This window comes from Podarcis melisellensis (genome assembly GCF_964234715.1).
Source record: "Podarcis melisellensis genome assembly, chromosome: 7".
NCBI classification, from domain to species: domain Eukaryota; kingdom Metazoa; phylum Chordata; class Lepidosauria; order Squamata; family Lacertidae; genus Podarcis; species Podarcis melisellensis.
In genome coordinates this window covers 6,082,142-6,153,737 of record NC_138539.1, presented here as the reverse complement: position 1 = coordinate 6,153,737, position 71,596 = coordinate 6,082,142, and the positions used below count along the sequence as shown (strand labels likewise).

Sequence of the window (71,596 nt, the reverse complement as noted above, 5' to 3'; positions counted from 1 at the left end):
GTCTGCTCATATTCCACAACAAAGGGCATCATTTAGGAAAGGCGGCGGAGAATGTTGGTGCCTGGGACTGGGACCCCCGACTTAAACTCCCCCATGCTGTCTGCAAAGATTCCTTCCAATTTTTAAAATCGAGGGTGGTTTTTTTTTTTTAAAAAAAGGGGATTTTGTTGCTGTTGAAGGGAGTTGACTGTTTTCTTTTTTTGGTTTTCCAATTTTTGGGGGTGGCCTGTTTCATCATGTTGTTTTTGTACAGCTATGTTGCTTTTGGGTGGGTGGGTGCATTTCCAAGCGAGCACCCCCCGTTTTCCCTGTGAAATCAGTCTTTTGTGGTCCCCGTGGCAGTTTCTTAGATTTCCAGATGTTTCCCTGTACCCAAAATACTCAGGGATCCCTGGCTTAGGAGAATGTATATTTCAGGTCAGCTCACTTGTCATTTGTCTTGAGTAATTATTGCAATTATCAACAAGATGTCAGTGCCAAAGGCACAACTCCGTTTAAAAGGGGGTGGGGGAAAAATAACAACAACAAGAAGTGATTGTTTGACCTGTGTTGATAACATTTGCCATAGTTGTTAAGGGATAAAATTAAACCAAAACAAGTGCTCTTAAAGTAGATTGCTTTGACACAACAGTTTAACCTTGACTGTACACACACACACACACAAGTATGCCTTTGAAAATGCCATGAATCTCCCATTCCTCTTGCTAAAATCTCTTTGCCCTTGTCCAAAGTAAGAAACGGGCATCTGCCTGCCTCCCAGACAACAAAACCCCCCCTCTCTGCATCGCTGATGTGGCCCAAATAATACATTTGGCATCAGCTGGGCTGCAGGAGTTGTTGAAAGGAGGCATACAAGTTGCTCTTAAAACATCTTAGGGACACAGTTTCAGATTTGTGTAGGGTTTATTCCTGAGGGCAGGGGTCCGCAAACCTTTTTAGCAGGGGGTAGTCCACTGTCCCTCAGAACTTGTGGGGGGCTGGACTATATTTTGGAGAAAAAACCAAAACACCAACGCATTCCTATGTCCCGCAAATAACCTGGAGATGCAGTTAAAATAAAAGCACACATTCTACTCATGTAAAAACACCAGGCAGGTCCCACAAATAACCCAGAGATGCATTTTAAATAAAAGGACACATTCTACTCATGTAAAAACACGCTGATTCCCGGACACTCTGCGGGCCAGATTTAGAAGGCGATTCAGCCGGTTCTGGCCCCTGGGCCTTAGTTTGCCTACCCATGCCATAGATATCCTGCAAGGCAGTGGAGGTTTAGAATAAGAGTTTTCTTTCTGTTAGATGGGCTATCATCCCAGGTTGACCCGGATGCTGAGGTCCAGCGCCGAGGGCCTTCTGGCGGTTCCCTCACTGCGAGAAGCAAAGCTACAGGGAACCAGGCAGAGGGCCTTCTTGGTAGTGGCTCCTGCCCTGTGGAACGCCCTCCCACCAGATGCCAAAGAGAACAACAACTACCAGACTTTTAGAAGACATCTGAAGGCAGCCCTGTTTAGGGAAGCTTTTAATGTTTGATGCATTACTGTATTTTAATATTTTGTTGGAAGCCGCCCAGAGTGGCTGGGGAAGCCCAGCAGATGGGTTGGGTATAAATAATAAATAATAATTATTATTAATAATAATAATCTAGGAAGGTAGAGGAGAAAATAAGGCACCTTCTCTAGAAAGTGGGGCAAAACATTACGGTGGTACCTTGGGTTACAGACGCTTCAGGTTACAGACTCCGCCAACCCAGAAATAGTGCTTCAGGTTAAGAACTTTGCTTCAGGATGAGAACAGAAATCGTGCTCCGGCGGCACAGCGGCAGCAGGAGGCCCCATTATCTAAAGCGGTGCTTCAGGTTAAGAACAGTTTCAGGTTAAGAATGAACCTGCGGAACGAATTAAGTACCGTATTTTTCGCTCTATAAGACGCAGCAGACCAGAAGACGCACCTAGTTTTTGGAGTAGGAAAATAAGAAAAAAAAAAATTCTGAATCCCAGAAGCCAGAACAGCAAGAGGGATTGCTGCTCAGCAATCCCTCTTGCTGTTCTGGCTTCTGGGATAGCTGTGCAGCCTGCATTTGCTCCATAAGACGCACACACATTTCCCCTTACTTTTTAGGAGAGAAAAAGTGAGTCTTATAGAGCAAAAAATACGGTACTTAACCCGAGGTACCACTGTACATTCATGGCCCAAACGACACCCACTGCAACTTTGCAGGGATGGTGAAATTCAAATAACTATTTCAGCTCAGCTATTAAACCACCACTCTCGTTGCCCTTATTATTACCCCTTCAGCTCTCCCTGCGAATCAAAGGCTATTATTAAGGCACCATCCGTCTTTTCTTGGGAGTGAAAGTCCCCTGTAGGCCTCAAGAGCTTTCCGGGGGCAGCCAGAACAATCCAACCAGCCAGTAAATTTCTTACAGATGCTGGTGCAACAGATCCCGATATAATCTGATGTTTCATAAATGTCTTAAGAGATTAAAGCATCGTTTGCTGTCCAGCTCTCTGGGAAGAGTCACGTCCCGGCAGAATAAACTCTTGGCAACGATCTTGCGTAAGAGGCAGGAGGCGATAGCGAAAGGTCTCCTCTGTGCATCCTTACAAGGGCAATTACATAATCGCAGGCCTTCATCTCTCAGAGGCGATCCTTTTCATTAAACAAAATGGCCCAGAGAAATGGAGCTCACATACATCCAATCTGGAAACAGGCCAGAAAGGGAAGATAACAATCAAATAAAGAAAAGTTTAACCCTGAAGCGTAAAACGGCGCTTAAATTCTAATTTTGGTGTTTTTTTTAACGTCCTACCCACTGAGAGCTCTTTCCTCTTCCATTTGTCTTCCAAGGAACTTATATTTAGGGAAGCTTTTAATGTTTGATGTTTTATCGTGTTTTTAATATTCTGTTGCAAGCCGCCCAGAGAGGCTGGGGGAACCCAGTCAGATGGGCAGGGTATAAATAATAAATTATTATTATTATTATTATTGTTGTTGTTGTTGTTGTTGTTGTTGTTGTTTTTTAACAATGACCGCTCCCCGCTTGAAATAGGGGGTGCCCTTTGCGTGGACGCGTGCAGCCCTGGATCTGGAGCGGCTCCATCAGCATAGGCTTGGCTTTGCCTTCCCTCAGGTGGGATACCTGGAGGTCTCCGCCTACCTCAGTCAGTTGTCCAATCCCACCTGGGGGAAGCGTTGCCAAGGAGACCAGGCCAGGTAGGGGAGGAATTACCTGCCCACACAATAGAGGGAGGATCTTACCTGGGAATCCTCACTTGGCTCCAGAGCTTCTCCCTCCCTACCCACCCTCAGTTAATGTCTTATTTTGCAGGTTAACTTTTCTTCACAGGTTTTGCAGGTTAACTTTTCTTCACAGGTATGCGGGCGCTGCTACGTTAAGGTCGCTGTTAAAGGGCCGGAAAGGAATTTTCCTGCATTGGCAGGTTTCGGCTTTCCCGTAGCAAAACGTCACAACTTTGGCGGTATCAGGCCTTGGGCAGAATCCTTTAGTCCATCTTCCTCTTTGCGGCGGCGATACCAGGGTTCCCCGTTAAAGGGGTTTTCTGAAGGGAGGCTTTGACCGTACGCCGAAAGGTCGTCATTGCTCTCCCCTGTGGTGGCGGCGTAACGGGGGCGGCTATTTCTGCTTGAACATATGTTCTCCAGAGCCGGCCCATCCCCCCCCCCACTGGATAACCCTGATGCTCCCTAGGTCCCTGGCTGGGGACTGGGGAGGGAGAATGCCCAATGCCTGAGCCAAGGTCTACCCACATCTGAAATTTAATAAAGTTGTGGCCAATTTAATCCCATAGCACGTTGTCTTGAGTCGTTATTCCACATGACGGGGGGACCACGCGGGATCTGGGGACTCCGCCTGTCCACGCAAAAGTTATTTTAAGCATCTTCTTCAGTTATTATTAAACACATTCTTCACTTATTGGAGCTTGTTCTATACATTTCTGCCATTTTTGCAGGAGTAATATACCATCGATACATCAGTTTCATATAATTCTCCAAGTTATACAATCAGTAAATTTTAAATTCACTTTCCACTGATGCCTTCTTCTTTTGCCGTAACCAAAACAGGTAGATAGGTTTCCTCTTCTGTTTATGTAACAGGGTTGAGCCCTGCTGACTTTCATTGTCTTATTAAAATTCATCGGTCAAAGCTGTCCTTCTTTTTACAGATGCACTTTTTCCTCCTCCGTGTTTCATGCCATCTTTGCAAACTATGAGGAAGCAGAATTGTTTTTCACCATAGCTATGTGCAAACCTGCACATCAGGAAGAGATCACAGGAGACTCTGGGGTGAGTTGCATAACGGGAGGCACACATTTGGTAAACAGGGTCACAAGATGGCGGCTGGTGGCTTATCAAACCTAGTTCATTGCCAAATAATAATAATAATAATAATAATAATAATAATAATAATAATAATTTATTTATACCCTGCCCATCTGGCTGAGTTTGCCCAGCCACTCTGGGCGCCTTCCAATCAAATGTTTAAAACAGTACAGCATTATATATTAAAAACTTCCCTGAACAGGGCTGCCTTCAGATGTCTTTTAAAGATAGGATAGCTGCTTATTTCCTTCACATCTGAAGGGAGGGCATTCCACAAGGCGGGCGCCACCACCGAGAAGGCCCTTTCTCTGGTTCCCTGTAACCTCACTTCTCGCAATGAGGGAACCGCCAGAAGGCCCTCGGCACTGGATCTCAGTGTCCGGGCTGAATGATGGGGGTGGAGACGCTCCTTCAGGTATACCGAAGTCTCATAGAAAACATGCAAAACGCCCAGGAAAAATCTCCTCTGAGCAATCACCAAACTAGATGCAATGCTCACTGAGTACTCACCATGGAAGGCGACACATTCAGAACAATATGTGAATTGAAACACACACACTCTTTGAAATGTGCCCTTCTCTGAACTTTGTGATGGAGTACTCCAGCCAGGTAATGGGTACAAAAATGTATATACAGTGGTACCTCAGTCTATGAACTTAATCCATTCTGGAAGTCTGTTCTTAAACTGAGGCGCGCTTTCCCTCCCGCCGCTGGTGCCCTTCCACCGTTCGGCTTCTGAGGTAAAGTTTGGTAACCGGAACAATACTTCCAATCTCGTGGAGTTTGTAACCCGAAAATTTCGTTAACAGGGCTGTTCTTAAACCGAGGTACCACTGTAATACTAGAGTGAAATGTGCATTAAAGCACATACAGTGGTACCTCCAGTTAAGTACTTAATTCGTTCCGGAGGTCCGTTCTTAACCTGAAACTGTTCTTAACCTGAAGCACCACTTTAGCTAATGGGGCCTCCTGTGGCCGCTGCATGATTTCTGTTCTCATCCTGAAGCAAAGTTCTTAACCTGAAGTACTATTTCTGGGTTGGCGGAGTCTGTAACCTGAAGCGTATGTAACCTGAAGCGTATGTAACCCGAGGTACCACTGTACTGTATATAAGTGAAAAAATTTTTTTTAAGAAAACTTTTTTCTTTCTACAATTTGATTCATTATCAAAAAATACCCAAACATAACAAAGAAGAAAAACAAAGAAGAAAAAATGTAGACTATAAAACACTGTAGCTTACAAGGCCGAAATTTCAAAGATACACAGACCATCCAAGTGTCCCTATTTTCCAGGGACAGTCCTAGATTTACAGACACCATCCTGGTTTCTGATTTGATTCCGGAATATTCTGCTTTTCTTTAGGATGTCCCTATTTTCATCAGAGAAATGTTGAAGGGTAGGGAAAAGGTAAATGAACCCCTGACCATTAGGTCCAGTCGTGGCTGACTCTGGGGTTGCGGCGCTCACCTCACTTTATTGGCCGAGGGAGCTGGCGTTTGGCTTCCGGGTCATGTGGCCAGCATGTCTAAGCCGCTTCTGGCGAACCAGAGCTGCGCACAGAAACGCCGTTTACCTTCCTGCTGGAGCGGTATCTATTTATCTACTTGCACTTTGATGTGCTTTCGAACTGCTAGGTTGGCAGGAGCAGGGACCAAGAGACAGGATCTCACCCCATTGCGGGGATTCGAACCGCCGACCTTCTGATCAGCAAGTCCTAGGCTCTGTGGTTTAACCCACAGCGCCACCCGTGTCCCTTTGGAGGGTATGGTAGGTTGCCCTATTTTTACCAGAGGCATGTGTGACTCCAAGCCAAGGAGATAAGTAACTATACAACCTTTTAGAGGACATCTGAAGGCAGCCCTCTACAGGGAAGTTTTTTATGTTTAATGTTTTATTATATTTTTATATATGTTGGAAGCTGCCCAGAGTGGCTGGGGCAACCCAGCCAGATGTGTTGGGAATAAATAATAAAATTGTTGTTGTTGTTGTTGTTGTTGTTGTTGTTGTTGTTGTTGTTGTTGTTGTTGTTGTTGTTGTTATGGTGTAAAGGCAAAGGGACCCCTGACCATTAGGTCCAGTCGTGACCGGCTCTGGGGTTGTGGTGCTCATCTCGCTTTATTGGCCGAGGGAGCTGGTGTACAGCTTCCGGGTCATGTGGCCAGCAGGACTAAGCCGCTTCTGGCGAACCAGAGCAGCGCACAGAAATGCTGATTACCTTCCCGCCAGAGCGGTACGTATTTATCTACTTTCACTTTGACGTGCCTTCAAACTGCTAGGTTGGCAGGAGCAGGGACTGAACAACGGGAGCTGACCCTATTGCGGGAATTCGAACCACCAACCTTCTGATCGGCATGCCCTAGGCTCTGTGGATTAACCCACAGTGCCACCCGCGTCCCCTGTTGTTATGGAATAGGGCGCCCCTATTTTCACTGGATAAATGTTGAAGGGTATGTATACAGCACAGCTCCAAAGCTCCAAAAGTATTAACTCATGTAAAGATTCCCTTTACAAATTAGTATTCTCCACCTGTGAGTTCCATTGTGGTCGAGAATAAAGATCCCGTATAATTTTAAATGAGCCAGACCTTTGCATATACCGGTGGCCTCAATATTTGTATAAGAAAGAAAATCATACCATATGGGAGGTAGGTCATTTGAGTCCTGCCTTTTACATACTTTTAGTTTATGACATATCTTTTCAAGACAGGCCATTTGCCAAACCTTTGAATGCTAGCAATCCAAATTATTAAGATTAGAGGTCTTCCAGGATTTGGCAATGCATATGGTTTTTCAATTGAAAAAAATAAATGGAAAGAAGCTGATATATATATTCTTCTTTCTGACACAACAAAAACAGCTTTGTTTGGGGACATTTTACCACCCGATTAGAATCTGGTGTGGAGTAGAAAAATATCTCGTACCACTGCTGCATGCCAGTTTCATGCTGCGTAGCAGGTCGCTAGTTGTGGAAAATCACCCCATAAAACTGCCCATGAATTTTATTTTCTGTTTATTGTTCATGGGCTGGAGGGCAGAGAGTACATGACTTCCACACCTCTATGGCACCGAACCAGGACTAAACAGGCACACACAAATTAGACCCTGTTTTGCTGTCATTACTAAATAGTTAAAATTCTGGTCGGTTCAGGTAGACACCACCCGAGGCAGTGAGAAATAGCACAAAGGTAGGAACAGTCAAAACAGCTGCTTATGCCAGACAGTTTGTCCTCACCTGAGTGTTCTGGGTCACCATCTTCTGGAAACGATGCCTTATGAGGAACGGCTAAGGGAGCTGGGCATGTTTAGCCTGGAGAAGAGGAGGTTAAGGGGTGATATGATAGCCATGTTCAAATATATAAAAGGATGTCACATAGAGGAGGGAGAAAGGTTGTTTTCTGCTGCTCCAGAGAAGCAGACACGGAGCAATGGATCAAGCTACAAGAAAGAAGATTCCACCTAAACATTAGGAAGAACTTCCTGACAGTAAGAGCTGTTCGACAGTGGAATTTGCTGCCAAGGAGTCTGGTGGAGTCTCCTTCTTTGGAGGTCTTTAAGCAGAGGCTTGACAACCATATGTCAGGAGTGCTCTGATGGTGTTTCCTGCTTGGCAGGGGGTTGGACTCGATGGCCCTTGTGGTCTCTTCCAACTCTATGAGTCTATGATTCTATGATCTTTTTTGAGCATCCTCTGTGCTTTGCAAGGTGTGCTTAGAGAAAGATCCCAGCAAACCCACCACAAGCTAGTGTTGGAAGTTCTTCCCTTGACTGTGAAGGCATAGGATTGTAGAATCGCAGAGCTGGAAGGGACCCTGAGTGTCATCTAGTCCAACCCCCAGCAATGCAGCAATGCCAGCTAAAGCATCCATGACAGATGGCCACCCAACCTCTGCTTAAAAACCTCCAAGGGAGGTGGTCTCATGGGAGTCCGTTCCACTGCTGAACAGCTCTTACTGTCAGAATTCCCCCCCCCCCAAATGTCCAGTCGGAATCTCCTTTGAAACTTGAAGCCATCAGTTCGAGTCCTACCCTCCAGAGCAGGAGAAAACAAGCATGCTGCCTCTTCCATGGGCCTGCCCTTGAGACTGACCCAGAAACTCCAGCGGGTGCAGAATGCCGTGGCAAGAGTCCTTATGGGGTCCTCACCACGGGATCACATTCACCCAGTGCTACACCAGCTGCACTGGCTCCCAGTGGAGTACAGGATCAGGTTTAAGGTGCTGGTTTTAACCTTTAAAGCCCTATACGGCTTAGGACCCTCGTACCTACGGGACAGCCTCTTTTGGTATGCCCCACGGAGGACCTTACGGTCTTCAAACAAAAACATCTTAGAGATCCCAGGCCACAGGGAGGTTAGGCTGACCTCAACCAGAGCCAGGGCTTTTTCGGATGTGGCCCCGATCTGGTGGAACACTTTTTGTCACAAGAGACTAGGGCCCTGCGGAACTTGACATCTTTCCATAGGGCCTGCAAGACAGAGCTGTTCCACCAGGCCTTAGGCCAAGGCACAGTCTGACCCCCTTCTTTGGTAATCCTCATAGAACTCTAGCCCAATGGTTGCCATTAATTTGATTCTGAATTGATTTTAGAATGAATTGATATTAGAATGTATTTCAATTAATTGATTGTGATTTTATGTGATTTTACTGTTGTTAGCCGCTCTGAGCCCGGCTTTGGCTGGGGAGGGTGGGATATAAATAAAATTTTATTATTATTATTATTTTATTATTACCTGCTGTCTTCCTTGTTTTTCGTTCGCTGATGATCCCCTGCTGTTGTGGGGGCTGCCTCCATTTAGGCAGGCAGGACCGGAAGCCTCCAACTCTGTAGCTCTATGATTCTATGAGTTGGTTCCCATCTCCTGAGTGACCAATGCTCTTCTTTGTTCAATTTATGCTTTTATGTCCTGCGTGATACTTTGCTGCCCACGTGCCTTTCCTTGGAGCATTCGGAGAGAGGAACACCCCTTACGAAATGCCAGCATGCTTCAATTAGAGGGAAAACTCAGCCCTCTTTGGTGTGCCTGAGCCAGGGGGCACGGCACCTGCATGTAGGGTTGCCACCTGTCCTGTATAATACGGGAGCATCCCGTATTTTAGTGTAAAATGCTATGTCCTGCACTGATAGAATTTGTCCTGTATTTCAGGTTTTCTCTCTCCCCCCCCCCCGCCAAGTTAGGGATCCTCCTTCTCTCTCCTTTGATCAACTTAGAGATCCTCTCCAAATGCATGTGCTTGAAAGGTAATAATAATAATAATAATAATAATAATAATAATAATAATAATAATAATAATAATAATAATTTATACATACATACATACATACATACATACATACATACACCACCCGTCTGGCTGGGTTTCCCCAGTCACTCTGGGTGGCTCCCAACAGAATATTAAAAGCACGATAAAACATCAAACATTAAAAACTTCCCTAAACAGGGCTGCCTTCAGATGTCTTCTGAAAATCAGATAGTTGTTTATTTCCTTGACATTTGATGGGAGGGCATTCCACAGGGCAGGTGCCACCACCAAGAAGGCCCTCTGCCTGGTTCCCTGTAACCTCACTTCTCGCAGGGAGGGAACCGCTAGAAGGCCCTCGGCGCTGGACCTCAGGCTGGGGGTGGAGACGCTCCTTCAGAATGTTTGATAGGTCATGTATTTAAGCTCTGGGTAGCGAAGCACAGACAGATTTGCAAATCCATGTGTATGTGTGTGTGCGCATGCGGCAGATTCCAGAAGGGCCACCCTGTTAGGCTGCAATAAATTGCAATGGGATTTTTTTGAACTAGATGGAAAGGGGAAAAAAATCACCTCCAACCGCCCCGCTCTGTCCTGTCCTGTATTTTGCCAGGACAAACGTGGCAATCCTACCCGTGCGAGCTCACCTGGAACCCTGCCACTCTTCCAGATGCTAATGGACAAAAAGTGGGTCAGGTAAGCCAGAAACACAAACCTTTTGCACCTGCCTGACCTGTCCGGTCGTTTGCCTTTGGGAGGATTAAGGAAGAGCCTGTTCAGAAGAGCTCCAGGGCAGGGACCGCCCAGATGCCACGAAACCTCCGCCCTGACCTTGGAGAAAATCTTTTGTGTAGCCAAATGCCCAGAGATCACATAGCCACTGAATCACCGCTGGGCAATTAAGAAGACGTTACAAGATCTCCATGTCATCCACTTGACGGATTCATGCCCACCTGGATTTATAGCACGGGTTGTGTTTATACAAGATATGCTGAAGTCAGCTAAAATCTCAGGGAGCACTAATAATGATGATGATAATGATGATGATGATGATTTATTTATACCCCGCCCATCTGGCTGGGCTTCCCCAGCCACTCTGGGCGGCTTCCAAAAAGTATTAAAATACAGTAGTCTGTTAAACATTAAAGCTTCCCTAAACAGGGCTGCCTTCAGGTGTCTTCTAAAAGTCTGGTAGTTGTTGTTCTCTTTGACATCTGGTGGGAGGGCGTTCCACAGGGTGGGTGCCACTACCGAGAAGGCCCTCTGCCTGGTTCCCTGTAACTTGGCTTCTCGCAGGGAGGGAACTGCCAGAAGGCCCTCGGAGATGGACCTCAGTGTCTGGGTAGAATGATGGGGGTGGAGACGCTCCTTCAGGTACAGTGGTGCCCCGCAAGACGAACGCCTCGCAAGACGAAAAACCCGCTAGACGAAAGGGTTTTCCGTTTTGGAGGCGCTTCGCAAAACGAATTTCCCTATGGGGTTGCTTCGCAAGACGAAAAGAATCTTGCATCCCCCCGTGGGTTTTTTCCGCTTTTTTCACCCTTTTCTTAAGCCGCTAAGCCGCTTATCAGCTGTTCCGCTGATAAGCCGCTTAACAGCTGATCGCTGGAAGCCGCTTGACAGCTGTAGCGCTAATCCGCTAAGCTGTCAATGGGCTTGCTTCGCAAGATGAAAAAACCACTAGACGAAGAGAATCGCGGAACGGATTATTTTCGTCTTGCGAGGCACCACTGTATACTGGACGGAGGCCATTTAGGGCTTTCAAGGTCAGCACCAACACTCTGAATTGTGCTTGGAAACATACTGGGAGCCAATGTAGGTCTTTCAAGACTGGTATTATGTGGTCTCAGTGGCCACTCCCAGTCCCCAGTCTAGCTGCCGAATTCTGGATTAGTTGCAGTTTCCGGGTCACCTTCAAAGGTAGCCCCACATAGAGCGCATTGCAGTAGTCCAAGCGGGAGATAACCAGAGCATGCACCACTCTGGCGAGACAGTCTGCGGGCAGGGAGGGTCTCAGCCTGTGTACCAGATGGAGCTGATAAACAGCTGCCCTGGATATTGAATTAACCTGCACCTCCATGGATTCCTGCATTTATGACCCACCTTTCCTGCGAGGAGTTCAAGGTGGTGTCCATGGCTTGCCTCTTCCCCGTATTCCCCGCACAACAATCCTGCAGAGCCTATCAGGGCAACGGATAAGCGCACAGGGGCCAAGGTCAACCAGGGAGCTTCATGGCCGAGTCGAGATTTGACCCCTGGTCTCCCAGGTCTAGTCAGACCATTTAACTACTACACCAAAAGTGTTCTGGGCTGGGAAACTGTCATAGCGAAAGAATGTAACCCACTCCCAATTTAATCTGGATTAAATTTAATTTCAGATTAAATTTAATCTGAAAAACCCTGTTGCCAATGACCTGTTTAGTAAACACACAAGACGAAACCGGCTGTAAAAGGTAAAGGGACCCCTGACCATTAGGTCCAGTCGTGACCAACTCTGGGGTTGCGGCGCTCATCTCGCTTTATTGGCCACGGGAGCCGGCATACAGCTTCTGGGTCATGTGGCCAGCATGACTAAGTCGCTTCTGGCAAACCAGAGCAGTGCACAGAAAGGCCGTTTACCTTCCCGCCGGAGCGGTACCTATTTATCTACTTGCACTTCGACGTGCTTTCGAACCGCTAGGTTGGCAGGAGCTGGGACCGAGCAACGGGAGGTCACCCCGTCACGGGGATTCGAACCGCCGACCTTCTGATCGGCAAGTCGTAGGCTCTGTGGTTTAACCCACAGCGCCACCACCCTAACCAGCTGTACTTTTAAATAAATAAGGTATACTTCGTTGTATCAAATTGTAGATTTCAACGGAAGTCTCATAAAGTTCAATGAAAAAGGCAGAAGACCCAGTGGATCAGTTCATTCTCTAGTCAGTTCATGCATAAGGTCCACACAATGTGTCTATTCCACTTGTCTGTTTACAGAGTCCAATAATCCACATGAAGTGTTGTTACAGTTCCCCAGAATCCTTTCACAGTCTAAGACAAGGATTTCCGGAATATGAGCCTTGTTTCGCCATCCTAGGCCTCATCAGTAGTACAGGCTCATATGTAATATTACAGGATAGTGGATCTTATAGCATAGTAGTGGTTGCATAAGGGTCAGACTGAGTTCAAACCGAAGGCCAGGTGGAACAGCTCCGTCTTGCAGGCCCTGCGGAAAGATGTCAAGTCCCACAGGGCCCTAGTCTCTTGTGACAGAGCATTCCAACACGGGGCCAGTGCTGAAAAGGCCCTGGAGCCTAGTTGAAACCAATCTAACCTCTTTGAGGCTCGGGACCTCCAAAGTGTTGTTATTTGTGGACCTTAAGGTCCTCCGCGGGGCATACCAGGAGAGGCGGTCCCATAGGTATGTGGGTCCTAGGTCCACAGGAGTGCTGGGGACTCAATAAGGTTGAAAACCTCTGAAAGGCACACAAGGGAATACCAGCAGACGTAAACTTAGAGGGGTCGGGTCCTGCAAACAGCTTAATGCCCCAAACTCATAATAGGTAAAAGTAAAGGGACCCCTGACCATTAGGTCCAGTCGTGACCAACTCTGGGGTTGCGGCACTCATCTCGCTTTATTGGCCGAGGGAGCTGGTGTACAGCTTCCGGGTCATGTGGCCAGCATGACTAAGCCACTTCTGGCGAACCAGAGCAGCGCACGGAAACACCGTTTACCTTCCCGCCGGAGCGGTACCTATATATCTACTTGCAATTTGACGTTATTTTGAACTGCTAGGTTGGCAGGAGCTGGGACTGAGCAACAGGAACTCACCCCATCGCGGGGATTCAAACCACCGACCTTCTGATCAGCAAGTCCTATGCTCTGTGGTTTAACCCACAGCGCCACCCACATCCCCAAAACTCATAATTCTATGCTAACTAGATTTCTAGACCCCCCAGCAGCTGAAGTTCTCCGGGAAGTTTGCAGTAAAGGCCAAGACAGCCGCTCTCTCTCCTGACTGCCAGCTAGGAGCTTCACCCAGGCCTCTCAGCTCTCTCAACCAAGACCTGCAGAGGACTGTAATGCCATTAAATGCAACCCAGCTGGTGAAGCGTAGCCCTTTCACTGGCAGCTGGTAAGCAGTAAGAACCTTATTGCTCGGATCAGCAGAGAGAGAGGTTCCTGGAGGTTCGCCCAAAGATTATAACCGGAGGTGCTGCGGTTACGCAAGATGGTGAGGAACATGTTGCAAGGAGAAAGCACGATCGAGCGAAATCCACTAGAGACAGGAGGCGCAGGGAAAGGGTTGTTGGTTGAGTTGGGATGGCAGAGCAGTCCTTTATGTCGGCGCCATCTAGTGGTCAAGGGGGGGGGAACATCACAGAGGCACAACTTATCCGAGCCAGAGCTTAATTCTCTGAAATTGTTCCTGAAATTGGCAAAAGCGTTGATCTACTACATAGCCTCCAAGCGTCCTGTTTTTCCAGGGACAGCCCAGAATGACAGAAGCCATCTTGGTTTCTGATTTGATCCCAGAATGTCCCACTTTTCCATTTTCCTCCCCTCCACACCCCAGAGAACAATTAAAAGTGGTTTATGTGTCTGTAGAGATATAAAAACAGAGTACTGTTTATCCTGACAATAATATTCCTGCACCAAATGAAGGAACTGTTGAAACTGGCATACGAAGCCCTTCCTATAATTTTGAAGGAAAAGCTCACCAATTGGCTTCAAATTCTTTTGTTGCAATATTTCAGCAGGCAGCCATTTCTTAGGTAATGCACAGAGTGTTTATTCCTTTATTGTAAATGGAGCCTATCACTGTCTACACACAAGTAAGTCCCAGTGTATTCAATGGAGCTTACTTCCAGGTAACTGGTACAGACTGAGTAGCCTTTCACTGCAATCCAAAGCATTTTTACTCAGAAGTATGTCACACAGAGATAAATAGGTATGTTCATGATGCTTTTGAATTCTGGTGCTGGAGGAGACTCTTGAGAGTCCCACGGACTGCAAGAAGATCCAATCCATTCTGATCCATTCTGAAGGAAATCAGCCCTGAGTGCTCACTGGAAGGACAGATCCTGAAGCTGAGGCTCCAAGACTTTGGCCACCTCATGAGAAGAGAAGACTCCCTGGGAAAGGCCCTGATGTTGCGAAAGATGGAGGGCCCAAGGAGAAGGGGATGACAGAGGACGAGATGGTGGGACAGTGTTCTTGAAGCTACCAGCATGAGTTTGACCAAACTGTGGGAGGCAGTGGAAGACAGGAGGGCCTGGCGTGCTCTGGTCCAGGGGGTCACAAAGAGTCGGACAAGACTAAACAACAACAAAATCTTCCTCATCATTCTCACTATTACTGTTGTTGAGCAATTTTTTGTCTGTATTAGCAGCAATATTTTTATGAATTGCCACAGTTAACAAAGTGATTATCAGCTGTCTCTGCTTTTCTGCGTTGCATTTCCTTCTGAGATGTTTACACTCATGCAGGCACACAGGTGGCAATCCTAAGAATATGTGTGTGCGAGTGGGGCGGTGTGTGTGTGTGGGGGGGGGAGAGACATTAGATTCAGTTTGCATTTAAAGGAGAACCTACCTAGTTCACATTCCCCCAAACAATATGGGAAACGAAACCTAGCTATCCTTCAAAATTTGCATTTCTCTGAATTTTGCGATGCAGATCCCAGCCAGGATGCAGATCCCAGCAAAAATGCATAGATTTGTTGAAGATTGGACGTTTTCATCCCCAAAATGTTTTTGATTTGAGTTCCTACTGAAATGAGACTGCATTTTAATGTTGTACTAAATCTTGTTTTTAAGTCGTATTTTAATCAATTGTTTTTACCTGGTGTTAGCCACCCTGAGCCCAGTCTTGGCTGGGGAGGGCGGGGTATAAATAATAATAATAATAATAATAATAATAATAATAATAATAATAATAATAATTCTTGCTATTATCTTAGTGTGCCCAAAATTGCATATATTAGGGAAAATAACATCCCATAAATGCATTATGCTAGGGCAATTGCTTTGCAGAAAGGTGCAAATCAGGCATATAAAAACGTGTATATTGGGAGAACTTTGCAAAACCACCGTGTTTTGTTTTTGTCTTGTGGACGATTGCTAACTGATGCTGAGAACTGAGGAATAATAAGGAACAGAGAGAAACCAAGATTGACAGATTTGAGTATTCCTCTGTATGTGTGTGTGTTTATTCTACACATATGTCATACATACACATCCTCTGTCACTCAGAGGAGACAATACTGTTAGCCACCTTCCCATGTTAGCCAAGTCAGTTCATGATAAGGAGAAGAGTTTGCAATTCTTCCCAGCAGAGGGCAGCAGTATACATTCTTCAACATTCCTTATGCTCATACCTGCTAGAGCACAATCTGCCTGGACATTTAAGGCTGTGAAAACCTGAAACGGGAACAGCGGTGTTCGGCTCCCTACCCACTTCTAGCATCTAATCAGACTACGATCTTCTTCTTTGGCGATCCCTCATAGTTGAGTAAGATTGTCTTCCTTAAACACAGTTTTAACAGTGAGTCCGTAAATGATTGTGGAAGCCAATTCTGGATCCACACATCCTTCCACAGTGGAGACATAGGTTTCCTGGCAGGAGTTGATCCTGGTGAGGGTTTGCCAAGCATGCCTTCCTCTTAGCATGTTTCTCCCTTTCGTCCTGAGTTCGGGTGTCTTCAAAGCCCATGACACCTTTGGTAAAGGCTGTTCTCCAATTGGAGTGCTCGCAGGCCAGTGTTTTCCAGTTTTCTGTGTTTATACTGCATTTTTTAGATTTGCCTTGAGGTTAACTGACTGAGGTAGAATCCTGACAAGACAGAATTACTGTTTTGGGGGGACAGGGGGCGGGCAGGTGTGGAGGACTCCCTGGTCCTCAGGTAACTGGGCCTCTGAAGGAGTAGGTGCACATCCTGGGAGTCATTTTGGACTCACAGCTGTCCATGGAGGTGCAGGTTAATTCTGTGTCTAGGGCAGCTGTTTATCAGCTCCACCTGGTACGCAGGCTGAGACCCTACCTGCCCACAGACCGTCTTGCCAGAGTGGTGCATGCTCTAGTTATCTCTCTCTTGGACTACTGCAATGCACTCTAAGTGCGGCTACCTTTGAAGGTGACTCGGAAACTACAACTAATCCAGAATGTGGCAGCTAGACTGGTGACTGGGAGCGGCTGCTGAGACCAACATCGGTCCTGAAAGACCTACATTGGTTCCCAGTACGTTCCGAGCACAATTCAAAGTGTTGGTGCTGACCTTTAAAGCCCTAAATGGCCTCAGTCCTGTATACCTGAAGGAGCATCTCCACCCCCATCGTTCAGCCCGGACCTGAGGTCCAGGTCTGAGGGCCTTCTGGCGGTTCCCTCACTGCAAGAAGCAAAGCTACAGGGAACCAGGCAGAGGGCCTTCTCGGTAGTGGCGCCTGCCCTGTGGAGCGCCCTCCCATCAGATGTCAAGGAAATAAACAATTATCTGACTTTTAGAAGACATCTGAAGGCAGCCCTGTTTAGGGAAGTTATTAGGGAAGTTTTGATCTTTTATCATGTTTTTAATATTCTCTTGGGAGTCGGCCAGAGTGACTGAGGATGGGCAGGGTATAAATATATTATTATTATTATTATTTAATATATTATTATTATTTAATATATTATTATTATTATTATGCTCAGCTCCTGTGTTTGGGCTTCTCCTTGGGGCCCCTGAGGCTGTGAAAACAGGGCATTAGACTAGATGGGACCTGGGCTCTGCTTTTGCTCCTACCATGTCGTACCATTGGTCTACCTAGTCTAGTATTGTTCAACTCAGATTGGCAGCGACCAGCTCTCTGATCTGTCTTCAACTGGTGACGCCAACGATCAAACCTGGGACCCTGCCATAGCTCGACTTCTGAGCTCAGCTGTTTTCCCAAATAGTAAAAAGCATGGGTATTCCTTAATCGATCAAAGTGTGCCTACAGACAGAGCAAAGACTTTGAATCCGCACTTGTATGTTCAGGGCCGTCTTAAGCATATACGGTGCCGTGGTTCAAAGACCCCTCCGGTGTGCCCCCCCCTTTTCCCAGAGTTGTCGACCTTTTCCCAAGCCTCTGTGGGGATCACTCTTCTCCCGCGGAGGCTTGGGAAGGAAGCTGCATGCCTGCCAGCCATATGGTGGACAGGGCACAGCTGGCGGGCATGCAGGAGGGAAAGGGGAGGCCTCCTGTAAAGCCATGCAACTCCCCCACTCGCTGGGGCGCCCCTGAGAGGCCAGCACCCTGGCGCAACGCACCAGTAAACCCAATGGGAAAGACGGCTCTGGGTATGTTACTACACAATAGCATGCGTTTCAGATTCATTAATCCAGACCGGTAGAGAATAAATGAATGTCGGCTGGGAAAACTGGATTGTGCCATGTACATACATCCTGGCTCATCAACTCTGATATATCTGATTCCCAAATATATAGCATTTCTAGTGCCAAGTCGGACACAACTAAACGACTAAAAAACAACAACAGTGCCATAGAGGCAAGGCACGTAGTTGAGGTCCAATCACTGGCTGAAATTGCAAGGCAACGGATCAGTTTCTGCCGCCCAGTGTTTGAAAGGGAGGGAAGCTGGGCTCCTGGAGGGGATTTCATGAGCTCCGCTGTATATAGTAGTAGGTCAAAAGGGGTCAGGCAACTGAGAACTTGGTTTGTGTAGCAGGCACAAACTGCCACCACCTGCTAAACAGGACATAACTCATGCCAACAGCTTCGCAGCAGATGCTCAGAGCCGTTGCTGTGAAAAGGCCTAAAAGGTGGAGCAAAGATCACTTGACTGAGGCCAGAGCACCTTGAGAGTTTTCAGGATGAAGCATGAATCAAAATGCTGCCATTTCCCCCACATTCAACGTAACCCATCAGCTCAGTCTGCTGCTTAGGAATGAGAAGGGTTGGGTGCAATTACACCCTTTCTCAGAGGTTAATAATAATAATAATTTATTATTTATACCCTGCCCATCTGGCTGGGCTTCCCCAGCCACTCTGGGCGGCTTCCAAAAAAATATTAAAATACTATAATGCATCAAACATTAAAAGCTTCCCTAAACAGGGCTGCCTTCAGATGTCTTCTAAAAGTCTGGTAGTTGTTGTTCTCTTTGACATCTGGTGGGAGGGTGTTCCACAGAGAGGGTGCCACTACCGAGAAGGCCCTCTGCCTGGTTCCCTGTAACTTGGCTTCTCGCAGCGAGGGAATCACCAGAAGGCCCTCGGTGCTGGACCTCAGTGTCCAGGCAGAACAATGGGGGTGGAGACGCTCCTTCAGATATACAGGTCAGCACCAACACTTTGAATTGTGCTCAGAAACGTCCAAAATGACTCCCAGGCTACGCACCTGGTCCTTCAGGGGCACAGTTACCCCATTCAGGACTAGGGAATCCTCCATACCTGTCCCCCCAAAACAGTACTTCTGTCTTGTCAGGATTCAACCTCAATCTGTTAGCCGCCATCCATCCTCCAACAGCCTCCAGACACTCAGACAGGTTCTAGCTCTTAATGGCTGCCTGATAGGCAGAAGCTCAACAGGTGCAGCTTCTGCTATTTTTTTGACTGGATGGGGAAATTGGTGTCATTTTGCCTGGCATGATAACTGTTTAGAGACACAGAACCCCTCTTGGGAACTAAGCGGGCAACTCTTGGCCCTGATGCGTGATTTGACAGAAGCAAAATCCTCTCCGTTTGGTGGCTTTTCCTCTCCAATGTTTTCCACTGGCCTGCTGCCACGATGGCCTTAGATTGTCAGGACAGTGAAGAAAGCAGGAGGTCTATGGAGGCTGCCAGTTGTTTAATTTCCTGCTATTAATGGAGCGTAATCTAAACACCCGTGGCAAATATTTACCTCTGCGCTCCCTCTGCTGAATGTCCTGATGGATGATGGACAGCCCTCCACTCCTCTTCCAATCTCAATGGTTGGACTTATTCAAGAACCCGGGAAGAGTGTGGGGCGAAGCCTTCCTCCCATCATTCAATTTTAAGAATGCCAACTTTGATTGTCAACTGAATTGGGCGTAGGAAGCTGGTCATGACAGCAGGGGGAAACCAGCTTCCTTTGTTCAATTTTTTTTTTTTAAAGCATGATCTTTTAAAGCATGAGCAAAGCCACTGGAGGTCTCCAATGCTCCACTGGGCTAGCCGTTGACATTTTAGATTTTCCACTATGCCCTATTTTGATGGGCATTTGGGGGGAGGAGGAGGTGGGGGATGGAGGCAGCCAGGAGGTGCTCTTTTTGTGGCAAAGCCCACCCCCACAATGGTCCTTGGACAGGTGCGGTCTGGAAAATCTTAGATGGTTCTCCCAAAGGAGAACTTAAAATTTAGTTCGAATAGTGTCTGCAAAAGCATGTACCATTTCAAGTTGTATTGCTCTTCTTGTTCTATCCCCCAGTTTCCCTCCTTTGTTCTCAGTGATGTCATCATGAAGCCAAATTTGATTGTCTATGTCATGCAGTGATGTCATCCCTTCACCGCTGCGTGATCGCTGATTGGCTGGGTTTATGCTTTTTAATTTGGTTGAGGTGCTCATCTCGCTTTCAGGCCAAGGGAGCTTTCCAGGTCATGTGGCCAGCAGGACTAAACCGCTTCTGGCGCAACGGAACACCGTGATGGAAACCAGAGCGCACGGAAACGCCATTTACCTTCCTGCCACAGGAAGCACTGGTGTGCTTTCGTAAAGCTAGGTTGGCAGGAGCTGGGACAGAGCTCATCCCTTTGTGGGGATTGAAACCACCAACCTTCTAATTGGCAAGCCCTAGAGGCTCAGTGGTTTAGACCACAGTGCCACCCGCGTCCCTTTACCTTCCCTAACTACCCCCAACTGATTCTCGACAAGTTGACACGAGACCTGCAAGGATGGAAATCAGATAAGAAGGGAAACTGCAGCGAAAAATCAGCAGGCAGAGAAGGGGTTAAGAATTCTCCCTCCCTCATTTCTTTGTGGAAATATCCTGGTTTTACTTTTTATCCCCAAAATACTCCACTGGGGTCTTTCTTACATCCGAGTGCCTGAAAAACACAGTTTGCCCACAGCTATCTTGGGTGACTTTTCCCAGAAATAATAATATTCCTGAGAAATAAGTCTCATAGTTAATCGTGCTTAATAAATCTCTTGTTTATTGCTCTCTTGGTTTTTTTGCATTCAGTTGGGATACACATTAATAATAATACCACCACCAATTTCTCAAAATTGTTCATCTCCTTTATTATTATCCTTCAAAGTTCTAAGTCATTGGTTGCTTCCAGACAGCATCCATTCTGATTTATTTGTGCAACGTTTGTCAGGCGGTGAGACCATAGTGACTGTTTATTGAGCATCCATTCTGATTTTTTTGTGAGTCGATTGTACAAACGTTGCATAAAACAATTGTTATCTCACACTCTCCACTGCATTTCCCCATCAATCTCCTTATTGCAGAAAATTAACGATTTTGGAGAGAAAGGTGGATCTGCTGCATAAGAATGCCAAAGCAGCTGAAATTTGCCAGTCCGTGGCTGAATTCCACTTGAACATAGCAATAGTCTGGAAGCACCCATTGTTAACATTTCCTTCTGTCGTGGTTGAAACTGTCTATAGGAGTGGCATCTGAACAAAAAAGCAAAACACCCTTCTGTGTTTCAAGTTCTCTCCAAGTGATGGTGGAGAAGTGGACAGACCTGCCAAAATATGTAGCTGCGACTGTCCTTTGCTTTGTGGTTCCCAGGTTGAGGGAGCTGGTCTGCAAAATCGGGATGCAGACTCCGTCCTGGGGTGCAAACCCAGGAACTGGCAATGAAGTGGAGACCTTGCCGTATCATTCCCACAAGAGAAAGCCAGCCTGCCATTCTTGGTGCCACTGGAGAACCCAAGGAGTTTTGCTTCATATTTGATGAAGGTCCACGTGATGTACTAAATTACTCTTAGGAAAGAGAATAGTGTCGCATAGTCTGACATTTACAACAATGTACATGGGGACGCAGCAGCCTTTAGGAGCTCACTGTACTATTTGGTGAGGGCAGGGCCAGCGGGGTCCCTACAGCATTTGAGAAGGCCATAATGGCATTCGAGCCCGAGCCCTTGTTTACGCTGATGATGTCTCCACTGGTCTGCTCAGGCTCAGACTTCCTGAAGATGTTCTTCATGGTTGACTGGAAGTTGTTGGTGACAAAGCAGTAGACGATGGGGTCCATGCAGCTGTTGAGGCTGCTCAAGGTGACGGTCACGTGGTAGACGATCAAGCTGATGTCATTGGGCATGGCCGGGTTGATGGAGATGGCCAGCTGGCGCACGTGGAAAGGAGTGAAGCAGATCATGAAGATGATGAGGACCGTGATGAGGAGCTGCACTGCCCTCATCCGCCGCTCGCGACTCTGGTGCATGAGCGTCGGCTTGGAGAGGGCGCACATGATCCTGGTGGTGAAGAAGGTGATGATGACAAGGGGGAACAGGTACTCGCAGACCATGAGGGGCAGGATCTGGGCGATGCAGCAATCTGAGAACTGCATGGCCATGGTGAGGATGGAGAAGGTGACCACGGTGGCAAAGACCCAGATGAAAATGCAGATGCCTTTGGCGTAGTTGGGGTTCCTCCACCGGCGGGAGGCTTCCACCTGGACAATGGCCAGGTACCGGTCGATGCAGATGCAGGTGAGGAAGAGAATGCTGCAATACATGTTGACGAAGTAGGTGAAGATGTGGACGAGGGCACACCTCTGGCAGTTCCTGGCGCTATAGTGCATGATGATCCGGATGGGCAACGAGAAGCCCACCAGCAAGTCGGTGATGATCAGGTTGATGGTGTAGATGACCGAGGTGGTTTTCGTCTTGGTGCGGAAGCAAAAGACGTAAAGAGCCAGAGAGTTCAACACCACGCCCACCAGGAAAATGATGGCATTGATCACCACCAGCACTATCCACAGGGTATAAAACGTGTCCGACAGTTCTCCATCGAGGTGGACAAATTTGTTGAACAGGCTGTAAGTGGTGTAATTGGACGACACTGTGGAGTCATTGGAAGATGCCATGGTCGAGTGTTTTACAGGCACCTGCAAGACACCAAGCAAAGAGTCAGTCTCAGTTTCACATTTGCACAGAACTGTAATGTCAGATGCGGGTGGTGGTTGCTCGTGAGTAACCAGGCAGGACTCCGACCTGGCTTTTACAGGTTTTATTTGTGCAAACGATTTACAGTGCAGATCCACAAAGTTCATGTCCGTCTTAGTCACTTGCAGAATCCGGGAGTGGCCCCTTCTGGTTTCTCCTCCAACATAAGAACATCGACACCCCAAGCCTCCTCCCCCCCTCCTTCCGTTTCACCCGTCTGCGCAAGCTGGGTGACGGAAGGGGCGTGCATCCCTCCTGGCCAGCCTGGCTAGGTGAGGCTCTGGGGCTCTCAGCAGCATCCTCAAGCCCTTTCCTCGCTTGGCTGGCCCCTTCCCTCTGTGATGGCCTGGGATTTGGACTCGGACGCTGAACCTGAGGGATCCCAGCCTGCACAGGATTCCCCGCCTCCAGAACCAGCTGAGCGGGGGCTGGGGCATGAGCCTGAAGGGTCCTCACCTGTGCTGGATCCTCAGGTGCAGGCACCAGCTGAGTCTGTTCTGACTCCTGAGGTGATGGAGGACCCATTGCCTGCAGGTGCTCCACTCTCAGCCCGTCAGGGGAAGGTGAGGTTGCCTCTGGGTCCGGTAACCCTCCAGCCTCTCCTGAGCTGCAGAGGCTCAGGGCAGAGAGGCAGAGGGAACTAAGCTCCCGCAGGAGGAGTGCTCGCCTCCAGGCCAGGAGAGGCGAGTCACCATAGGATCGGGGCTGCCCTATACCTAGGGGCAGATAAAAACCGGCCAGCCCCAGTCCCAACATTGTTGGTTGCTAGTTCCTGCCTGAACCTTGTCCTGCTTCCCTGCCTGAGCTCCTGACTTGTATGCCTGTTCCTGACTTCACCCGACTCCCTGCCCTGCACCCAGCTTCAGCTACTACGGACTGCCTCCACGTTGCACCTTTGACCACGGACCGGACTTCTCTTCTCCACTGGAGGTGTGGCTTTTACCACCGCTGGAAGAGGAACTGCTCCTCAGGAGTTTTGGAGGCTCTCTGTATCCCAACGCTCCCCCACCCCGCCTCTCTCCCCTGTTCCGATGGCAGTCCCCTGACATGTAATGACAGTAATACATGTTGAATCCCATGATTCGTTTTTGAAGCTGAAGATGCGAGGGCTCAAAGCCTGGCCTGGCCCTATCCTTATTTCCAGATATGTCTGGATGCTCAGTGGTAAGGGAAACGGCAATTTGCATATGCCCAGAGAAACTGTTGTTGCTGTTGCCGTATTGTTCTTACAGGAAACAGGTTGCAGGGCTTTTGTAGGGAAGCTAGACTCAAAACCAAGTCTTGACTGTGCAAGGACTCTGGGCCAGACTCCACACAGGCAATTGAACTGAACATGTTGTTTTGTGACCCAGCATAGGTCTTGGTGCAAAATCCCTCTACTTCCGTGTGCAAATCTTTCTACCTGAATAACAGTGCATGATTTTCATATAAGGAACTGCAAATGAGGAGGGTCAGTTGGGGACAGTGAGAAATGTCCCTATTTACCTTTCCTGGCCACAATGATCCATGCAACAGTCACCTCCAGGCTTGACTACTGTAACTCGCTCTACGCGGGGCTGCCCTTGAGACTGTCTCAGAAACTCCAGTGGGTGCAGAATGCTGCAGCAAGGCTCCTCACTGGGTCCTTGCCATGGGAGCATATTCACCCAGTGCTCTACCAGCTGCACTAGCTCACGGTGGAGTACAGGGTCAGGTTTAAGGTGCTGGTTTTGACCTTTAAAGCCCTATGCAGCCTAGGATCCTTGTACCTACAGGACCGCCTCTCCTGGTCTGCCCCGCAGAGGACCCTAAGGTCCATGAATAATAATAGCTTAAAGGTTCTGGGCCCTAAGGAAGCCAGACTCTCCTTCACCAGGGCCAGGGCTTTTTCAGTGATGGCTCCAACCTGGTGGAATGCTCTGTCACACAAGACTAGGGCCCTGCAGGACTTGATCTCCTTCTGCAGGGCATGTAAGACAGAGCTACTCTGCCTGGCCTTCAATTTGAATTAGCCTGGTCCTCTATTCCCTTTTCCCTTTCCTCTTCTATGAAGAAACCCTCTCTGGGACCCCATATTTAAATTCTTCCCTGGTCTCCTTGCTGGCCCTAGTAGGACCAACTTGGCCAGTTAGCCCTGGTGATCACTTGATGTCTACTGACTGGGTTCTTTCTTTCTTTCTTTCTTTCTTTCTTTCTTTCTTTCTTTCTTTCTTTCTTTCTTTCTTTCTTTCTTTCTTTCTTTCTTTCTTTCCTTCCTTCCTTCCTTCCTTCCTTCCTTCCTTCCTTCCTTCCTTCCTTCCTTCCTTCCTTTCCTTCCTTCCCAAAATGACCCTTGAATTTTAGAATTTTATTGCTATTGATGCTGCATTTTATGTTGTATTTTATGCTGTTTTCAAGTCGCATTTTAATCAAAGTTTTATATTTGCTGTTAGCTGCCCCGAGCCCAGTTTTTAAACCTGGAAGGGCGGGGTATAAATAAAAAATTATTTGTTTGTTTGCTTGTTTGTTATTTTGATCTGTGTTGTGTTGGAGGGTACATGCCTAACCCAGAGACTGTGAAGTTGCGGCGCTCATCTCGCTTTATTGACCAAGGGAGCCGGCGTACAGCTTCCGGGTCACGTGGCCAGCATGACTAAGCCGCTTCTGGCGAACCAGAGCCGCACACAGAAATGCTGTTTACCTTCCCGCTGAAGTGATACCTATTTATCTACTTGCACTTTGACGTGCTTTCGCACTGCTAGGTTGGCAGGAGCAGGGACCAAGAGACAGGAGCTGACCCCGTTGCGGGGATTCGAACCACCGATCTTCTGATCAGCAAGTCCTAGGCTCTGTGGTTTAACCCACAGTGCCACCCGCGACCTTAAGGACCTGAAATCTCCAGCTGCCTATTGGACAACACTGGACTAGATGGATTGATTGTAAGACCACTCTGAGAATGGCATAGGGCACAGCGGTTTTCTAACAACTCCCAGCTCCTCTAGCAAACTGCAGCTCCCAGAATTCTTTGGGAGAAGCCATGGCTGTTTAAAGAGGTATTGGAGCGAATTCAATGTATGGTGGGAACACGGCCTCAAGTATAAGGCATCCTGTTACATTCCTGAGAAAGAAGGCGAGATAGAAAGATGCATTTTCCTGGCGTGAAAACTCAAAAGAGCGCAATTTAAACAAACCGTCTGCATTAACATTTCTGGCTTCCTGCATCTCCCAGACTTGAATCAAAGTTATTATTATTATTGCCTCTTCCTTGCTCATGCTGCTGGGCAAATTTTTTCCCCCAACCCTGTTTAATTCTCCAAAACCTCTGTGTTTAAACTTTCTCCCAGTGATTTATCATTTTATTTATAAATGAAGGGTTAAAATTTTCTTTCTTTCTTTCAAACGGTTCGCTTTGTCTCTTGGCAAGTTCTTGCTCTGCTCCAGCTCAGATTGGCCAAATATGGTATTTTACTTTTGTGGAAAGTGAGAAGGGCTGGCTGTGCCTTCAGAGAGGGCTTCTCCAGTGCCCTGATGAAGGTTGAGAGGCAGGAAGAGGAGGCTGCTGTGAAGAGCAGAAGAGAGAGTCTCTGCATGAAACTGGGAGAAAGGAATCAGAGCCAGGCAGGGCAGCAAGGGGAGCTGCAACCACCCTGAAGGTCTTGGTGCAAAACCCCTCTACTTCCATGCACAAATCTTTCTACCTGAATAACAGTGCATGATTTTCATAAAGGTAATGGGTAAAGGGACCCCTGACCATTAGGTCCAGTCGTGACCAACTCTGGGGTTGCGGCGCTCATCTCACTTTACTGGCCGAGGGAGCCGGTGTACAGCTTCCGGGTCATGTGGCCAGCATGACTAAGCTGCTTCTGGCGAACCAGAGCAGCACAGGGAAACGCCGTTTACCTTCCCGCAGGAGTGGTACCTATTTATCTACTTGCATTTTGACGTGCTTTTGAACTGCTAGGTTGGCAGGAGCAGGGACTGAGCAACGGGAGCTCACCCCGTCATGGGGATTCGAACCGCCGACCTTCTGATCGGCAAGTCCTAGGCTCAGTGGTTTAACCCACAGCGCCACCCGCGTCCCTCTATGATTTTCATATATGATTTTCATATAAGGAACTTAAAATGAGGAGGGTCAGTTGGGGAGAGTGAGAGATGTCCCTGTTTTGATCTGAGTTATGTTGGCAGGTACGTGCTAACCCAGAGTCTGTGGAGGTGCTCAGCTCCTGGCCTCTCCAGCTGCAAGCACCTTAAGTAGAAGCATCTGCCTGAAAACTACAGCTCCCAGAATTCTTTGGGAGAAGCCATTACTGTTTAAAGAGGTATCGGAGCGAATTCAATGTATGGCCTCAGTACAGTGGTACCTCGGGTTACAGATGCTTCAAGTTACTATTGCTTCAGGTGACAGACTCTGCTAACCCAGAAATAGTACCTCGGGTTAAGAACTTTGCTTCAGGGTGAGAACAGAAATCATGAGGCAGCATGGCGGCAGCAGGAGGCCCCATTAGCTAAAGTCGTACCTCAGGTTAAGAACAGTTTCAAGTTAAGAACAGACCTCGGGAACGAATTAAGTTCTTAACCCGAGGTACCACTGTATAGGGATGAGAACGGGATCAGTTCCAGAGCCCTGTTTGCATCCTGAATAGAACGTAAGACGCGACAGCACATCTGCGTGTGTGCAGGTCACGTCACCGCTTCCGCGCATGCACGTGACGTCATTTTGACTGTCTGTGCATGTGTGAGCGGGGAAACCCAGAAGTAACGTGCTCCATTACTTCCGGGTCGCCGCGGAGCGCAAACCGAAAATACTTATCCTGAAGCAGATTTATCCCAAGGTATGACGGGACACAGGTGGCGCTGTGGGTTAAACCACAGAGCCTAGGACTTGCTGATCCGAAGGTCAGCGGTTCGAATCCCAGCGATGGGGTGAGCTCCCGTTGCTTGGTCCCAGCTCCTGCCAACCTAGCAGTTCGAAATCATGTCAAAGTGCAAGTAGATAAATAGGTACCGCTCCAGTGGGAAGGTAAATGGCATTTCTGTGCGCTGCTCTGGTTCGCCAGAAGCGGCTTAGTCAGTCATTCTGGTCACATGACCCAGAAGCTGTACGCCGGCTCCCTTGGCCAATAAAGCGAGATGAGCGCCACAACCCCAGAGTCGGCCATGAGTGGACCTAATGGTCAGGGGTCCCCTTTACCTTTAAAATGTTTTTGTTTAGACAAGCCTACCCAGAAGTTTAGAAAGGTGGTGTGAGTTTTAATCTGTTTTTCGTCTATTGTTAGTTTAACTTTTTGAAATCCTTGTGTTGCGTTATTCTTGCTAAGTTTTCTTATCAATAATAGCATTGTTTTATCTTTTTCCGTAAACCGCTTTGCAGGTTCTTGTCCCCCCCCCTTTTTTAAAGTCAAGTGGTGTACACGTTTTATGAAACCAACGAACCAACAACAGACGTCTAGTGTCCCGTACAACTTATTACCAAACTGAAAACTATGGAAAGACCTGGTCTGAATAGAGATATTGGATTCTTGTCTCATTACATATGCTAAAGCTATTTTTGATCACCTGCATACTATCCCTTCCTTTTTCCTGTAGGACTAATTGCAGTCGTTAACAGTCGTCAACAGGTTTAGCATACCCATTGAGCCAATCACCCATCTCCTACTACCCTTCTGAGAAAAACCCCATCCCACCCTCCCACTATATATAAGGGTCTGGTGACTTCTGTTTCAGTGTATCTGAAGAACTGTGCATGCACATAAAAGCCCAACAAACTTAGTTGGTCTTTAAGGTGCTACTAGACTATTTTTTAATATTTTTAATCAGTTGAAGGGAAGTGATAGTGCCACTCTATTCTGCTTTAGTCAGACCACACCTGGAATACTGTGTCCAATTCTGGACACCGCAATCTAAGAAGGATGTTGACAAGCTGGAAGGTGTGTAGAGGAGGGCAACCAAGATGATCAAGGGTCTGGAAACCAAGCCTGATGAGGAACAGTTGAAGGAGCTGGGTATGTTTAGCCTGGAAAAGAGACTAAGAGGCGATATGATGACCATCTTCAAATATCTCAAAGGCTGTCCCATGGAAGATGGAGCAAGCTTGTTTTCTCCTGCTCTGAGGGATAGGACCTGAGAACCAATGGCTTCAAGTAATAAGAGAGGAGATTTTGACTAGATATATGGAAGAGATTTCTGGCAGTAAAAACTGTTTGACAGTGGAACAGACTCCCTTGGGAGGTTATGGACTCTCCTTCCTTGGAGGCTTTGATCCTGGGGGCATAGCTGTCAACTTTTCCCATTTTTAAGGGAAATTCCCTTATTCCGAATAGGATTTCTCGCAAGAAAAGGGAAAAGTTGACAGCTATGCCTGGGGGTCCCTTCCAACTCTACAATTGTATGATTCAATCCATCAATCAAAATATCACAGAACTTGCTCCAGAACTTACCCCGCGAAAACCCGCTCTTTAAAGCTCATTTGGAGCAAACACAAATCTGTGGGGAAACCGGAATGGAAATTTGATCCAATTCAGCTTCAGAGAGTGGCTTTTTGCGGGAAAGGCTCTGGTCCAAACAACCCACATACTCAGACATGGAACATTAAAGTGGGGAGCTTTTTCTGGAAAGAGCAGGGAGTGTGGCTAAGTCCTTCTTGTTGGGTGGCGCATTTGGGGTGGTTGTTGTTGTTTTTATCTCCCAAGCTTTGTCTTCTCAGGGTACTTTCTCTGCTGAAGTCACAGCGGCTAAAAATATTCCCTTGATTTGAAGAGCTCTCTTAAAAGAGACATTGCGTCGGGGCTGAGTGGAATTGGTTCCTTGCTCATCTCTATATTTATCGGCGCACACACTTAAAGCTCGTAAAAAACATTTTATTGGGGAGGCTGGGACAATTATATTGTGTATACACATCCCCTCAGCTCCCACACACAAGCCCATCACAAGCTTTGGGAGGAAAAGTCAGATAGCAGCTCAGGGCCAAAACAAGACAGCCTCTAAATGTGTCACGTTGAGCTACAAATCTTGATTTTTCTTCCCAAAGTAGAGGTATACATGGGCTGGGCTGGGGGAGCAGGGAAGGATCTTAATAGGGAACACAGTACACAGAGCAGGATGAGACACATATCTCTTCCCAGCACAGTACAATTGATTTCAGTCCCCAAACCAGGCCAGGCACCAATGATGGTCACCAACTTGGATGATGTCCAAAGAGGATTGGACAAATTCATACAGGAGAAAGCTATCGATGGCTCCTTGCCAGGATGGCTGTGTTGTGCCTCCACTGTTGGAGGCAGCAATTCTTCTGAATACCGGTTGCTGGAAACCACAGGAGGGAAGAGGTCCCTTGTGCATGAATCCTGCTTGCTGGTTTTCTGCAGGCATCTGGTTGGCCACTGGACTAGGTGGGCCATTGATCTAATCCAGCAGGTTCTTCTTGTGTTCCATGACGAGAATGGGTCCAGATCATCCATTTTACGCAAAAACACTTGGAACCTCACGGCCACCACCTACCAGAACACCTTGCCCCTCAAAAGGGAGGTTGACCATTGGCCAATAGTACCCCAGATCTCTTTCCTGCTATTATCACCATATGTCAATGGATTCTTTTATTTTGCTGCACTCCCATCCCACCTTCCCTGCAAGAAGCTCAGGGCAACTTGCATGGCTCTCCTCCATTTTATCCTCCCAACAACCCTGCGAGGTATGACAGACTGAGAGGCGGTGATGGATCCCTTGGCCAAAAAAACAAGGAGACCAGCCAGGAATACCAAAGCAAAACAGCAGCCAGTAGGCTTGGTCTTTATTGAAGACTGTCGCGACAGGACTCCCACCTGCCACCAGGTGGAACAAGATGGAAGCCCCAAACAAAAGAGAACCCAAACTTTTATTAGCTGCTAATCCCCATGTTACATCCCCCCCCCAAACTACATCACTAATACATCGTGGTTACATCATGAAAGGGGAGGTCTGGTGGCAGTAATCTGAGCATCCTGGACCCTGCCCCATGGTTCCCCTTGCCCTCCACCAAACACCCATCAAGTGTAACAAAAGAGATATTTACATTTCCCTGTTTCCCAGCCAAGTTACACCCTTTTGTCTTCATCTGGGTTTGTTATTTCTGGAATGGCTACCTGTCTGGCACTCAGGTATCAGGATGCCAAGAATTATCACTCAGGCAGAGGGGCTGCTGAGTAGCTGAGCTCACATGTCTATATGAATTTCTGAAGTTTTCCCAGTGAGCCAGTACACAGATACATTTATCAGTGAATTCTTACATTTGGTATCATGCAGCAAAGGCCCTTTGAATTGATAGGAAGAAACTGTGATGAAGTGTTTTGTAGGGACAAATCACAAAAGTCACAAAAGTGATTGTGCTGATTTTGGTAGTGGGCTGCATGTGCATGATATCTGCTGGAGGGGCAACCCCCCCCCCCACATATACATGAATTCCTGCAACACACCCAGTGCCCTTCACTGTTGAAAGATTCAGTACACACATAAAAGGAACTGTTTTCCCCCCTGCAGTGCAGCAACTATGGAACTTCCTTCCCCAAGAAGCAGTGAGGGCCACCAGTTTGGATGGCTTGAAAAAGAGGATTGGACAAATTCATGGAGGAGGGGAGGGCAATTGATGCCTACAGGCCGCGATGGCTCTGCTCTGCTTCTGGGTACCAGTTTCTGGAAACCACAGAAAAGGAGAATGCTCTTGTGCTTGAATCCAGCTTGATGGTTTCTCACAGGCATCTGGTCGGCCATGATGAGAACAGAATGCTGGACCAGATGGGCCATTGGCCTCATCTAGCAGGCTCTCCTCATGTTCTTACGTAGCACAAGATGCTGAGACTCCATAAGAAAATCAGAGCCCTGCTGAATCAGACCAAAGACCCAGGCAGTTTAGTGTCCTGATTCCTACATTGGCCAACTTCACACCAAACATGAAACCCATCTAAGCCGATGAGAAGAAGAAGAAGAAGAGGAGGAGGAGGAGGAGGTTGAGGAGTTTGGATTTAATATCCCGCTTTATCACTACCCGAAGGAGTCTCAAAGCGGCTAACAATCTCCTTTCCCTTCCTCCCCCACAACAAACACTCTGTGAGGTGAGTGGGGCTGAGAGACTTCAGAGAAGTGTGACTAGCCCAAGGTCACCCAGCATGTGGAGGAGTGGAGATGCGAACCCGGTTCCCCAGATTATGACTCCACCGCTCTTAACCACTCTTAACAACTACACCACACTGGTTCTCGGTGCTGCATCCTTTGGTACCGAATACTGTAGTTTAACTATGCCAGGGGTCAGCAATTTTTTTCAGCAGGGGGCCGGTCCACTGTCCCTCAGACCTTGTGGGGGGGCTGGACTATATTTTGAAGGGGGGGGGGGAAATGAACAAATTCCTATGCCCCACAAAGAACCCAAAGATGCATTTTAAATAAAAGGACACATTCTACTCATGTAAAAACACGCTGATTCCCGGACCACCCGCAGGCCGGATTTAGAAGGCGATTGGGCCACATCTGGCCCCTGGGCGTTAGTTTGCCTATCCATGAACTATAAAGAGGTGGCTCCTTTTTCCCTCTCCTGCATCTCCCTCCTGCCTCAGAATAAATACAGCACCGTCTTTCAACCACCAACAGGGCATCCCCATCAACAGGGCATGAAGGCCATCTCTCCCAGAAATTTGGGTGCGGGGAATCCTTGACCAAGAGGTTCCATCTCCCAGTTAAGAGCCACTGACCCTCCTCTGTCTTCCCTTTGGAAGACGATGCGATGCTTAAATAATTTCCGCGCTCCCAGTTCTGTAGCACGGCGTTCAACGGGGAGCGTGGCTTGTTGCCATATGGACGAGTTACCCGAATCCAGCTTTGAGTGGGGGGAGGGGGTAGCCCCCACCCTCACACCATACTACATCTGGTCATCTTGAGTGCAACGAAAGGTGTTTATTCTAAGGACACAGTGGCAAATACACACATTGTAAACATCCTCTTGCCGCACTAATCCCCGGACAGATGTACTATTTATATAAAACTGTTAACTGCCTAATAAGGGTGAAATGACACTGGAGAAGATTTACAGACACCACACGGACTCTCTCCCTCTTGGCTGGGCTTTGAGAGGACACTTTGCAGTTGCTGCAAGGCTGCTGACTTAAAGATACAAGGCTGCTGTGTTAAAAAACAACAACACAAACATCAGCACCCACAGGTTCCTCTGAGCTTGAGCAGTTTCTGATGTACCCACAGTTGATTGCCTGGTGGGGAAAGATGGAAAGATTTAGAGCAGGCTAGCATAGTATAGTTAAAGCTATGGTTTTCCCAGTAGTGATGTATGGAAGTGAAAGCTGGACCATAAAGAATGCTGATCGCCAAAGAATGGATGCTTTTGAATTCTGGTGCTGGAGGAGACTCTTGAGAGTCCCATGGACTGCAAGAAGATCAAACCTCTCCATTCTGAAGGAAATCAGCCCTGAGTGCTCACTGGAAGGACAGATCCTGAAGCTGAGGCTCCAATACTTTGGTCACCTCATGAGAAGAGAAAACTCCCTGGAAAAGACCCTGATGTTGGGAAAGATGGAGGGCAGAAGGAGAAGGGGATGACAGAGGACGAGATGGTTGGACAGTGTTCTCGAAGCTACCAGCATGAGTTTGACCAAATTGCGGGAGGCAGTGGAAGACAGGAGTGCCTGGTGTGCTCTGGTCCATGGGGTCACGAAGAGTCGGACACAACTAAATGACTAAACAACAACAACAACAACAAGCATTAATGGCGTGACCCTCCAAATCGAATGCCTGCAGCGGATCATGCCCTTGACAGTCTCTATGTTTGTCTAGTCCCAGGCAAGACCAATATCTGCCTCGCCCAACACCTGCACACCAGGTGCCCAGGAAAGGTCCCAACAAGGCATGTGTTAAAAACCCGTTGCCGGGCACTTGAGGGCAAAAAGACAACCCCAAAGGCCAAAGATGGAAGATCTCAAAAGCACCCAAGTACAGGTATTTGGAGGCGGGGGTAGGATTCCGGACTAGTCCTGCTTCTGTACCCCTCTTCCTCCTCTCTTACAGCAGCCGCAGCAACAAAAGCCAAGCTTCCAGGAAACACCGTGGATGTAGACAGCTGGCACCTTCCTGTATTACTAATGTTATTATTCAATTGACATTCGTAGCCTTCAAAGAACTTCAGGACGTAGGCATGGATTTCCCCCACTAAATCATCACAACTGCCCTTCTAGTTGCTAAGTGTGAGAGCCAGTGTGGTGTAGTGGTTAAGAATGGTAGACTCGTAATCTGGTGACCCAGGTTCGCGTCCCCGCTCCTCCACATGCAGCTGCTGGGTGACCTTCTTTGAAGTCTCTCAGCCCCACTCACCTCACAGAGTGTTTGTTGTGCAGGAAGAAGGGAAAGGAGATTGTTAGCCACTTTGAGACTCCTTAAGGGGAGTGAAAGGCAGGATATTAAGTCCAAACAACTCTTCTTCTTCTTCTTCTTCTTCTTCTTCTTCTTCTTCTTCTTCTTCTTCTTCTTCTTCTTCTTCTTCTTCTTCTTCAGTTGGACTGCCAGATGGTCCTCCAACAAGCTTCATGGCTGGAAGGGGTTGTGCGCAGGTGAGGAGCCAACTGCAAGTGTTTGTGTACGATGGGGAGGGAACCTTGGAAGGTGACTTGGAAACTACAACTACTCCAGAATGCGGCAGCAAGACTGGTGACTGTGGACGGTTGCCTGGACCATATCACACTGGTTCTAAAGGATCTTCACTGACTCCCAGTACGTTTCTGAGCATAATTCAAAGTGTTGGTGCTGACCTTTAAAGCCCTGAACGGCCTCGGCCCAGTAGACCTGAAGGAGCGTCTCCACCTTCATCATTCAGCCCAGACACTGAGGTCCAGCTCTGAGGGTCTTCTGGCGGTTCCCTCACTGCGAGAAGTGAAGCTAAAGGGAACCAGGCAAAGGGCCTTCTCGGCGGTAGAGCCCTCCATCAAGTGTCAAGGAGATAAAGAACTACAGTGGTACCTCAGGTTACATACGCTTCAGGTTACAGACGCTTCAGGTTACAGACTCCGCTAACCCAGAAATAGTACCTTGGGTTAAGAACTTTGCTTCAGGATGAGAACAGAAATCGTGCTCTGGCGGCGTGGCGGCAGCAGGAGGCCCCATTAGCTGAAGTGGTGCTTCAGGTTAAGAACAGTTTCAGGTTAAAAACGGACCTCCGGAATGAATTAAGTACTTAACCTGAGGTACCACTGTACACACGTTTTAAAAGACATTTGAAGGTAGGCCAGTATTAGGAATTTTTTTATGTTTGATTTTTTAAAATGTTTTTATATTCTGCTGGAAGCTGCCCAGAGTGGTTGGGGAAACCCAGCCAAATGAGTGGGATATAACAACAACAACAACAACAACAACAACAACAACAACAACAACAACAACATGCATGTTCTCCACATGCAGGTGCAAGGCTGTTCTGAAAGCTGCTGTCCAATTTGCAACTCTAAACCATCTTCCTTGCATGACTCATCTGGTTGGGTCCCTGATTGGCTTATGGATGGAGGATCTGCACAAAAACATACTTCTGGTTTCTGGTTGGCTCCTCAGAGAAACGTTTGCTAAGGGATACTGAAGGGGAGCAGCTGGCATGGGCACCAAGGTTTGAAGGTAAAGGGGTCTTGCCCACAGGATGTGTTGTTGTTGTTGTTTAGTCGTTTAGTCGTGTCCAACTCTTCGTGACCCCATGGACCAGAGCACGCCAGGCACTCCTGTCTTCCACTGCCTCCCACAGTCTGGTCAAACTCAAGCTGGTAGCTTCGAGAACACTGTCTAACCATCTCGTCCTCCATCGTCCCCTTCTCCTTGTGCCCTCCATCTTTCCCAACATTAGGGTCTTTTCCAGGGAGTCTTCTCTTCTCACAAGGTGGCCAAAGTATTGGAGCCTCAGCTTCAGGATCTGTCCTTCCAGTGAGCACTCAGGGCTGTTTTCCTTCAGAATGGAGAGGTTTGATCTTCTTGCAGTCCATGGGACTCTCAGGCGTCTCCTCCAACACCATAATTCAAAAGCATCAATTCTTCGGCAATCAGCCTTCTTTATGGTCCAGCTCTCACTTCCATACATCACTCCTGGGAAAACCAGTATGATGATGCTTCTTGTCAAGGTGAGAGGTTTGTGGAGCCCCTGGGAGCTTTACATGGGATTCTAGAAGGGATTCAACACACATAGGCTACTGTGGATAAAGAATGGAAAGAACTGTCTCATAGAGTTGGAAGGGATCCCAAAGGTCATCTAGGAGTGTCAGCTAAAGCATCCATGACAGATGGCCATCCAGTCTCTGCTTAAAAACACCCAAGGAAGGAGAGTCCACAACCCGGCGAGGAAGGTTGTCTCATCCTGAGTCAAATCATCAGCCCCCACTATGCTGTGACTTGCAGAACCTCTCTTCAGCTAGAGATGGGGAAGAAATTTGGTTTACCTGATTTGCACATCCTGAAGCACCTTTCTGCATATGGCTTTCACTAATATAAGACATTTTTTGCATATTACTATTGCTAACATAATGTGTTTTTCCTCCATATACCCCTGTTATACACATTTTGGAGTTGGGGAACTGCGTTGGAAATTTTGGAGAAAAGTAGAAGCTGGGTATTGCTTCAGCTAATAGCCAAATACTGGCGACGTTCATTTTGCATTATTATATATCTATTGTAAGTTGAGCACACGTATACCCTGGCCAGTTTAAGGGGGGAAAGTAGCAACAAATCAAAATGTAAATAATAATAAAAATCAAAACATTATATATTTTCCCTTTTGGGGGGGGGGTGTCAAATTAAAACCAGAAGTCATTTCTTAAATGGGAAACAGAAAGCAAGTGGAGGTCTCTGACCAGGGTCAGACGAGGACATTCTTTCACCCCAACCAAAGGATTCTGGGAACTGTAGTTCACCCCCACAAAGCTGCAGTTCTCAGCACTAATTACAGCTCCCAGGGTTCTTTGGGGTGAGGGGATGTGTGCTTTAAAAGTCCAGTGTCCATGCAGTCTGGGCTGCGGAGAAGCAGAGACATTAAAAACAAGAATAAAATCTTACCTGTGGAATCGGTGCTTTTCATTCAAGATGCTTGGGAGTTATTCCGAATGGAAAGTAATGCCTCCGGAAGAAGAAGAAAAAATTCCCCTCTCTTTTCTTTCTTTCTTTCTTTCTTTCTTTCTTTCTTTCTTTCTTTCTTTCTTTCTTTCTTTCTTTCTTTCTTTCTCCCTCCTCCTTCTAAATATAGCGTTGGACAAAAAGACAGGCAGCAGAGTGCGGAACAGGCACTGGAAACTGAAAAGAGAAAGAGGGGGGGAAATGAAACTCCTTGTCTTCTGTCTATACTCCAAACTGCTTTGCAATCTCCTGGCTCGCTGCCTCAAATCTCTTGGAAATTTATGAAGTGGCATGGGACTTGCTGAGTATTTAAGCCTTGCGGGGTGACTCTATTTATTTATTTATTTATTCCAGGCCAAGGCATGGGGGTGGGGGGAGGAGAAACCCTCTGTGTCCCTTTGCTTGTGAGCGAATATGCTCAAGGTGGCTTAGAGAGACACAGAGAGATACGAAGTTAAAACCCAATAAACATTAATCTAGAATCCAAACACACACACACACACACACACACACACACACACACACACACAATATAAGGAGGGAGGCAAGGCTTAAAATCTAGATTCCAGCAGCACGAAGGCGACCGGAAAAGAAGAATGTGCTTCTGGTTTTTCTGAATGGGCGAGTGAGACAGGATTGGGAGAGGGTTCTTTAACCAACGGGGCCACCACTAAAAAGGCTTCTGTTCTGGAAGAACTGAAGTGAATCTCATCTCAGATGGTGGTATTATATTTATTTTTATTTATAAACTGCCCTATACCTGGAGGTCTCAGGGCGGTTCACATAAAAAGATCACAGCATATAAAAAAGCAGTTCTCACAGCAGAGGGTATTTGGGGGAATATGTTCTCTCAACTACAGTATCCTGAATCCATCACCTCTTTCTTCTTAAAAGCAAACACGTTGAGTCTAGCCTGGAAACTAAATGCTAACCAGTGGGATTCTTTAAAAACTGATGTCATGTGTGCTCAGCTCAGCATGAGAGCCATTTTGTCAAATTGCTGCAAGTCACATCACCACCTTACATTTAAAGTACATTTATGGTGCTTTTACAGTCCTGGCTTCCTTCAAAGAATCCTAGGAGCTGCAATTTATCCTTCACACAGCTACAATTCCCAGCACCCTTAACAAACTAAAGCTCCCAGGATGTTTTGAGGGAAGCCATGTCCTTTAAATGGGTGTTGCCAAAGTTCCTGAACTGTCTCCAAGGGCAATCTCTCTCTTTTTTAATATAATTTTTATTAGCTTTTTTAACATATCATTTTCAACAGTAATTAAACATACTTTTACATCCTATTCAAATTTTTGACTTCCATCAATCTTGTCTGAAAATTTTTCCAGTCTAATCTCTCAGTATGCATTTCTTATCTTCCCTATTAGATTTCAAACTCTCTATCTTTTTCTACTTTGTAACACTTCGTATATTTCTCCTTACAAAACTTATTGTAGTCCTACTAGCATAATTTGATTACAGTTGCTCTTCAAATAATTCATATACTTCTTCCAATCTTCTGTAAATCTCTGGTCCCACAAGTTTCGAATCCTTCCTGTCATTTTGTCCAATTCTGCATAGTCCATTAATTTCGTCTGCCATTCTTCTTTCGTCGGAATTTCTTCTTGTTTCCATTTCTGGGCTAACAATACTCTTGCCGGTCCCCAAGGGAAATCTCATATAGATCACATTATAGAAGTCAAGACGAGAAGTTAGCAGGACATGCAAAACAATAGTGGGGTCTTTGTTCCCCAGGAAGGGGCATTGCTGGGATACTCAGCATTGGAAGAAAGAGTTTTTAGTCACAGTACTGTCTGTGCATTCACAAGCACTCTAAAACAGACTGTCTGTCTGTCTGTCTGTCTGTCTGTCTGTCTGTCTGTCTGTCTGTCTCTCTCTCTCTCTCTCTCTCTCTCTGTGTGTCTGTGTGGTGCGAATCCAGTCGTGATAGACTCTGGGGTTGTGGCGCTCATCTCGCTTTCTTGGCCAAGGGAGCCGGCGTACAGCTTCTGGGTCATGTGGCCAGCATGACTAAGCTGCTTCTGGCGAACCAGAGTACAGTGGCACCTTGGGTTAAGTACTTAATTCATTCCGGAGGTCCATTCTTAACCTGAAACGGTTCTTAACCTGAAGCACCACTTTAGCTAATGGGGCCTCCTGCTGCCGCTGCGCCGCCAGAACACAATTTCTGTTCTCATCCTGAAGTAAATTTCTTAACCTGAAGCACTATTTCTGGGTTAGCGGAGTCTGTAACCTGAAGCGTATGTAACCTGAAGCGAATGTAACCTGAGATAGCACTGTAGTGCATGGAAATGCAATTTACCTTCCCGCCAGAGTGGTACCTATTTATCTACTTGTACTTTGACATGCTTTCAAACTGCTAGGTTGGCAGGAGCAGGGACCGAGCAACAGGAGCTCACCCCGTCGCGGGGATTCGAACCGCTAACCTTCTGATTGGCAAGTCCTAGGCTCTGTGGTTTAACCCACAGCGCCACCCACATCCCTAGATAGAGAGGTATGGAGGGTCAAATATAACACAGTCCAAAGTTGACATTCCCTATTAGCCAAAACACGATCTTCACAGACTTGGTTGAGTGTCATGCCTAATGAGCACAGCAGCTCATTCCCAATGGGCAATCATAGACTGCGCCCTCTGGCAGCCATCTCTCCTCCACCCTTTTCATGCCTCTCCTGGTGCTGGGAGACAAGGTGGGTACGGGAGGAGGGGGAGACCCCCATGACTCTTCACCAGACCGATTCATTTCTGCGTCTTCACTACCCTCCTCTCCCTCGCCTGCTTCAGCTTCTACCTCTGATTATGGACTGCTCTCAGCCACAGACTCTCCCTGCTTACTAAACCCTGTTACCCCTTCAGCTTCTGACACCTTCTCCTTGTCTTCTCCCTCTGCCCACTCATTGTCACCCCACCACCACTCCCCAGGCTCTGAACCTTCTTCCCTTGAGGTACCCCAGCTGGTTCCTCCCAACTTTCCTCTGCATCCAACAGTATGCACCCCTTTCCAAATAGATATATTTACTACCTCTGCAGCCAATGAAACAGCTGTTGTAAGCATCTCTGTATTGTAGGAAAGGAGCTTCAGTTTATTCCCTTTCTGCTCCACCTGCTTTTGATGGAAAGGGGAAACAGATAGACTTCATCAGTGCCGCCCTTAAATCCTCTGATGATCTCTCCCAGTGGATTCATAGCTTTAACTATACGGACCTTTGTCGGCAAGGTGATGTCTCTGCTTTTTAATATACTTAAAGGTAAAGGGTAAAGGGACCCCTAAAGATTAGGTCCAGTCGTGGCCGACTCTGGGGTTGCTGTGCTCATCTCGCTTTATTGACCGAGGGAGCCGGCGTACAGCTTCCGGGTCATGTGGCCAGCATGACTAAGCCGTTCTGGCAAACCAGAGCAGCGCACGGAAACACCATTTACCTTCCCGCAGGAGCGGTACCTATTTATCTACTTGGACTTGATGTGCTTTCGAACTGCTAGGTTGGCAGGAGCTGGGACTGAGCAACGGGAGCTCACCCCATCACGGGGATTTGAACCGCCGACCTTCTGATTGGCAAATCCTAGGCTCTGTGGTTTAACCCAGAGCACCACCCGTTAGGGCCCGTTAAGTCACTAAGAAACTTGCCTGGCTCCTTCAGCAATGGAATTCCCCCAGACACGCAACACTATTTTACAGGGCTGGAACCAGAAAGACTCTCTTCCAAGATCTCGGAAAGTCAGATCTCAGAGAGTCACCAACAGCCCTGAGTTCCACAGGCCTGACTCAATATAAAAAAGACAATGTTGTGCCTGATTCAAAACAACCCACCAACCTCTTGACTCTCAGCTTCTGTGAGATCTGGATGACAAAGTGTTCTGTGGAACACCCTACAGAAGCAGTTTGTTGCAGCAATGTCCAAAGTTGGGCAGCCACCATCTCTGGCGTTGCGTCACTTATTCCCACAAGTTCCGTCTTTCTTTTTCGTTACGGCAAGCCATAAATATGCCTGGCTGGGATGTTGTTGTGGTCCACTCCTCATGGAAGGAAACCCAAGGGCTCTCGTTCGTCTTAATTGGTGTCACCGAGGGCTCCCTCTTGCTATGTGCTCCAGAGGCAGCTGAGGACGGAGTCTGTTTACCCAACCAATTCCGATGCATGGAAATCCATTTATCAAATTGCTGCTACTGGAACTAATGCTGTGCTAACAGCCCCCAGGCGCTTTGCTGTCCTCACTTGATTTCCCATGGCAAACGGAGGACAGAAGGAATGACCTTCTTCCTGTCTCCAGACGTCTGCCCCTGGAAAGCTTCTACAAAAAAGGAAGACTTCATTCTCAACTTACCTTCTGTCCTGTACTTTCTCAGCAAAGGTCCACATTTTCAAGCTCTGCATCTGAGTGCTTTTTCTTTCCTTTCCTTGAAAAACTGCTCTTTAATGCTGAATCGGAACAGCAATTCAGGTTATCTATGAATTGCCATTTGCTCCACTTCAGCAGTAAAGAGCAGGGTTTTTAAAGATCCTTAAATAATAGGGACGCGGGTGGCGCTGTGGGTTAAACCACAGAGCCTAGGACTTGCCGATCAGAAGGTCGGCAGTTTGAATCCCCGCGATGGGATGAGCTCCCGTTGCTCGGTCCCTTCTCCTGCCAACCTAGCAGTTCGAAAGCATGTCAAAGTGCAAGTAGATAAATAGGTACCACTCCAGCGGGAAGGTAAACGCTGTTTCCGTGCTGCTCTGGTTTGCCAGTAGCGGCTTAGTGATGCTGGCCACATGACCCAGAAGCTGTACGCCGGCTCCCTCGGCCAATAAAGCGAGATGAGCACCGAAACCCCAGAGTCGGTCACGACTGGACCTAATGGTCAGGGGTCCCTTTACCTTTACCTAAATAATAATAATAACGTTGGACCATCACCATAACTTGAGACAATGGATTCCATATATTAATAACACCATTGCAAAGGGTGCCAGGCTGCATGGCTATGCACACGGCTGCATTGTCTTCACACAGCTGTGCAGGACTGTAACCTGGGGGAACAGCACTACGGAACTGCAGCTGGAGAACTCCCAGGAGCTGGGTGATTTGGGAAGCTGCAGTACCTCCTTCCCACCAGCCGCACTGGCGGTGCCCAAGAGCAGCAGGGCAGCAGCTTCCTCTTGTAGTGAAGTGTCACAGTTGCAGCAGGAGCATAGAAGTGGAAGGGGGAGGGTTAAGCACCAGCGCTGTCCCAATGAAGAGATGGCAAAGCTCAAAATGCATTTGGATTAGGGCTGCAAGCATGCGTCTCTTTGACAGGTAGACCGAATCCAGGAGAGTGCAGGACACGGTATGCCAGAGCAGGCAGAAAAGGACTTCCAGAGACTAAATCAGGGATCATAGAGTTGGAAGGGACCATCAATATCAATTAAATTAAATTAAAAGACTCCAGCTTCTTGGGAGAAAAGTGATGGCAAACCTACACAGCATCTTAAAAGCAGAGACATCACCTTGCTGACAAAGGTCTGTATAGTTCAAGCTATGGTTTTCCCAGTAGTGATGTATGGAAGTGAGAGCTGGACTATAAAGAAGGCTGATCGCCAAAGAATTGATGCTTTTGAATTATGGTGCTGGAGGAGACTCTTGAGAGTCCCATGGACTGCAGGAAGATCAAACCTCTCCATTCTTAAGGAAATCAGCCCTGAGTGCTCACTGGAAGGACAGATCCTGAAGCTGAGACTCCAATACTTTGGCGACCTCGTGAGAAGAGAAGACTCCCTGGAAAAGACCCTGATGTTGGGAAAGATGGAGGGCACAAGGAGAAGGGGACGACAGAGGACGAGATGGTTGGACAGTGTTCTCGAAGCTACCAGCATGAGTTTGACCTAATTGCGGGAGGCAGTGGAAGTCAGGAGTGCCTGGCGTGCTCTGGTCCATGGGGTCACGAAGAGTCGGAGACGACTAAACGACTAAACAACAAAAGGCCGGTAAAGAAACTATAGTTATAATACTGACAGGAATATTATCTGTGAAACCATAAACTTGTCAATGCTTGTAAAATAAACATGCTTTTTTGGTTCACTTTTAACAACTGACTGGACTCAGTGTTTTACCAGAGAGTAACAGGTTGGTGGGAGCGGGGAAGCGATCAGAGTGGTGGCACAGGGATCAATAGACCGTTCAAAGTCTGGGGACCCTGTGTGATCGCCACACCTGCCCTGGTGAAGACAGCACCACTGCCCCCATGTAGTCCTCCTGAAGTCCTTTAGAAAGGATTTGTGCACCCGGTGATGAACAGCTGCGCGGCTTCAAGCTGGCTGTTGAGGCTCTGCCAAAGGAAGGCAGGATTCCCAGGCTATCATGCCTGACAGATGCCAGGCATGTGAGAGGAGACAGCGACTCCTGATCTGCCCGCAGCTCCCAGGGCCGGGTGGGAACCGCGGAGGAGCCTTTGAGGGGCAGGAGCGAGCTGCTGTTGGAACGTGGTCGCAGGCAATAATAGCTTCCCAGAGAAATGACTGATGGGGCTTAAAATACATTTCCTCCTGCTTGATTGAAAGAGAGTCATATCCAGCAGTGTCTTGGAGATGTCATAAGGCAGTCTCTCTCTCTCTGTGTGTGTGTGTGTGTGTGAGAGAGAGAATGTACCTTTCCTAGCCTGAGTACCACCAGGTCTAGGGACACGGGTGGCGCTGTAGTCTAAACCACTAAGCCTCTTTGGCTTGCCAGTTGGAAGGTCGTGGTTGGGGTGCGCTCCCATTGCTCGGTCCCTGCTCCTGCCAACCTAGCAGTTCGAAAGCACGCCAGTCCAAGTAGATAAATAGGTACCACTGCGGCAGGAAGGTACACAGCGTTTCCGTACTCTCTGGCACTCGTCACACTGTCCTGTTGCGCCAGAAGTCATGCTGGCCACATGACCTGGAAATCTGTCTGCAGATGGCTCCTTCGGCCTGAAAGTGAGATGAGCACCACAACCCCATAGTCGCCTTTGACTGGATTTAACCATCCAGGGGTCCTTTTTAACTTTTTTTAACCACCTGGTCTATTCATGCCACCCACGTTGTATGCAGGGCTGATGTACTGGGCGAACTAATTGGTTCAATTAATCAATTGAAAGAAATGTGCTGTGCTGCTCCCGTGGGTTACCCGAGAGGTGAGGTCCAAGTCCAGTCCATGGTCAAAAGTGCAACGTGGAGGAAGTCCGTAGTAGCTGAAGCTGGGTGCAGGGCAGGGAGTCGGGTGAAGTCAGGAACAGGCATGCAAAGCAGGGAACCAGGGCGGGTCAGGAGCTCAGGCAGGAAAGCAGGACAGGGTTCCGGCAGGAACTAGCAACCAACAATGTTGCTCCCACAACATTGGGACTGGGGCCGGCTGGCTTTTATCTGCCCCGAGGCATAGGGCCACAGGTGACTCGCCTCGCCTGGCCTGGAGGCGAGCACTCCTTCTGCTGGAGCTTAGTTCCCTCCGCCTCTCTGCCCTGAGCCTCTGCAGCTCAGGAGAGGCTGGAGGGTTACCGGACCCAGAAGCAACCTCAGCTTCCCCTGACAGGCTGAGAGTGGAGCACCTGCAGGCAATGGGTCCTCCATCCCCTCAGGAGCCAGAGCAGACTCAGCTGGTGCCTGCACCTGAGGACCCACCACAGGTGAGGACCCTTCAGGCTCATGCCCCAGCCCCGGCTCAGCTGGTTCTGGAGGCAGGGAATCCTGTGCAGGCTGGGATTCCTCAGGTTCAGCCTCTGAGTCCGAATCCCAGGCCATCACATGTGCTCTTGCTAGTTCCGCCACCCTCATAAATTCAGGGTGGTGGTGGCGGCAGCCCAGAGGGGAAAGGCCAGCTCTGTGGTAGCCCTCAAGTTGTGGAATTCCCTCTTCACAGAGTTGAGTCTGGCTTTTTCAATATACAGCTGTCGACAAAAGCTGAAGGCCGACATTTTCACGTCGACACCTGATATGTGTGTTTTCAGCACCTCTGGCGAGGGACAAGTCAAGTCCACCTTTGGTCCCCACCCTGCACTCAGCTCTCGCCTGTGGCTCCTAGAAGCTTTTAGCGTATGACAATGGCCACAATCCAGGAAATGGCTTCGACTGGCTGGCTAAACCAGGTGAGGGTAGCCTATGGTCTCAAACCCTCGGTCAGCTAGGGACTTTCCTTGCACATGTAGACGGGCTCTGGCAGTTCAAATGGATGAGACCAATGGCGGGTCCATTGGTCAAGAAGACATTTGGACTACTGCAATGTGCTCTGTGTGGGGCTACCTTTGAAGGTGACCCGGAAACTACAACTAATCCAGAATGCGACAGCTAGACTGGTGACTGGGAGCAGCTGCCGAGACCACATAACACCGGTCTTGAAAGACCTACACCGGCTCCCAGTACGTTTCTGAGCACAATTCAAAGTGTTGGTGCTGACCTTTAAAGCCCTAAATGGCCTCGGTCCAGTATATCTGAAGGAGCGTCTCCACCCCCATCGTTCTACCTGTACACTGAGGTCCAGCGCCAAGGGCCTTCTGGAGGTTCCCTCACTGCGAGAAGCCAAGTTACAGGGAACCAGGGAGAGGGCCTTCTTGGTAGTGGCACCCGCCCTGTGGAACGCCCTCCCACCAGATGTCAAAGAGAACAACAGCTACCAGACCTTTAGAAGACATCTTAAGGCAGCCCTTTTTAGGGAAGCTTTTAATGTTTAATAGGTTATTGTGTTTTAGTGTTTTGTTGGAAGCCGCCCAGAGTAGCTGGGGAAGCCCAGACAGATGTGTGGGGTATAAATAAAAAATTATTATTATTATTAGTATTAGTATTAGTATTAGTATTAGTATTAGTATTATTATTTTCTACACGTGCTGTAGAGGGAAGTGAGGGGAAGATGGGGCTCATTAATTTGGGAAAGGAGTCCATCTAGAAGAAGGAAAACCCTGAATCTCTAAACCTCCTCTGCCTTGTGGCAATACTCAGTTGGGAGTAAACCCAGAGGGAAAATTTGTATCCACTGCCTTGTGGGACATCTTCGGGAGAAGAAAGAGCCAAGGTTGTGGAATTATGCCTGGTCAGACGCTCAATTTCCTTCAGGAGTGACAAGATTTCATTTTTTCCTGTCCTGTAATGGGTTTTGAGGTAAGCAGCTTGAAGAAGAAGAAGAGTTTGGATTTGATATCCCCCTTTATCACTACCCGAAGGAGTCTCAAAGCGGCTAACAATCTCCTTTTCCCTTCCTCCCCCACAACAAACACTCTGTGAGGTGAGTGAGGCTGAGAGACGTCAGAGAAGTGTGACTAGCCCAAGGTCACCCAGCAGCTGCATGTGAACGAGCGAGGAATCGAACCTGGTTCACCAGTTTACGAGTCTACCACTCTTAACCACTACACCACACTGGCTCTCAAGAGAATGGAAATACTTTCAGAGGAAGATGGGACAAAACGAACGCCAGCTAGACCTTCAAATACAGAGCAAACTGTTGTGCGTTGGGATAAGATTCCATTCTTATTTCCTAGATAGCGCATACCAAGCCTAGAGAACCTGTTGCCCTTGAGATCATAGAATCATAGAATCATAGAATTGGAAGAGACCACAAGGGCCATCGAGTCCAACCCCCTGCCAAGCAGGAAACACCATCAGAGCACTCCTGACATATGGTTGTCAAGCCTCTGCTTAAAGACCTCCAAAGAAGGAGACTCCACCACACTCCTTGGCAGCAAATTCCACTGTTGAACAGCTCTTACTGTCAGGAAGTTCTTCCTAATGTTTAGGTGGAATCTTCTTTCTTGTAGTTTGGATCCATTGCTTCTCTGGAGCAGCAGAAAACAACCTTTCTCCCTCCTCTATGTGACATCCTTTTATATATTTGAACATGGCTATCATATCACCCCTTAACCTCCTCTTCTCCAGGCTAAACATGCCCAGCTCCCTTAGCCGTTCCTCATAAGGCATCGTTTCCAGGCCTTTGACCATTTTGGTTGCCCTCCTCTGGACACGTTCCAGTTTGTCAGTGTCCTTCTTGTACTGTTGTGCCCAGAACTGGACACAGTACTCCAGGTGAGGTCTGACCAGAGCAGAATACAGTGGCACTATTAATTCCCTTGATCTAGATGTTGCTGGATTATAATTTCCAGAGCTGGATTTAGGGCAGTTTTGGTGGTTCCTCCACACAGGAGGCCGAGCCAAAGGGGTACAAAATTGAGAAGATCCATTTAGGGGTGCCAAATTTTGGGCTCGTATAGGGGCCAAAATTTGTATTATGAAAGATTACCTAAGCCCACCCAGTAACCTCTCATAATCCCTGACCCTTGCTACCAGGACTTCCACTTCAGCCAACTGCTTTGCAACAGAGTTGGTTCACACATTCAGATGCTGAGTCTACATGGACTGCAACCTCAAGTCACCATGTAGGTGCATTTGTGAACCAGAGATACTTAGTCACAAATGCCAGCCACGATCTCTGTGTGTAAGTAGGGCACACTCTCGTATTTCTCATATGATTATTCTATTTATCTATAAAACTTACTAGTCACTCCTCGGTTGCAGAAAAAGAAGATTAAAGCAGTAAAGACGGGGGGGGGGGGGAACAGGCAACATTAAGACAACCCGCCAGCACACATGCAATTGGGAAACAAACTCTTGCCAGAACTGTCACTATCTTCCTAGTAAGGTTTATCAGAAAAATAGCTCTTGTGCTGACGGATGTTTGTGGGAAGTTTTTTCACACTGAGGGCCACATTTCCACATTTCCCATTGGGAAACCTTTCTGGGGGCACTTATCAGTGGGGAGTGTGGCAAAAATGGGTGTAGTCTGACATACCACCATCCAGCCAAGCAAGAGTTTGAGTGCTGGAATTACAGTAGCAAGGACCATTCAGTTAGTAACCAAAGGGTTAATTCTCTTGACAGTTACTCCAGCAATGAGAGAGTGGCGGAGGTGTTGATTAACAACCCATCAGAGTGCCATGATGCTCACTGAGGTAACATGTGCTCTGATTGGCTGTGTGGTACTGAGGGAGTTTTCCTCAGTACATGTGGTTGAATGTCTTCCTACTATGAACAAGGCCAGACAGGAGAAAGACTAAATAATAATAATAATAATAATAATAATAATAATAATAATAATAATAATATCCTCTTCAGCATTCAAAGCATGTTGCAGCTAGGTAAAAATCAATCGAGGGGAGTGCAGCAGAGGGCCAGAGGTATGTGTGGGGTGGGCAGGGTCCCAAAGCCTGGATATATAGGTATGGCAGGCAGGAAATGACAAACCTAGACAGCATCTTAAAAAGCAGAAACATCACCTTGCCAACAAAGGCCCGTATAGTTAAAGCTATGGTTTTCCCAGTAGTGATGTATGGAAGTGAGAGCTGGACCATAAAGAAGGCTGATCGCCGAAGAATTGATGCTTTTGAATTCTGGTGCTGAAGGAGACTCTTGAGAGTCCCATGGACTGCAAGAAGATCCAACTGATCCATTCTGAAGGAAATCAGCCCTGAGCGCTCACTGGAAGGACAGATCCTGAAGCTGAGGCTCCAGTACTTTGGCCACCTCATGAGAAGAGAAGACTCCCTGGGAAAGACCCTGATGTTGGGAAAGATGGAGGGCACAAGGAGAAGGGGACGGCAGAGGATGAGGTGGTTGGACAGTGTTCTCGAAGCTACCAACATGAGTTTGACCAAACTGCGGGAGGCAGTGGAAGACAGAAGTGCCTGGCGTGCTCTGGTCCAGGGGGTCACGAAGAGTCAGACACGACTAAACGACTAAACAACAACAACAACAAATAGATGAATATCAATAGGCAGGGAGTTCCAAAGTGTAGGTCCTGCTACACTACACGATTGAATTTTTACAAATACAGAGTGGGTTTTTTGTTAGGGCTACCATTTCTGGACATTACTGGGATTTCAAAGGTGGAAGTGACACCCGGGGGGTTGTCTGGTTTGTCCTGGATCTTTGGCACATTAACTGAAAAATCACAGGTCTTCCTACTTTCAACTTTTGGGGTGTCCTGGTTTTTTACTTTTTGAAATATGGCAACTGAAGGAGTGTCACTACCCCCATCGATCTACGCGAACACTGAGGTCCAGCTCCGAGGGCTTTCTGGCGGTTCCCTCACTGCGAGAAGCCAAGTTACAGGGAACCAGGCAAGAGGGCCTTCTTGGTAGTGGCGCCCGCCCTATGGAACACCCTCCCAACAGATGTCAAAGAGAGCAACAACTCTCAGACTTTTAAACAACATCTGAAGGCAGCCCTGTTTAGGGAAGCTTTTAATGTTTGATGCATTATTGTATTTTAATATTGTGTTGGAAACTCCCCAGGGTGGCTGGGGAAACCCAGTCAGATGGACGGGGTATAAATAAATTATTATTATTATTATTATTATTTAACTTATCTTATGTGTCACATGCAATGACGATGATAGCAACCACAACCACCAGCAGCAGCTGGTTTCTTTTTAACTTATTTGCCAGCAACCTAGCGAATGCTGGTTTATGCCAAATTGTTATTGAATGCTGTCTTGTTGTTGCATAGGAATAGTGGTACAGAAATAGGTGAATAATGAAATAAGTGAACTTAAAGAAAAGCCATAAACAGTACTCAGACTTCCTCAGACGCCGTCAGTCACAGTCCAAAGTGTCGATTGTAACATCTGGAGTGTATAAGCCCAATTCTGCTTAATCTTCTAGTCAACAAACACCAACTATCTTCTAATTTTTACAGGAGTGTTAAGGGTTTTTTTTTGCAGCAAATGAATGAGAAAAAGTTTTCTGGGACGTTAAAGAGGAAACTATTTATTAAAGCATGAGTATTCACGTTTTGCAGTCCCATCAGATGCACAGAGCGTTATCCTGAGTCATAAGAATGTAAAACACATGGGTTGGGGGGGGGGTTGGAGGAGGAGTGGTTGTAAAAAGTGAGGTCAGAGCAAAATGAAATCCAAAACAGTACAAACAGGGATGTGTACATACTTAGCAATTGTCATTCACAAGACAGTTCCTGTTGACAAAGGCACCCTAGTGTTGGTAAGCCTAAGTTTGTTTTGGCTCAGTCCATGAGTGATGTATTATTATTATTAATTAATTAAATGTTTATACCGTCCTGTACCCATAGATCTCTGGGCGGTTAACAACACAGAACTCCAATATAAAAGAAACAAGATACACAATAAAAACAAAAACAGAAACAACCCCAAAATCCCCACTTGTCTCAGGGTCCAGGTCGGTTTATATGGAGAAAGGTGGTCCTTAAGGTATTGCTGTCCTGAGCTGTAGGATTAATATAGGTTTGTGGGCAGGCTTATCTAAGCAAAAATATTTTGAATACGTGCCAAAATAAGCTCAGTGCCTGATATCAATAGGCAGGTAGTTCCAGAAGTGCAGAAACGCTTGATGTGTTGTAATTCACATTTTACACCCCCACAACCCATAACCCAGGATAACACTCCATGGATCTGGTGGGTTGTAGGCCACGAAAGCTTACGCTGCTATCTATTTCTCTCTCTCTCTTTTTGCAATATATTTACCTTTAACCTTCTGCAAGACTCTATGTCCTTCTACTTGCACCAACTTACAATCTGTTCACAATTCCTTTTCACTGAAAAAAACTCTTCATTCTTACGAGACCCAAGTAGCAACCTCAGTTCTTAAACTGAATCGATTCAGGAATTAGGGCACAAGACATAGCAGTGTTCTCCTCATTGCACTTTTCTCGTGATCTGATCTCCGACAACTTTCTGCTCGAGTAAATCTTTTCCACTCCATGGTGCACACAGCACGTTTAATGGATGCTTCCCAGCTTTGCTGTCCCACACACCAGTGGCTTAGTGATTCAGATACCTTCCTACTAGTCCTTTGTACCTTAAATGATGAAAATACACAGCAGAGGATGAGGGCCTCCAGACTGCCAGTATTTCACAGAAAGCTCAGTAGGTCGAGCACAAGACTCTTCACCTTGGGATCGTGAGTTCGAATCCCACGTTGGGCAAAATATTCCTGCATTGCAAAGGGCAAGACGAGCCTTGTGGTCCCTTCAGACTTTGCAATTCTACAATTCTATGAAACACACACCAGAAACTCACACCCTGGGGCAACACATACCCTTTTAAAAAATAAACTGACTTTCAGGAGTTTAGAAATTGATGGGGAAATGCGCTGGGAAATGTGAGGTGCATGAGTGACCAATTGTAGGATTGGGACCCCTGACATGTGGCCATTGAACCTTTGCTTAAAAATCTCCAAGGAAGGAGAATCCATCACTTTCCTCCCCCCCCCATTTTTTTATTGGTTTTCCAAGTTTATAACAAATATAACATACAAAAGAGAAAAAAGAAAAAAAAAACATACAAATAAACACTTAATCCTTTTAAAAATCCAATTTAGTTTTCATTGTTAACTGACTTCTTCAAATCTCCCCCTAACTGAATTCCATTGTATCCCCTTGTAACAGTTTTCCAATATCTTCTTTCTAACAAAATTTACTTTTTCAAATTCCTTTCTTTACTTCTTTTCATAGTTTCTCCCATAATGTTTTAATCATATTCTATTCCTAAGCCAATTTGATAAATTCAAGTTGCTTCTACTTGTCTTATATTACAATATTTAGCTAAGTAACCTTTACATTCCTTCCATTGTTCCTGGTGGAATCCACTGCTTTCCAAGGTAGCCTGGGCGTAGCTGGGCGGGGGCAGCGGAAGAAGCTCCCCCCCATCAAGTAATTAAATAAAAATACTTAACTAAAAGTAGAAATTCTAGAAAGATTTTGACAGATTTCCCCCCCCCCCCAGCACTCAAAAGAAAGTAATTTAAAACAACTGCTCCTGAGACATTTCATCATTTCGAAGCTGCTAAACAGAGCCAGGCAGAGGATGATAACCGAGGGGTGGGATCAGACCCAGGTCCCATCCAGTCCCGAAGGGATCCCGCAAGCAGAAACATAGCACCACAGCACTTTCCCCACCTGTGATTCCCAGCAACTGTTGCTCAGGGGCTTCTTGCCTCCGACAGTGGGCTAGCAGTCTCTGATAGCCTCATCCTCCGTTTTCCGGTCTAATCCTCTTTCAAAGGCCATTGCTGCCTCTTGTGGAAGTGAACTGTGCCGTTTGGCAAACCAGGATGAGCAGAGGGCGAATGCCTCTCGCCCTTGCCACCTGCCCACCAACAAATCACAACAAATGCTCCGTAGAATGGAAGCACCACGAAAGCAAGCAAATCAGCACAAACACTCAATAAACAAGTTTTCTGGTGCAGCCACTAATCTCTCTCTCTCTTTTCCCTCTTGCAAACCCAGCTCCCCACATACTATCCAGAGAAGATCGCAGTCCTTACCTGTCTACTCAACTTGATGGAGAAAGCTCCGCTCTTGCTTCCAGATCCCTGAGTCAGCCCGGCAGCAGTCCCCTGTTACTCCAGAGTGCTAACTCAATGCCGCCGCCGCAGCCAGACTCCTTTGGTTTACTTTGACATTGACGTCAGAGTCCTTTTTCTAGCGTCCAAAAAAACTTTGGCAAAAGGAAGGGAGGGAGGAATAAATTTGCCTGCTGCAGAACCGCCTTTACGACTGGGAGAGACGTTCGGCCATGTGGGGGCATTTCCAGAAAGCAGCATGTCTAATCTCTCATGCAAAGGGTTTTTATTTATTTATCCTGTGCCCTGTTCTGCAGGGAAGTCGGGAGCAGCTTAGAGTGGGCTCCTTGGGCAGATTCCAGGCCCTGATTAGCCAGGGACCTGCTTAGTTTTAGCACAGTAACAGCTTTGTGCCGTTAGCAGGCCCTTTTTGTGGCAACGCATCTGAAAAATGCACCGCGTCAGAAAATATGGAGAGCGTAGTCCCGGAAATGGCAGAGGAATGGCCAACCCAAATGATCAGGATAGCTTCCTTATGAGGAAAGGCTAACACCTTTGGGTATTTTTAGTTTTTATGGGGCAGAGGGAATGCCTGAGGCTGCAATCGTCATCTTCTTTGGCGATCCCTCGTAGCCGAGTAAGGTTGACTTCCATAAACATGGTTTTAACAATGAGTCTGTAAGTGGATAAAGGTAAAGGGACCCCTGATCATTAGGTCCAGTCATGATCGACTCTGGGGTTGCGGCACTCATCTCGCTTATTGGCCGAGGCAGCCGGCGTACAGCTTCCGGGTCATGTGGCCAGCATGACTAAGCCGCTTCTGGCGAACCAGAGCAGCACACAGAAATGCCGTTTACCTTCCCGCTGGAGTGGTACCTATTTATCTACTTGCACTTTGACGTGCTTTCGAACTGCTAGGTTGGCAGGAGCAGGGAACAAACAACGGGAGCTCACCCCATCGTGGGGATTTGAACTGCTGACCTTCTGATCGGCAAGTCCTAGGCTCTGGTTTAACCCACAGCGCCATCCGTGTGCCTTCCGTAAGTGAATGTGGAGGCCAATTCTGGATCCACACGTCCTTCCACAGTGGGGACATTGGTTTCTGGGCGGCAGTTGATCACGGTGAGGGTTTGCCAAGCCTGCCTTCCTCTTAGCACGTTTCTCGCTTGCAACCTGAGTTCAAGTGTCTTCAAAGCCCATGGTAAAGGCTGTTCTCAAATTGGAGCACTCGCAGGCAAGTGTTTCCCAGTTGTTGGTGTTTATACTACATTTTAAAAGATTTGCCTTGAGACATTCTTTAAATCTCTTTTGTTGACCACCAGCATTATGCTTTCCATTTTTAAGTTCAGAATACAGTCATACCTCATGTTACAATTGCTTCATGTTATGTTTTTTCAGGTTGTGTCCCGCAGCGACCCGGAAATACCAGAAAGGGTTACTTCCGGGTTTCGCCGCTCACACATGCGCAGGTGAGCTAAACCGTGCTTCACACATGCGCACAAGTGCCAAATCACATTGCGCACCTGCGCAGATACGGCGCTTCAGGTTGTGGGCTTTTCATGTTGCGAACGGGCCTCCGGAATGGATGCTGTTCACAACCAGAGGTACCACTGTAGAGTAGTTGCTTTGGAAGACTATCATCAGGCATCCACACAACATGTCCAGTCCATCGAAGTTAATGTTGAAGAATCATGAGGCTGCAATCCTAACCGTGTCTACACAGTCAGAAGCAAGGCCCACTGAATTCAGTGGGGCATCCTCCTTAGGTAAGCGAAATCATGAGCACCGGCCGTATTTTTCTAACGAGTGTTTTATGCCCACTGCTTTAATGGTTAAGCAGTAATGAATATTGCCAAGAAAGAGGGTAGAGAGGTTTCTTTCTTCTCATCTGTAGGGAACATCTAGCTGGCCAGACCTGACCTGCCAGGGGTCCCAATGAAGCTCATGAGGCCTTTAGTCTCAAATGTAGTGGTGTCCGGTGATATTTTAAAGTGAGTTTCCAATTGCTCCTTTGATTGGAATAAGGGGGGACCTCACTGCTCATCAGCTGAGGGGCAGAGAGGCCGTACCTTGGTCCAGGAGAGGGAAGCCGACTGCTGCTAAATCTGAGATTTTTCTTTGCATGGCTTTTTGATGGAGGCACCCCCGCACCTGGAAACAGCCCCATTATCTTTCAACTGTGCTCCAATTTACAGCCACTTATTTAGATCTCTTTTCTCTCTCTTTATTACACAAACTATATATAATGGCATGGCAATCTGGAATGTAGGATATGTTTCTTGCTAGTCACCAGAAAGGATTAATTTGCAACAGTGACGAAGTCCAGGAACAGGCTGCAGTCATCTCATTTGCCATACTGTTCTCCTTTTAGCGGGTGGTGCTGTGGTCTAAACCGCGGAGCTTCTTGGGCTTGCCGATCGGAAGGTCGGCGGTTTGAATCCCCACAGCGCGGTGAGCTCCCGTTACTCTGTCCTAGCTCCTGCCAACCCAACAGTTCGAAAGCACACCAGCATAAGTAGATAAATAGGTACCACTGCGGAGGGAAGGTAAATGGTGTTTCTGTGCGCTCTGGTTTCCGTCATGGTGTTCCATTGTGCCAGAAGCGGTTTCGTCATGCTGGCCGCATGACCCAGAAAGCTGTCTGTGGACAAATGCCAGCTCTCTCGGCCTGAAAAGCGAGATGGGAATTACAGGGACAGAACTACCCAAACTGTACAGAAACTTATTCATGTATGCTACTACAGCGACAAGAATGTTGCTTGCCCGAAAATGGGACGAAGGAAGTCCCAGCAAAAGAAGAATGGATGCAAAAACTCATGGAATATGCAGAAATGGTAAAACTTACTGGGAAAATAAGAATCCAAGACAACAAACTTTTTATAAAATAATGGGAATGGTTTATTGAATATTTACAAACAAATAGTCAACAGATAAGAACAGGATTATTGTAACAACCTGCAGTTTCGTAAGCGTATATATATTTAAAGTCGATGAATGAAAGAACAAATTAAGTTAATTTGGATATGCAGAAAATATTAAAAATAAATTTAAGGAGCCGGAGAAAGAGGGGGGAAGGAAGTCAAGTTTTGAAATGTTAAAATGACTGTAAACTTATTGAAAGGCGTAAACCTTAAATAAATAAATAAATAAATAAATAAATAAATAAATAGTGAGATGAGCGCCGCAATCCCATAGTCGCCTTTGACTGGACTTACCCTTTTACCTAGCTCCTTATCGATGGGAGTTTCAAAGAATGAAGAAGAACAGTTCCTAATTCTTGACTATTAGTTATTTAATTTATACTCCACCTTTCCTTGGAGGAAGCTCAAAGCAGCAATATTTGTGAAGGCAGGGAAGGAAGCAACAGTCTGGGGGCCGGGGGGCTGGCAGGCAAAGGGAGCCATTTAAAGTATGGTTACTAGATTTTCTTGAATGAATCCGGAGACACTTTTTTTAAAAAAAAGCTGAATAGCAACAGGGAGTAGTAGCGGGGACAGTGAGGCAAATGACTCTGGGCACAAGCACACATGCATATTGTATAAAGGGGCAAAGCCCTTCTTTTGCACCCTGTGAAACATAAATTCGCAAAGTTTTTAAAAAATTGGGCAACGGTCAGCCACCCGCAACTCCTGAGCCTCCCCCATCAGTCAAAACAAAGGGGGAGGGGGGCAGGGGATCTGTACCATCAGACGTCCCCAGTTCCCCTTCTGCAGTGGCAGTGGGAGTCAGCAGCCCAGAGCCAACCTGGTAGCGCAATTGGCTATGGCTGGCTTCTGGAGCTGCTCGCTGCCGTGGCACCCACCACTTTTCCTCACTGGAAGTCCCCATATGATCTGCTGCACACAAGACACATAATACAGTGGTACCTCGGGTTACATACACTTTAGGTTACAGACTCCACTAACCCAGAAATATTACCTCGGGGTAAGAACTTTGCTTCAGGATGAGAAAAGAAATTGTGCGGCAGCAGCAGTAGGCCCCATTAGCTAAAGTGGTGCTTCAGGTTAAGAACAGTTTCAGGTTAAGAACAGACCTCCGGAACGAATTAAGTACTTAACCCGAGGTACCACTATATATCATTCCCATGCTGCCAGGGTGAAAACTACTCCATAATCGTCCTTATCATTTCTGAAGTCCGCTCGACACAGTTCAAGTACATTATCTTGGTCACAACAGCTGAGGCTGCCGCTGCCATGTTTCCCGGTGACAGATTTGCAAATCCGGGGACATTCCGGGGACATTCCGGGGACGGAATTTGTCCAGGGACAGATTTGCAAATCCGGGGACGTCTGGTAACCCTAGTTTAAAGGAGAGTAGGAGGTGCTTCAGGGCAGTGGCGTCGCAAGGGGTGTGTGGGGGCGGTTTGCCCTGGGTGCCATGTCTGGGGGGTGACAAGAAGGCACCCCGCAGGGTGCTTGCCCCGCCACCCCTGGCCGATGCGCCGCAAGCAGCCACCGTGCCACTGCCACATGTGGAGGATCCCACCACCGTCCGTACGGTGCTCGGGCGCCGCCACTGGCAAACCGCTACATACAACGCATGCGCGGTGTTGCATGCAAGAGCTGTATGTAGCAGCGCCGTACATGTGCTGCACATAGTGGTTTGCCGCCGGCACTGCCCGAGCGCCAGACGGACGGCAGTGGGATCCCTCTGTTACCACTACAGCTGCGAGCAGAGGTTCCCACCACCATACGTATGGCGCCTGGGCGGCAGCGCCGGCAAACCACTACGTACAACGCATGCACGATGTCTCACGCATGCGCTGTATGTAGTGACGCTGCACATGCGCCCTACGTAGTGACGCTATGCATGTGTCGTACGTAGCGGTACAACGTGTGCGCAACCGGCGGTTTGCCCCGCCCCAGGTTTCAGTTAGCCTTCGTTCGCCCCAGCTTCAGAGAGCAGTTTGGCAAAGCGCTCTGTGAAAGGGGTTGGGGTGAGCTTTAGCCAAGGGGTCGGCAAGTTGAGTGGGGGGCGGCAGCAGCCCCCTAATATGTGTGTATTTCTCTGCTTCAACTTTTGTCCGGGGATTTGCTTGCAGTGAAACTTGCTAAATATTGCCTAAAATGCTCAAACAAGTCTGCTGTTGCAATTTCATCCACAGGGTTAAAAAACAAGACAAAATGAAATAAGGAGACCACTACTATGTAATCCTTTTCTTTGCTTTAAGCTTTTTCTGTGATGAATTGCACCCCTTTGTGTTTTGCCATCTTAAACCTAAAACATTTGAGTTTATTGCGCTCTGCCAAAAATGTTATTACAGCAGCTTTATGTTTCAAAGGCAGTTTAATTCTTTTCTTCATAGTGACCTTTGGTTATTTTTAAGCAGATTTCCCCCCTCGCTCCCACTCTTGTCTGGCCATCGTCAGCTCCTGAAATGAAGCTTTCAATGCCTCCAGAATATTTTTCTAAGAATGGTGGGGGAAAGAGAGAGAATTTTCCAGGGTCCAAATTATTTATACACTTCTTGTTGTGGCCAATAAAATGCTGACTCCAAACAAATCAAAAATCACCCCACCCCCCTCCAGATATCATTTTTATTCCGCGTGCATGATGATTTGTGCTCATGATGGTATTGGAGTGGTTATATGTAATCCTGCTTTCATTACAATTCCACTATTATTTATTTATTTATATTTGTATACAGTGATACCTTGGTTTGCTTATGTCTTGGTTTGCATACGTTTTGGATTACAAACACGTCAAACCCAGAAGTGCATGTCCCGTTTTGCAACCTTTTTTTGGATTACAACCCATTTTTTAGGGGGATTACGAATGAATTTTTTGGGGAGGCCCCATTGGCGAAAACACGCCTTGGGTTACAACCTGTTTTGGTTTACAAACGGACCTCCGGAACAGATTATGGTTGTAAACCAAGGTACCACTGTACTACCCTTCATCCAAAGATCGCTGGGCGGTTCAGAACATAAAAATACAGAATGGAAGCACAAAATATACAATACCCAAAAAAAAAAAGAAGCGAAGCGAAGCGAAACACAAAACAAAACAAAACAAAACAAACAAAACGAAACAACAATATCTCTCCTCATCCATTCTAGAGGGGCTCAATGGCCAGTATTACAGCCTCTGTAACACACTGCAGTTTTACCCTAAATGTGGTTGGCATGTGTCAGCCAATGATCCAACAGCATTGCTCATTCTTGCAAGTCTTGAGAGACTTGTGCAGTTCTTAGACCTGTGATCCAGGCACGGCCAAGGGCCAAAAATCACTTCCCTTGGTGGGGCGTGTCTCTTTTTGGTAAGACTGAGAAAAATGCAGATGAACTGAGACTGCTCTGGCCTTTTGCTATATATAGAGGATCCAATGGCTATTTTTAAGTTGATTATTTGGAAAAGAATGGTAGCAGCGAGTCCCCTCTTGGGAATGTGGCGGAGAAAGAATAATAATGAGATGAAGTGGAGATAATTTAACAATGGAACTTGGGGCAAAGGCTGCCACCTAAAACTTTAAACAAACGATCTTTCTGATGAGACACAACATAGATCTACTCGAGCGGCAGTCTTGGATGTTGCACATCCTTGAGAGTGCTGTCTAAAACCACCGAGCTGTCTAAACATGCATATGCTGGAGCTATGGTGTCCTATGCCCCCTGCACGGTTCCAGGTTCAAATCTCAAAGTCCTTCGGTGGCTCTGCGCAAGCCAATATTCTCCTGAGCTCACAGTGCGTATCTGCAGGCCTTTCTTACATGGCTGTTGTGACCAAGATAATGTACTTGAACTGTGTCAAGCGGACTTCAGAAATGATAAGGACGATTATGGAGTAGTTTCCACCCTGGCAGCATGGGAATGATATACAGTGGTACCTCGGGTTAAGTACTTAATTCGTTCCAGAGGTCCCTTCTTAACCTGAAACTGTTATTAACCTGAAGCACCACTTTAGCTAATGGGGCCTCCTGCTGCCGCCGCGCCGCCGGAGCACGATTTCTGTACTTATCCTGAAGCAAAGTTCTTAACCTGAAGCACTATTTCTGGGTTAGCAGTGTGTATAACCTGAAGCATATGTAACCTGAAGCGTATGTAACCCGAGGTACCACTGAAGGGAGAGGGGAACGGTTAATCATTAATATTATCTACACATAGTAAATTCCTGCACTCTGCTAGGATGGTCAAAACAGCCCAAAATTGCAGTTGTTTGCAAAAGTCTAAATCAGACAGGTCAGGAGGTCGTTTTCTGCCTAACCAGCTACTTGAAACTGCTGATGCTAGCTACAGGTCAGAAGGTCGCTTCCTGCCTAGCCAGAAAACTGCTGTTAACCGAGAAAACCACTAGCAAGATGTTTCCTACTTTACTTCTGCTTAGTAATGCAAGAATAAGAAGAGATACGAAGGGAATGCTTAGCTAGCAAAAGAAGACACGTGTACAAGGAGGTGGGAGGGAGTGCTTGGCTTAGCAGAAAGACAGGAATGTTTAGCAAGCAATAAAATGTGTTAAGCAAGCAATATTTGCTAGCCGATTGGGGAAGTCTGGGGGTATAAGAAAGTCTGCTGAAGTGTCTTGCTTTACAGCCAGTATTTCTAGGAACTAACTAGCAGGCTGTCTCTGAGTACAGACCTTGACTCTGTGCTCAGATCTCAATAAACTCTTTTTCTCCAAAGAAGATTTTGCTTTCCTGGTACTTTTGTTCCCTCCGAGGTCCAGGGGATGGCGTGGCTAATGGATCCCTAGGTAAAAAAGGCTTCATTTCTTTGGGGGCTCGTGCCGGGATCAGCCCCCTCCCCAAATACGGACCGGAGGGCCAGGCTCAACCAAGGTGAACAGCTCCAATCGGCGTTCGCATTTCCGGTGCACACCCTGCCAGTTTGTAGGGGGAGATTGCCACACCGTCCTGGAGCGGAGACATCTAGTTGAGGGAGAACAAGAGGACAGAACGGCGCCGAGGGGACAGGTCCGCAGCGGAGAAAGGTAAGCCCGAAGGAAAGGGCTAGGGGCCCGAGGGAAAGGGCTAGGGGCCCGAGGGAAAGGGCCAGAGGCCTGATCAGCCTCACCTGGTAGTTGGCAGTAGAGTGCCCGGCAGTAAGAATGCCACCAGGAAAGGAATTGGTAAAGGTTTGGGAAAGGGAATGGGGCAGAGGGAATTGAGTGTTTTGTTGACATGTTGTGTGTCAGATACTCCAGTGGATGAATTGTTGAATGAGGGCCAAGGCTTAGTGTCCCCTTGGCCGAGCGATTGTAGGGTTGTGCATTTTCTGACAAACTGTAGCATGTGACATGTTGAAATTAAGTTATTTTGGTGTGTTTTGTGTATTGCGTGCTGAAGTTATTTTGGTGTGTTTTGTGTATTGCATGCTGAAGTTATTTTGGTGTGTTTAGTGTGTTACATGTTGAAATTATATTGGTGTGTTTTGTATGTTGTATGTTGCATGTCAAGATACTCCAGTGACTGAATTGTCAAGTGTGGGCCAGGGCTTAGTGTCCCCTTGGCCGAGCAATTGTAGGTCTGTTGTGTGTGAAGTGTGAGAGAATTTTTACTGTGAATAGTAGCGAAGGATCTGGAAGAAATGGGTTCTGGCCAAAGTAAAAGTACCCCTTTGAAATGCTTTTGGGGATTCAAGCTAATGAGAGGGGAGGACGAGGACATTGTGTAAATTAGATTGGCCCACCCCAAAATAACAAATTGGCCGTCCACTGGGACCCTTGATTTGCAACTCATTAATCCATTATATCAGAACATTTTGAATGTCCACCCTGATCAAATCCCCTACATTTCCACATGGAAGACCAATATGGAAAAGAACCCCCCCCTCCTGGCTGAAGTCATGCTGCCAAAAGGTCTCAGGCAGCAGTATCTGCTCAGTCAGGAAAACAGGAGGACAACCCCCCAGTCCTCCAGGATTCAGAGAAGGAAGAAGATAAAGTTTTAATGCCCCCACCGCCTTATGCCCCGGCAACAGCCCTGGCACCACCCCCGCCACAGGGAACAGATGGCCCAGCCCCAATCCCGTGGACAAAAGAGTGGGGAAAGCAGTGAAAAGAGTGACCCTCCATAGGGCACATAAAGCACAGGAGAAGGGCGCGGCCAGAGTGATGCCTCTCCATAGAGTGTATGACCCTCTGGCCCCCGCGGGACCTGATGGGGTGGTGCCCAATAGAACTCATACAGTTCAACATGTCCCTTCTCTAGTGCAGATGTTTGTAATTGGAGGAACCAAAAACCCTTCATTTGAGGAAAACCCTGCCAAAATCATTAAGCTGTTTGAGGGAATTTTTTTAAAACATACAACCCCACTTTTTATGATGTGTAATATTTGATGGATGCCCTGCTAACTACAGAAGAGGCTAGGCAAATTCATGCTGAAGTCCGAGCACACATGAGAGCGCAGGGGGCAGGAGATCAAGCTGTTGCAGCAGGATATCCTGAAAATACACTGAATTGGGATTATCAGATCACTGAAGGGCAAAATACTCTCACCATTTATTGCCAGAATGTCTTAAATGGCATGAGGAGGGCAGCCAGAAAACTCACCAACTTCGTGGAGGCCAGAGAAATAGTACAAGGAACAGAGGAGGCCCCTGGAGCCTACTTAAAGAGGCTGAAGGAAGCCTACCGCCAGTATACTCCTGTGGACCCAGATGAGGCTGCCAATGCCCCTATCATAAAAACTGCTTTTGTAGCCCAGGCAGCGCCCGATATTTGCCGAAAAATCCAGATGGGCCACACCCTGAAATGGATGTTAGAAAATAGCCCAAACCACTTATAATCAGAGAGGAAAAGAGACCCAGAAGAAAAAGAAGTACCAGGCAAAGAAGTTGATGGCCCTGAAGACGGGAGGTCCACCGTTAGAAGAAGAGGAGGGCGAGGCCGCTTAGGAAAGAATCAGCGTGCCATCTGCCGAAAGGCACCTATTTCCTCTCCCAGGCTAAAATGAGGAAATGTCAGATGCTACTACTACATCCGCGTTAAAAATTCCAAGTCACCAGAGCCCTGAGCCTGGCAAAGGGACAGAAGATAAACATTTATACAGATTTTAAGTATGCATTCCTGACTTTACATGCCCATGGAGCCTTATGGAAAGAAAGAGGTTTGCTTACCTCCAGAGGAAGCCAGGTGGCCCACCCACAAGCTTTATTGAACCTTCTGGATGCTGTATGGGAGCCCGATGCAGTGGCAGTTATCCATTGTTATGGACACAAGACTGGACCAGGAGAAGTGGCCAGAGGAAACCGATTGGCAGACAGAGTGGCCAAGGAAGCAGCCCAAGAACTGGCCCCCGCCTCGGTTATTGGAGCACTGGTCCCAGAAGAAATTTTAAGCACCACTGACATGCCAGCTTACACGAAGCAGGAAAGGGACACTGCAGATGCTCAGGAGCTGACATTGTCCAAAGAAGGATGGTACCTTACCCCTGATGACAGGATATGGATTCCAGAGTCCCTTTCTCGGCAGATTACTCAGAGATACCATGATTCAACCCACATAGGACCAGATGCTACAACCAAGCAGCTGGAGAAATGCTTCTATACAGCCCACCTCTACCAACTGGCAGCCCAGATCTCCAGGAAATGCCTGCTGTGTCAAAAGAATAATCCCAGAGCCGGACCACTGGCTCCCCCAGGGATTCAGCACAGTAGAACGGCACCTATGGAAGATCTTGTCGTGGACTTTACTGAATTACCCCGTTGTGGACTACACCGCTACCTGCTGGTGGCAGTGTGCACCTACACCGGAGGGCCGAAGCATGGCCAACAAAGACTGAAAAGGCTTCACCACTGTATTTATTTGGCCATCCTGAGGACTGTGATGATGATGATGATAAATAATAATAATAATAATAATAATAATAATAATAATAATAATAATAATAATTTATTACTTATACCCCGCCCACCTGGCTGGGCCTCCCTAGCCTCTCTAGGCAGCTCCCAACAGAATATTAAAAACACGATAAAAAGTCAAACATTAAAAAACTTCTCTAAACAGGGCTGCCTTCAGATGTCTTCTAAAAGTCAGATAGTTGTTTATTTCCTTGACATCTGATGGGATGGCGTTCCGTAGGGTGTGTGCCATCACCAAGAAGGCCCTCTGCCTGGTTCCCTGTAGCCTCACTTCTCGCAGTGAGGGAACCGCCAGAAGGTCCTCGGTGCTGGACCTCAGTGTCCAGGCAGAATGATGGGGGTGGAGACGCTCCTTCAGCTATACTGGGCTGAGGCTGTTCAGGCAGGGCCATCTTACCCATAGGCATTAGGCTGCAGGGCACCCAGGCATTGGGCTCTCAGGGGCGCCAGGCCAAGAGTCTGGGGCCCGAGAGTTGAGTCCGGGGAAAAGCCCGTCGGTCGGTCAGAGTGCCGCAAGTTCGGGGGAGACCGAGCCAGTGAGATGCTGAGGCGGCCGGCTGGCTCCACTCTCCTACGCACCTAGGACTGGGCAACCGGGGAGGGGCACTAGGTGGATCTTTGCACCCTGGCGCCACATATGCTTAAGACAGCCCTGTGTTCAGGGTGTCAGGTGTGCGTGCAGGAACCAGGCCATGTGGCCAATCAGACTCTGCAGGACTGGGGCCTTCCTAAGTTTGTTCTGGAGAGGCCAGGTGCGGCCTCACAGGTGAGGCCGCTTGGTAACTTACAGCACCTGGTGGCAAGAGCCAGGAAGGGATATAAGGTCAGCATTCCCCTTCGGCTCTTTGCCACAGCAACACATTCCCTACCCTGACTCCTTGCTTCTTGATCCTCGGACCCCTGACTTCGTGACTCCTTGCTCCCTTGAAGGGAGCGGCCAGTTTTTGGAAGCTATTCCACTGACCGTCTCTGCGCAGAAAGCTAATAAATCATTTTCTCTGTGGAACCACACCCTGGTGCTTCTTGTCTCCTTCGATCCCTTGGCAGCGGCACGGGAAATGAAATAAGGTTACACCCTGACCCTCGAACCCTTGGCTTCTTGACTCCTTGCTCCCTGACCCTCGGACCCTTGGCTTCTTGACTCTTGGCTCTCTGACCCTCGGACCCTTGGCTTCTTGACTCTTGGTTCTCTGACCCTTGGACCCTTGGCTTCTTGACTCTTGGTTCTCTGACCCTTGGACCCTTGGCTTCTTGACTCCCGGCTCTCTGACCCTCGGACTCCTGGCTTCCTGGCTCCTGGCTTCTGGACTCCCATTTCTGCTCCCACCCCACCATCTTGCCCCGGTCCTGACGTCCCCTGCCGGGACTTCGATCACCCATGAACCGGACCATGACACACGGCTTTAAAAGTCAGCACCAACACTTTGAATTGTGCTTGGAAATGCCCTGGGAGCCAATATAGGTCTATCAGGACTGGTGTGATGTGGTCTTGGCGGCCGCTCCCTGTGGAACTTCCATCGCTTTTTACAAGTGTAGAAAACGAGCCAGCCAACTGCCGGGACTTGGGTTTGGAAGAAGGCTCTCCTCTTTCGAAAAGGCTTTACAAAGCATTTTCAAACGGGCTCCGAACCCCCATCCATCAAGAGGATTCAGCACTCCCGCACGGAAAGTTGGCAGAGGCGAGGAGACCGGGATGATTAAGCAGTTGGGGCACCATTCAGATAGCACTAAATCACTGTTTAAGCCACACTCCTTCCAGTGGGAGTGAGTTAACCGCATAGTTCATGTTTCCATTGAAATGAACAAGGCTGACGTGTGCTCTGGATTGGCCTGGATCGTGTCCCAACAACATTTAAGGGGCGGCCTTTGCTCTGCATTGGGCAGAACGCAGCAGGAGAAACTGCAGCCGTCAGGGTCAATAGGTGACATTCCAGGTATCTTAGGAGGCATTAAGACCTAGGCTGATGGTGCCAAAAGCTGTTCTCTTCTTCAGATCTTTAAATAGGCACTTGCATCAATTCCTCCCATTGTGATGATGATCTTCTAAGGTCAAATATGGCCTGTATGTGGCACTGGGTCAGTTGATGGGTTAGCGGATTCAAAACCTCCATATGTTGTTGCATTAGAACTCTCCTACTCCCTCGCCATTCACAGGAATTGGGAAAGGTGTACGACAAGGCTGGATATTGTCTCCCTGCTAATTTAACTTATATGCAGAATTCATCATGCAAAAAGCTGGGCTAGATGAATCCCAGAAGAATTGCCAGAAGAAATGTCAACAACCTCAGATATGCAGATGACACAACCTTGATGGCAGAAAGTGAGGAGGAATTAAAGAACCTTTTAATGAGGGTGAAAGAGAGAGCGCAAAATATGGTTTGAAGCTCGACATCAAAAAAACGAAGATCATGGACACTGGTCCCATCACCTCCTGGCAAATAGAAGGGGAAGAAATGGAGGCAGTGAGAGATTTTACTTTCTTGGGCTCCATGATCACTGCAGATGGTGACAGCAGCTACGAAATTAAAAGATGCCTGCTTCTTGGGAGAAAAGCAATGACAAACCTAGACAGCAACTTAAAAAGCAGAGAGATATCCCCTTGCCAGCAAAGGTCCATATAGTTAAAGCTATGGTTTTCCCAGTAGTGATGTATGGAAGTAAGAGCTGGACCATAAAGAAGGCTGATCGCCGAAGAATTGATGCTTTTGAATTCTGGTGCTGGAGGAGACTCTTGAGAGTCCCATGGACTGCAAGAAAATCAAACCTATCCATTCTGAAGGAAATCAGCCCTGAGTGCTCACTGGAAGGACAGATCCTGAAGCTGAGACTCCAATACTTTGGCCACCTCATGAGAAGAGAAGACTCCCTGGAAAAGACCTTGATGTTGGGAAAGATGGAGGGCACAAGGAGAAGGGGACGACAGAGGATGAGATGGTTGGATAGTGTCTTCGAAGCTACCAGCATGAGTTTGACCAAACTGCGGGAGGCAGTGGAAGACAGGAGTGCCTGGCGTGCTCTGGTCCAGGGGGTCACGAAGAGCTGGACACGACTAAACAACAACAACAACAACTAAGACTGGTGGGGATCACAGTCCTGACATCTGGAAGTGCAACGATCAGAGGATAACAGTGCCAAAAACAGGAGATAAGCCTTTGCTGATCAGGTGAAAGACATGTGGGTGTTAGAAAAGGGGCCAGTTCTGGATTTGACTCTCTGGCTGACAAAGTTTCCATAGTATAATTTTAAATTAATGCCCTGCTTGTCCTCATTATCCCTCTACTTCCTGTAGCTTCAGGTCTAATGCTTAGTAGCAACTGGGGGGCGGGGGCGGATAATTGTCACACGTGTGGAAGGCTTTACCCAGCTCATTCTGTTGAATGTTAACTAACCCAACTGCAATTTAGAGAAATATAACACTGGGGAACAATTTTTTCATTTTCTGTGGCATGAGATTTTTGGTTTTTTTAAATAAAATTCTTATTAAAGTTTCAACAAATTTTTATCACAACAAAACAACACAGTAACAAACAAAACACAATGTAAAGCATAAAAAAACCAAAAAACACATATAAGTTAAAATCTTAATTTCTTGTGACTTACTTTCCCGACTTCCTCGTACCTCCCCATTCTGTATTCCAATTTCTAATTTATTTTCAGCAAATCCTTCCCTTACTTTTAGCTTAATTTTAATATTACTTATTTTCTTTAAATTAACCATTGCCGCTACTAACCACTTATTTTCTAATCCAACGTCATTTTAACATTCATTAATTTTGCTATATTTCTTTAAATAGTCCTTAATTTTTTCCCAATCTTCCTCCGCCATTTCTCTTCCCTGGTTTCGGATTCTGCTCGTCATCTCTGCCAAACTTTTTTTGTTTTTGTTTACACATTTTTGTCTACCTGAAGAAGCCATGGTCCGATCTGAGAAATAAAAATATTTAGGTTACAAAACTGTAAAAATAAAGAAAAATTAATGATTCATTATTGTTTGCAGAACAATAATTACCATGGGGTTAGGGTAGATCAATGTGTCAGTGTCCACTTATCCCCGGTGTAAATATGACATATCGGCAAAAGTTGGAAATTGGAAGATAACTATAGCATGTAGACGAAAATCGATTTCAGATTTAAAATCAGCATTGAAAGAACATATAAGAACAGTTGAAAAATCTCATGCAAAAGAAAAAAAATCGTTCCCCAGTACTGTATACTGTGTATCCCAAGGGAATACTTTTTTTTTTTTTGCATACGTCCAACTGTACATAGATATACGTGTCATTTTCAATGCTATACATGTCATGTTCAATGATATATAAGTCACTTACATTTATACTCATATTGTACTACTTTGGCTATGTGTTTAATAAAATATTGAATTCTTGCATTGTGAAAAACAAAGATTATGGTGAAAAGTGAAAAACATGAATTGCAAAAAAGCTAGAGCTTACAGAACAAAACCAACTTCAGACATGAAATCAGCACGTTGAAATTAGGTTAGAACAACTGCAGGTGTCAATGCAACAAAAGTTTTGTTCCCCAGTGAGAACAAAATCCTTCCTTCCTTCCTTCCTTCCTTCCTTCCTTCCTTCCTTCCTTCCTTCCTTCCTTCCTTCCTTCCTTCCTTCCTTCCTTCCTTCCTTCCTTCCTTCCCTCCCTCCCTCCCTCCCTCCCTCCCTCCCTCCCTCCCTCCCTCCAGCATATTTCTGACAATTATCTGAATCTGATAATTTTGGCCTCTAATTTTTCCTTAAGTTAATTTCTCCATGTTTCTACGCCCGCTTGCAAGAAATAAATAAAACAGACCTCCTGAAAATTCACCGGCATTGTAGGGGAATTTCTCCGAACAGTTTGGTGTGCAATTTTTTGCAGAATATACACATTTCTGCAAAGCAATTTCCCCTTACCATAATGCATTTTTATATGCCATTTTCACTCATATATGCATTTCTATGCACGCTTTGCCTTAGCACGTGCAAATTTCTGTACGTATCGCTGGGTTGGAGAGCGGCGTTGCAAAATTAGGAGTGGTGCGAATTTTGAAGGATGGCTGTGTTTCAGTTCACAAATGGGTTCACAAAGTACGAATTAGGTAGTTTCACTTTTAAAAGGGGGGTGAATTGAATCCATCCCTACTCTGAGGAAAGGTAGGTAAGGGGGAAGATGTGGGGAGGGTTTATCTTTCCATACCTGTGGGCCCCTTTTTGTCTAAAATTGTCTCTCCAACTCCCCTATTTTTTTTACATAGTTGGGGCAGACCTAGGTTTGCTGCTTTTCCAACAGTTAAAATCTGGACCAGAAAGTTAAGCTTTTTGGGGGCAAGGCTGTTCTACCCAAAACTGTTGAGCTTTACAGTGGTACCTCGTGTTACAGACGCTTCAGGTTACAGACTCCGCTCATCCAGAAATATTACCTTGGGTGAAGAACTTTGCTTCTGGATGAGAACAGAAATCGTGCTCCGGTGGCGCGGCAGCAGCAGGAGGCCCCATTAGCTAAAGTGGTGCTTCAGGTTAAGAACAGTTTCAGGATAAGAACGGAGGTCCAGAACAAATTAAGTTCTTAACCCGAGGTACCACTGTATTGGCAAAATAATGTCGTCTTTTTAATGGAAAATCGGCAAAAACGGGACTGCCAACTTGGGCTACCATACTGCCAATTTTTGTACCAATTTCCATCCAGACACTGCTGACAACTGCAGTAATCCGGATATGTCCTGAAAGTCATGGACATATGGCAAGTCTATGCTTCTGTGATTAGGGACGTGGGTGGTGCTGTGGGTTAAACCACAGAGCCTAGGACTTGCCGATCAGAAGGTCGGCAGTTCGAATCCCTGCGATGGGGTGAGCTCCCATTGCTCAGTCCCTGCTCCTGCCAACCTAGCAGTTCGAAAGCAGAAAGTGCAAGTAGATAAATAGGTACCGCTCCGCCAGAAAGGTAAACGGCGTTTCCGTGCGCTGCTCTGGTTTGCCAGAAGCGGCTTAGTCATGCTGGCCACATGACCCGGAAGCTGAACGCCGGCTCCCTCGGCCAATAAAGCAAGATGAGTGCCGCAACCCCAGAGTCGGCCACGACTGGACCTAATGGTCAGGGGTCCCTTTACCTTTACGCTTCTATGACAAATCCTCTGGAAACCTCCTAAAAGAGATTACAGTGGTACCTCGGGTTACAGACACTTCAGGTTACATACGCCTCAGGTTACAGACTCCGCTAACCCAGAAATAGTCCCTCAGGTTAAGAACTTTGCTTCAGGATGAGAACAGAAATTGTGCTCCGGCGGCACGGCAGCAGCAGGAGGCCCCATTAGCTAAAGTGGTGCTTCAGGTTAAGAACAATTTCAGATTAAAAATGGACCTCCAGAACCAATTAAGTTCTTAACCCGAGGTACCACTGTAAAGGCAATGATTTCGCAGCAGGAAGAATCAAGAACAACACCCAGCAAAGGATTTTGGGTTTCAGGCAGACTGGCAAAGAGGTTGCTGAGTAGACCCTTAGCAGACAGGACATTTCGGCGACATGGAGGAAGGCTGTCCCTGCCGATCTCAAAGGCGATGGGAACTTGGATTAAGACTTTGCATGGGATTGCTTCCTGCAGACTGCATTCTTTATCCTTCCATCACCTACTTGATCACTGCGTTTGCCAGAGAATTTGACGGAGGGTAGATATTTCTCGTTTCCCACCACCAACCCCTTTTCAGGCCAGAGGTTTCGTGGGACTGGGCCTTTAACGATGTCTGCTTATCATTCACAGCTGAGCTTTCTTCCTAACTCTGGGTGGATTTCATGGAATAAAGGCCATTTATCAGTCTAGGTAAGCACAAGGCCTCATCTTGACAGAGTCCAGTCCCACGAGAAGCAACGGGGGCCACCAAGTTGAGTTGCCTTTAATAGAGGATTAGGCCAGTGGATAATCACAGGCTGCCAGTGACAATAAGCCCCTGAACAACACTTGCTGGGAATCACAGGTGAGAAAAGTGCTGTGGTGCTAAGTTTCTGCTTGCAGGATTCCACCAAGGGCCAGGGCCTTCTCAGTGATGGCTCTGACCTGGTGGAATGCTCTGTCCCGTGAGACCAGGGTCCTGCAGGATTTAACTTCCTTCCGCAGGGCCTGTAAAACAGAGCTATTCCACCTGGCTTTCAGTTTGAACTTACCCTGTGTTATGTACTGAAGTTCTCACCCTGGGCTAGCAGGGGGATACTGTAGATAGTTTTCACTCAGGTCCACATATGCAAATAAGGATATTGTAGATAGTTTTCACTCAGGTCCACATATGCAAATAAGGGATTGAAAGTGACGTTCAGTGATTGCATAGTTACAGAAAGTGGTTACTGTTGCATTGTAGTGGAGCTCTATATAAGCAGGCTGGCTGAACCCTTCAGTTCAGTTCTGTTCTGGCCTGTGAATAAACAAGAGCTGTTTGAAGAATCACTGTGTCATCTGATATGTTCACCCACAACTTAACAGCCTGATCTTTTATTCCCCTTCCTTCCCACCCTCTCCCCTTTTTATGAAGATTACCCACTCTGGGATCCCACAGCTAATTCTCCCCAGTCTCCTCGCTAGCCCGAATAGGACTAATTTAGCCAGCTAGCCCTGGTGATCATCTAATGTTTATTGGATGGATTTCCCCCCTAAACTGATTTTGAATTCTGAATTTATTATTATTCACATTTTATACTGTATTTTATGCTGTTTTCTGTTGCATCAATTAAGTGTTTTAAATTTGTTGTTAGACGCCCTGAGCCCGGTTTTCTGAACCGGGAAGGAAGGGGGTATAAATAAAATTTTATTATTATTTATTATTATCTGGTTGGCCACCATCAGAACAAGGTGCTGGTCTGATCCAGAAGGCTAACAGTAAGAGCTGTTCGACAGTGGAATGGTCTCTCTTGGGAGGTTGTGGAATCTCCTTCCTTAGAGGTTTTTAAGCAGAGGTTGGATGGCCATCTGTCATGGATGCTTTTGTTGAGATTCCTGCATTGCAGTGGGTTGGACTAGATGACCCAAGGGGTCCCAACTCTACACTTCTATGATTCTATGACAAGCTCTGATAGATCTGATGAAGGATCCTTCCAGGGAAGCCCACAAACACTGTATGAACCCTGTCCTTCAGAAACTGGTATTCACTGAACTCAGGGGTTCCCAAACTAAGGTCTGCGGGCCAGATAAGGCCTGAGGGACTTTTTTATCCGGCTCGTGGCGACCCCTGCTGCCTGAAGATCCCAGGCCACAGAGAGGTTAGGCTGGCCTCAACTAGAGCCAGGGCTTTCTCGGCCGCGGCTCCAATCTGGTGGAACGCTCTGTCTCAAGAGACTAGGGCCCTGCGGGACCTGACATCTTTCCGCAGGGCCTGCAAGACAGAGCTGTTCCACCAGGCCTTTGGTCAGGGCACAGCCTGACCCCCTCCTCTGGCAAGCTGCACAGAATTTTGCTTAATTGGTTGCGATCAATTTGATTTTAATTAATTTTATAATGAATGTTTTTAGAATGTTAGATTATTTTGATTGTGGTTAGCCGCCCTGAGCCCAGCTTCGGCTGGGGAGGGCGGGATATAAATAAAATTTATTATTATTATTATTATTATTATTATTATTATTATTATTATTATTATTACTCTTACTGACGCTGCGCTGTCTGCCTGCCCACTTCCGGGTCGGAGGAGCACCAGAAATAGCTTGTGCGCATGCGCAAGCGTTATTTGCACATGCGCAAGCGTTATTTCCGGTGCACATCCGGGTTGGAGGAGGCCTGTGCACATGCACACAAGCTATTTCCAGTGCTCCTCTGAC

At 47.2% G+C, this 71,596-nt stretch overlaps 1 protein-coding gene and 1 long non-coding RNA gene across 5 annotated transcripts; one reads left to right on the top strand and one right to left on the bottom strand.

The window, feature by feature from the left end:
• Nucleotides 1-20,753: 20,753 nt before the first annotated feature.
• GPR20 (G protein-coupled receptor 20) lies at nt 20,754-52,132 on the bottom strand. Of its 4 annotated transcripts, XM_081918946.1 has the most exons (4): nt 51,995-52,132; nt 50,528-50,662; nt 36,679-36,912; nt 20,754-22,613 (listed from the first exon to the last, which is right to left on the bottom strand). In XM_081918946.1, exon 4 carries the CDS (start codon nt 22,590-22,592, stop codon nt 21,555-21,557), a length of 1,038 nt encoding a protein of 345 aa, XP_081775072.1. In that variant the 5' UTR covers nt 22,593-22,613; nt 36,679-36,912; nt 50,528-50,662; nt 51,995-52,132; the 3' UTR covers nt 20,754-21,554. The 4 variants fall into 4 exon arrangements, with proteins under 4 accessions (XP_081775072.1, XP_081775071.1, XP_081775073.1 ...); XM_081918945.1 differs by lacking the exon at nt 50,528-50,662; XM_081918947.1 differs by lacking the exon at nt 50,528-50,662 and having other exon boundaries at nt 36,679-36,905.
• A 6,971-nt stretch (nt 52,133-59,103) lies between these two features.
• LOC309374336 lies at nt 59,104-61,666 on the top strand. The gene is made up of 2 exons (XR_014170534.1): nt 59,104-60,480; nt 60,515-61,666. It is a non-coding gene; the product is annotated as an uncharacterized lncRNA (long non-coding RNA).
• Nucleotides 61,667-71,596: the final 9,930 nt, after the last annotated feature.

Excerpts from the sequence above, each read along its gene's own strand:
- GPR20 (XM_081918946.1), bottom strand. The coding sequence starts at position 22,592 with ATGGCATCTTCCAATGACTCCACAGTGTCGTCCAATTACACCACTTAC.